The sequence below is a fragment of the Beta vulgaris genome, chromosome 4 (assembly GCF_026745355.1).
Source record: "Beta vulgaris subsp. vulgaris cultivar EL10 chromosome 4, EL10.2, whole genome shotgun sequence".
Lineage (NCBI taxonomy): Eukaryota > Viridiplantae > Streptophyta > Magnoliopsida > Caryophyllales > Amaranthaceae > Beta > Beta vulgaris.
In genome coordinates, this window is record NC_079205.1 from 15,330,198 (window position 1) to 15,402,081 (window position 71,884).

Here is a 71,884-nt window from a genome sequence, read left to right on the forward strand (position 1 = left end):
AAGGCTTTCAAAGAAAAAACTATTCCTAGTGGGCTTAGTGATTCCTTCTTAGCGCTTATCCCCAAATCGGACCCCCTAGTGAGATGTACTGACTTCCGCCCTATTTGGCTCTGTAATACAGCCTACAAGCTTCTCACAAAAGTCATAGCCAATAGAATTAAAGTGGTTCTTGGAGATTTGATTCACCCTACCCAAACTAGTTTAGTTCCGGGCCGAAATATCCAAGAGAATGTCATCATAGCCAAAGAAATGGCCTTCTTTTTCAAGAAAAGCTCCCCTAAAAAGAACATCATGGCTTTGAAAATTGACATTTCAAAAGCATATGATAGTCTGGAATGGGGTTTCATTAGAGACACTTTACAGGGTTTTAACTTCCCAAATTCCTTGATTGATCTCATTATGAACTGCATTTGTTCCCCTTCCATTTCTTTGTTGTGGAATGGGGAAATCACCAATGCCTTTAGACCTTCTAGAGGTATTAGACAGGGAGATCCTTTATCTCCCTACATTTTCGTGCTGTGTATGGAGAGACTTTCCATCCTCATAGGGGAGCAGGTGATGGCTGGGCGGTGGAGACCAATTAAGATGGGGAGGGACTTTGAGATATCTCATATATTTTATGCGGACGATGTCCTGCTCTTTGGTCAGGCTTCTCAGGAAAATGGGAGGGTTATTCAGGGAGTTTTGGACAGGTTTGGGGATGAGTCGGGCCTGAGGGTCAACACTGCTAAATCCTTGCTCATCTTTCCCCCAAGAATGCATCACCAGAGAAGGAGGATTTTGGCGGAGACTATGGGTATGAGAGGCTCTACAAGTTTTGGTAGGTACTTGGGTTGTAATATCATTCCAAACAAGTTAAGAAGGGAGGATTATGTTGGTTTACTGGATAAGGTTAAGTCGAGTATTAGTGGTTGGCAGTCGAAATACCTTAACATGGCAGGTCGATGTACGCTTATCAAGTCAGTTGTGTCATCCTTCCCTGTGTATGGTATGCAAACAACTATCATCCCCAAGACTATCTGTAGAGATGTAGAGAAGGATTGTCGTAAGTTCCTATGGAACAAAGTAGATCAGACCCACTATTTGGCTAGGTTGGACTGGGATAGAGTGTGCAGACCTATTAATTTGGGTGGCCTGGGTCTTAGGAGACTCCATAATTGGAATCTGGCTTTCATGGCTAAACTGGGTTGGTGTATTTTAAAAGATGAGGACAAAATGTGGGTTAAAATGCTTAAAGCTAGATACTGGGGAGGTGGGTCTTTCCTTAATGCTGCTGCTAAAAATCATCCCTCTCCTATTTGGAGAGATATTGTTCAAGGGAGGGAGATCTTGGAAAAAGGGCTTCGAAGGCGTATTGGGGATGGGAAGAATACTTCGTTGTGGTATCATTGGTGGGTAGGAGATGGCCCGCTTATTGAGTCTGTGTTAACTGATATTCCGGACTCTATTTCTCATTGGTTAGTGGGGGACATTATAAAAGATGGCAGGTGGATCACAAATATAATTTCGAAGTACATTGACGCACAACTAGTGCAACAAATCGAGAGCATCCCGTTGTCCACCCTTGCGACAGCTGAGGATGATTTCATATGGCATTTTGAGAAGAGGGGTAATTTCAGCGTCCGATCAGCATACTATTTGGCCACTAAATTTGAAAATAGGGATGATAGGGGGGATTATGGAAAAAGCTTTGGAAGATGAAAGTGCCTTTCAAACATAAACTGCTCATGTGGAATGGTGGCCATAATATCCTTCCTACTGCCTCGTTTCTGGCTACTCGGATCCCAAACTTTGATCCTACTTGCCCCCAATGTGATAGATGTCCAGATAGTTTGCTTCATATGCTCCGTGATTGTCATGTGGCAAAGAGTGTGTGGGGAAAAATTCTGCATTATCACCAACCGAAAAATGTTAGAAATTTCTTTAACCTTGGGTGGGATGACTGGATTCATTTTAATTGTGATCAAAATGATTTTTGGAAGGTTAAGTTCTCCACTACCTTCTGGCACCTTTGGTGCTCAAGGAACAAAGCTGTTTTTGAAAGGGCGGTTAATCACCCAAGGTTCCTTTATAGCAGGGTGATGGCGGACTTTTTCACTAACATCAAAGCTTTTCAGGTAAATGAAGACAATTCCAGAAGAGTTGGTGTGGGAATGAGATGGAAACCTCCAAAAAATGGCTTCCTAAAGCTGAACATAGATGGAGCGTGGAAGGCGGAAGGGGACAAGTCTGGCATTGGAGGTGTTTTTAGAGATGAAAGAGGAAAATGGGAGTTTGGCTTCTCAAAAAGAATAGAGGCTGGGTCTGCGGAAGCGGCAGAGTTACTGGCTATCAGAGAAGGGGTTCAGATTGCGTGGGATTGTAACTATCTTCAAGTGGAGGTGGAGTGTGATGCTCTGGGTGTTGTTCAGCTCTTGTCGAAGCCCCTTGAAGCGGTGCATCATCCTTTGGGAGTGGTGGTTATGGACATCTGTATTCTTTTGCCTAGGAAGTGGAAAGTGGAGTTTATGCACATCAAGCGCGAAGCTAACAAGGTGGCGCATGCACTGGCTGCGGAAGCGGTTCAGCAGAAGGAGGAAAGGGTGGTGTACATTACAAGCCGAGATCATGTGAAGGATGTTCTCAGTAAAGACTTGGAATTTGTTGCGGGTCCGTCGGGTATTGGAGCTGAAGTTCAGAGTGAAGATGCATAACCTGTCTTTTTTCTTTCTGTTATGGTTCTGGTCTTATAAGGAGATGGGGGGTGCTGGTTTTGTTTTGCTTTTAAGTAATGTTTGCAGTTTACTTTCCTATGATGTAATGACTCTTGTTATCTTAATATAGTATGTGCTTCCTTTTCGTATTAAAAAAAAAAGTGTTTACTCCAATTTCAAATACTCCATGCGTTCTTTTTTGTTCTTCCTATTTAGGATCTTGACACTATTCACAATTGAATAGAATCTTCTAAATTATTTCAATATATGATAAAAAAAAGTCATGGGGGATCTTGTTTGATTCGTCTCAATGAGTACTTTATTAATATATAATCATTATAATTTTTACTAATACACAATGAAAAATATTTAAGGTCAAAAACGTGCATTGACAAACGTGCAAGTTAAAATAGAAAGAACAAAAAGAAACATAGGGAGTAGAATGTAAATGGACTTGTAAAACTTATTAAGCCTAGAGACAATAACTAATTCGATTAGTGTATTATTTGACTAATAAGATAACAATCAATTCAATTACTTTAATTAATAAGCACCTGCAAATATGATGTGTGAATCAAAATTGAATACTCTATTGTAAACTAAATCCCTTTATTCTAATAAAAAAAAGCTTACGGAATAATCACCTTTTCCTACTTTGCACTAATTATACTAGAAAAAGCTTATTATTAAAGGTAATTATCAACTTATTACGCAAAATACCATATAAATTTCGACCTACATTGTTCATATCCTCTAGCAATTCACAATCTCTTATGTTCTTCTTACTTTATTCTTATGTAATAAAAAAGTTAGAATGAATAGCATATTAATCTATCGTTTACACATAAGGCTTAATTAGAAAAGTGTATACTTTGATTTTGGAATTGTTCCAATAGTTAAGAGATCTTTGAATTGAGACTCTAGCACTGTCTTTGGACATTCTTTCCACCTTTATTCATCACTTTGCCATGCATAGAAGTGTTTTTTTTATTATTCTACATTTATGGATACGCCACCCAAGATTGAGACTTCCATTACCCAGTTTTTTTTTCCTTTTTTAGGGACTATGTATTTCTCTTGTTAATTACATGCGCCTTTAGTGGTAAGTAAGACAAAATATTTAACCAGAACGAATGAAGTTGGATGCAAACCTGAACCATATCATGCCATGTGCGAATAGACTTGGCCAAATCGACACAATTCAATGGGGAAAACTAATAAATTTTCGACACTGTTTCCAAGAAGCGAGTGAATTCATTAACAATCTTATTTATGGGTCCAATTGTCTGCCAATTAGAGTTTTTTTTTTTTTTGACAACGAGGAATTACACGAGACAAAGAGAAACACAAAACCAACAACCCAAAGAAACGCTTATCCGTAATCCATGTGATGTTGTCTACACCATAGGGCCAATTGTTGCGATTCTTGGATCTGAGAGCTCGGAACCCTGACGACTTGACAAGTTGTAAGATGCTTGGTTGTAGTCTTGATGTCGTCTAAAGTCCATTTAATGGTTATGTCCCCATAATCTCGCGAGCGAAGAGTGCGAAGGAGTTTGATTCGATGTCGTCAGACATACAAATTTGTGTGCCCTTCGTTGTTAGCCAGGAGATAGCCTTGAGACAAGCCAAGCCTCAACTGCTACTCGAGAAGAAGCATAGCAAAAAAGCCCATATTTTGTTCGGATTGCCTCCTGTGCCGAGGTAGAGACCCAGGCGATTCCTGTCGAGAAATTATGCTTATCCCAAACTGCAGACCCGTCAAACCTGAGTGGCCTTTCGCCATGTGGTTGTTGTCCAATGTGTGCGATGTTAAAACCCGGTGGTGTTGAGAGTTCCCTGTGGTCCGTAGACGGCTCAGTCCCTCCTTCGACAAACACTTCGTGTTGCTGGTCACTCCTAAGAAGAAGTAGATGTATGGAGGTCAAGGTCGGTCATTGCTGACGGAATACCTGACCATTCCTTAGAAGCCAAATCGACCATAGAGTAGCTATAAATTTTGGTAGCCGTTCTCCTTGGTATCCCTCGGCTTGATAGATGCGAATGATCCTGGACGACAACCAATCCCTGAAGCATATGTCTGGAGGTGTATTCCAGTGCATGGTGAATTGGCGGTGATCCCAAGCCTCGATAGCCAAGGGGCAAGAAAGGAACAAGTGATTCATATCCTCTCTCTCATAGAGGCAAACCGGGCAGTCACTAGACGTGCTAATCTATCGGTGAAAGAGATTCCAATTCGTTGCTATTCCATTATGCCACAGTTTCCATAGAAATAGTTTCCATTTCGGCATGATGCGCAATCCACATAGGATCCGAAAGAATTTCCTGTCGGAAGAGGATGTCATGCTACAGATTTCGTTTTGCTGATGGAGTAGTGTTGCATACCCCAATTAAGTGTTATATGTCCCCGATTTATGATACGGCCAAAAGAGCTCATCTTTGACATTATGCCCAGCAGGAAGCTCGATACTTTTGATTTGGCGAGCCGAAGCTGGTTCAAACAGTTCATTTATTTTCCTCAAATTCCACGCACCTTGATTTGGCAGAATGAGGTCGGCCACTCTAAGATTATGCGCAAGCGCTAATGAGATATGATCCCTGAAGATAGGCGAGGAACCATGAAGCCAAGCGTGTGTAGTCACACCAATCTCAGTACCATCTCCTACTTTCCACTTTGAGTGATGACGAAGAAGTTTGTCGGCCATGACCAGGCCACACCTCCCCCATGAAGCACTCTTGAGTTTTTTTATGGTAGACATCCCAGGTTGGGAGGATCAGTGGTAAACACGAGATAGAAGTAAATGTGGGTTTTGATGGATCCTCGACACCTTACGCATCAGAAGAGCCTTGTTGAAGATTCCAACATTCCAAATGCCCAAACCCCCTCCCCCCTAGGTTATTGAATGATACTACGCTTTTTCCAGTGTAGACCATTACCTTGTCTATCCTTCCAGAAAAATGCCGCAAATAGGCTGTCTAACTTGTTGGTAATAGTAGTGGGGATTCTAAAAACCGACATGTAATGCATTAGTCCCCCAATAAGGATGGAGTTAATAATAATAGCCTTCGCTGATTGAGAGAGCAAAGAGTGGTTCCAATCAGTAATTCGCGCTGAGACCTTATCTAGCAGATGTGTGAAGTGTTGCACTTTTGATCCTTGGAAATCAATTGGAACTCCAAGATAGGAGCCCAAAGTCGACTTACTTTCCAACCCCAGAATTGATTTATAATCACTCCTCTTTGCTTCCGAAATATTCGGGCTAAATTTGACAAAAGACTTTTGAAAGCTTAAAATCTGCCCCGAAATTCGACATAATCTCTGAATGATATTATTCACTACCACGCAGGCCTCATTTGACGCTTGAAATAAAAACATGGAATCATCAGCGAAGAACAAGTGAGATAACTGCGGGCCTCGCTTCCCTATTTTGATACCTTTAAATTGGCGGATATCCGTTGCTAAAGTAGTCATACGAGACAAGATGTCCATGCAAAATAAAAATAAATAGGGCGAGAGCGGATCCCCCTGTCGGAGACCACAAGTCAGAAAGACAGGCGCAGTTGTAGCACCATTAATTATGAGACGATAGCTTGGTGTTGAAATACATTCCCAAATGAGCTTTAACCAAAGAACTGGAAAGCTATATGCTTTAAGTACCTTGAGTAAGAAGTTCCAGTTTACCCTATCGTAAGCTTTGTTCATATCCAGTTTAAGGGCCGCCAAATGAGTAGTACCCTGCTGTTGCTTATTGATGATGTGGGTGAGTTCATGAGCAATGAGGATATTATCGTCCATATGACGAGCCGGAACGAAAGTCGTTTGGAATTCATCGATTAAGGAGGGCAACAGGTGCTTCAGACGGTTTACCATGCATTTAGTAATACATTTATATAGGACGTTACAGAGGCTTATGGGCCGCAAGTGATTTACCTCCGATGGAGGATTAATTTTCGGAATGAGAATCAGCAGAGTCCGATTCCACTCTTTCAAAAGATGACCAGTGGTGAAGAACCGCTGCACCGCTTGTATGACTCCCTCGCCAACAGTTGACCAGTAGGTCTTAAAAAATTCAGCATTGAACCCATCCGGACCCGGCGATTTATCATTAGCAAAGGAAAACATCGCCTGTTTAATTTCCTCGTCGGAGAAAGGACACATTAGAAGGGCAACGTCCTCCGGTGTTAGTTGTGGAAGATTTAATTCCCGCAAAACAAGATCAATCGCTTCACTATTCTCGCGCAAGTTGCTATCATTGTCACCATTGGAAGTGAAGATATTGGTAAAATGTATTTTGATGAGATTTTCAAGATCGTCGGGGCTACTAGTCCATTCTCCATTCGGTTGTTGCAGCATGTGAATGTTATTTGAGGAATGCTTGGGACGCAGACGTCGGAATAAGAGCTTCGAAGGCGCATCACCCAGCTGGATGAAATTCGTTTTCACTCTTTGACGCCAGTACTGGTGCGCAAGGGAAAGCTCCTGAATTAGAGTTCGATGTTGTTGGGTGAATACTATACCATCCTGCAAAGTTTGAATGTTACTCCCGTAGGTTTGAAGCTTCTCAAACAATTGCCTCCAATTAATACCCCAAAATAATTTCCGGTCCAGATACCAGGCTTTAAGCCGATTCCGAAGCACCGCTAACCGCCTAACTAAGAGGTATGCTGGCGACCCTACAATATTTAATGCCCATATGTCCTTAGCCATATCACGAACTACACTGAAACCTAAACACCAGGTTTCCACTTGATAGGGGCGCCTAGTCTTTGGCCGGTCAGGACAAGTTTGAAGCAGGATCGGCCCATGATAAGAGATTGTGATCGGTAAATTTATAACACAGGTATGCGGGTGTTCCTCGAGCCAATTCATGGAAGCGTAAGCTCTATCCAGACGCTCCATAATGAGTTGATCATTTTCCCGATTGTTCGTCCACGTGAAGCGCGGACCAGTGAACGGAATGTCGATTAACTGCAGATTAATTTTCCATTGCACAATCTCATCCCAACCTCGGATTAAATCACTACCACCAATCTTATCCGAATAGAGACCCAGTTGGTTTATGTCCCCTATTATCAAATAATTGGAATAGTGTTGGAGAAGATTTTGAAGCGTGTACCATTGATGTGCTCGTTGCTGGTACTGCAAAGCACCATTCACAAACAGACAATGCCACCATTTCCCATTCATAGTTGAAATCTTACAAAACAAAAAGTTATCTGACTGTTCTACTATATCTACACCATAGGGACCCCAACAAAAAAGAACAAGACCACCCCGTGTATCCCTAGCATCTACCCCAAAACAGGACGTTGGTTTAGTATGCTGTAACAACCTTTTCACATGGGACACACTACTCTTTGTTTCTTGCAAAAACATAAAACTAGGTTTAAACTGAGCAAGCAACCATGAGATATAGGGAATTGTCGGACCATCGATTGCGTTTAGTCCTCGACAATTCCACGCCAAAACATTCATTTGGTGTTGAAAGATTGTTCCGGGTCAACCGCACCCTTCATCTCAGCTTCGACTTTGTCCCAAGCAAGGCAAGAGTCACGCATAACCTCAACCTCCATGTCCTGCTGCTCTGCCACCTGTTCGTCAACCCTCTGAGCTTCGGCCCCCTGACCTACGACAGATTGACCCTCGAGATTATATCCTGTTACCTGAGTGGGACTGCAACTTTTAGACCGTTTCAGACTCCATTCCCCAGTAGTATCCAGTGGAGATACTGTTGCAGGTCGCTTTTTTACTCTAGAAGTGATTTCCTTGCTTGGTTCGACCCCTAACGCCCTAGCCATGGAGACATCAGTTATCGTTTTAGCAATTGTTAAGTCTTTTTTTGTGCGACACCTTAATGAAAAACCGCCATTTGTATCCCAAGCTTCGTATTTCTTCTTTTTCTTTGTTATCTTGGTTTTCTCATCTAAACCAGTCATTTGTATTACACTGTCCATTGATGAAGCGCAAACTGGGGTTTCACTACCTCTTGGCTCGGCTGTAATTAACCCCTGAGCCGGAAGAGCAAGAACAATTGGTGGTTGATTCATATCCCCTGCACTTGTAACCTCGGCATCATGGACAACCTGAAACTCAGCATCTTTGGTGTCGGTAAACTCAATATCAAGAGGAGTGGTGGGAGAGTAGTTGTCATCCGACGTGGAAATACTAGAGTCCCTGTGTTGTACTGACTGGACCTGCAAAAGGGGGTTAAAAGCATCTGCAATGGGAGGGGGGAGTTATTTTCTTGTACGATCATGAATCTTAATCAAACTTTGTTCGCCCTCAACGCTTCTTAGTTTTAGGAGCTATAAAATATGAAGTTGTTGGCCATTGTGCTAATCATGAAATTAATAATATATAAGATGACTAATAAGGGTTCTTATAGTTAAATCCTGTCAGATATAGAATATTTAGATAGAAGCTACTTGTGTTTAAGAATGATACACATAGTGTCTTTACAAGGATGCATTTACAAGCCTTGTACAGTAGGCTGCCAATTTGTTTTATTTATGTGGCATTAGCATATCTATTTTCTATACATTCACATTTGTTTTTATTGTGTTTCAACGAGTAGTTTATGCTCAAATACAACTTTCTTCTTAAACATAATGGAAGCAAAGAATAAAAATGGGATGTATAGCTACTGTTCAAAAACTACAAAACCTAAAAGGTTACCTTCCATTAGGCTTTTTGTTCTTGGTTGAGACGTATTTTCTTGCTCAACATTAGGCCTACTCTCTGTTGCCATATTTCCATTATGTCTAACCTCTGGTTGTACTTCACGAGCTGCTTCACGAGTATTATTTTCCACTTAATTTGTGGAAGGACTTTCCATTTTGATCTTCAAATTCACGTTCTCTGATTTAGTCCTCCACAAATTATGATAAGCTGAGAGTAACCTAGAGAGCAAAATAATGTCTTTGTTGTAACTTGTTCTAAGCCTGGATAAGTTGTTGTTCTTGGTGGACAATTACGTTTCTTTTGAACTTTTTGGTGAACGTTGCTCATAGAATTAGTTACATGACCATCAACAACTTGTGAACTTTTTTTGTTGCTTTCGACCCTTTGGATGTTGTTGTTCTTCGGGTTGCGTGACAAATTTATCCATAACAATTTACTATGACTTGGTAATTGGGTGTTTCGCTATTTGCGTTTGAACTGGTACACATTGTTGCTTTTGTTGTACCAGAGGCTTGCCAAAATTAACCATAGAACATGATATTGTTGAAGGTTGCAAGTCCAAAAAAGTTATGAATTTGCTAAGAACATGGCCTACTATACCCCTCCAGCTTACACAACCTGTGAACAATAATTAAGTAAAATTTATGAAACAAAAGGACCGATAAAAGTACGAACAACAACACTACATCTTACATATTCAGCAAAACGAATTCCCTTGTAATATCCTCCTTTTATCATTTGTAGAAAGCTCTAATCTTTACTGCTTACTTACCATCTCCAAGTAAGTTCATCAAATATTTATCTTTGGTTTTGTTGATTAGATCATGAGCGATTCTCTAACTTGAGGGCTTGTTGACTATGTAATGGCTTGTATGATTAGTGCCTTTTTGAGGTTGAGATTGTGTATATTGAGCAATTTAAGCTAGAATTTCAATCTTCGATTATCCACTAATCGACACAGTTATTAAGCAAAGCAACATATGGGTACAGTATTGGAAGAGCTCTCTAATGGGCAAAAACATGCTTTCTTCAATTAAAGATGTCATATACTCTTATTCTATTCAATTGAAGAAGTAGAATTAAGGGCAATGATGAACCATAGAATTTCTGAAATGCCTTGATTTTGACTAATATGGATAGTCAATAAGGTGCTACTACAAAGTGGTAATTGACATAGTAATGGAGATATATCCTATAATTCACATATGTATATGACTTATTAATGCCTGGAAGGAAGGGATCAGAGTGCCAAAAATATCACAATTTCATACATTTCATGAATTGACCAATGTTCCCAACCAATATTCTCGAAGATATAGCCTTGCACCAGAGTGTCCTTGTGTCACAATGAACATACACAAAAGTATGATATATAAGTTACTTCGCAATTTAGTTTAGCATGCCAAAACAATTATTTTCTCTTCAGCAAGCCACAACAATTTTGTAGCAGTACAAGTATAAGATTATTATGAGAAAGCCAAAAATAATTATGTCATGTTTATATTCACCAATTTGTTTCAACCATTCATATCACCATCTTCAGTCTTAGAATATATTTTATACCTTGGTTTATAATAAGGACATTGCCATCAGAATTAATCCCCAAACGAAAAAGAGTTGGAAGAAAAAGATATTCAATTCAGCTAGTCTCAACAGTACAAAAGTATTGGAAAAATAAATTACATATACTTTTATTTGGACAAATAACAACAATAAGCTTGTATGAAACTAACCTTGGTGGTCTATTTTTTTTTCCAATAATGATTACATCCTCGTCACCATTACTCTCTATATCTGGTACATACTCATCATCATCTATATATAAATATAAGTCTTTGTCTTCCCATGCAAACAAGGGTTTAAGGGAAGTGGCAAATGCTTGAGGTTTGCTATAAATCTTGTTTGCCAAACTACCTAAACCTTGTGCTATGATTGTATCTGCATTTCGCTTCAGTATCGGTAGCATGTGTCTTTTGTAATTCCGTAGCACACTTTATTATCTTGCAACTTCAACTGTACTCCTTTTCATCTACACAAATAAGAAAAGCTAAGCAAAATAGAAATAAGTTTAGCAAGGATATAATGAAATAACAAACTTACCTAGCACGTAATATGTAGTTTAACATCAAAAATAGTTAAGTGGGAAGGTTTTGAATACCATAATACCAACCATTCTTGCATTGGTGTGCTTGAGATGCCAAGATAAATGGTTCTCCTTTGCAAATGGTCTTATTCTTATTAAGTACTCCCCCCCCCCTTTTCATTTTAATCTACACACTTACACTTTTCACGCATGCCAATGTAAAACTTTGAGGACATATATCTTAGTTTTGTATTTGTAAAAATTATAATAAGTACATATTAATAAAATACATACTAAGACGAATCTAACAAGATCCCACATGACTATGTTTTTATTCACGTATATATCACAAACGAGGGTCAAAGTGCAATTTGTGAATAGTGTAAAATGTCAAAGTGTGTAGATTAATATGAAACGGAGGGAGTAATAAACTCATCATTTGTCTTTGGGTGATACCAAATACATCTCTATGATTTCTTCTAATGCGCCACAGTAGATAGCGTATCTCGCTGTAGGACAAATTAACATCACGCTTCATATAGTAGAACTTATAGCCATTAACAAAGTACCCACCATATTTTTTAACAACATAAAACGGGGCCATTTGATAATGATTTCACATGGATTAGTACTATTTCCCCTTTTCCAAGCTTCAAAGCATCTTTCTCCTTAAACCAATCTATAAAGCCCTTGTTATGAATTTGAGCACTATCCCATTTTCTTTTCCCATGACAACTAACAGACGCCATATGCTCGCTATAATAAAAAACAGACTTGGTGACTAAGTTGTAAAGCATATGAAAAATGAAATAAAAGTATATAAGACTATGTGTAGTTATTGGTGACAATTAATTATCATGAATTATTAATTGGGTTTTAAAGTAGGGCTTTAACACTTTTCGAAATGGTTTTGAATGACTTTTTAAACTGCTCTGTCCTTGTGCCAGACCAATTAAGACCACGGTATGTTTCATCATCGGATCCTTAAATAGGGAGACATGATTATGTATCTACACTAACTTACAACCAACGTAATCATCATGAAATTTAGAAGTACATGGGATAAGCTTATTTGAACTTAAAAATCCTAAAACTCTAGATGAAGTATGACCAAGACGACCATGCCAAACATCTCCCCGCTCCTTAGTGGTTAGCAAAGCAGGAACAAAAGACTTGGTACCGACAAGTTTGGGTTGAATTGGATAGACACCTTGCTTATCGGATCCCGAAGTAGAACCTCTCCCGTTGTCTTGTCCTTAACAAAAACGAAATTTTTATCAAAACTCACAACACAATCATTGTCTTGACACAACTTGTTTACTGATAATAAATTATGTTTCAATTTAGGCACATGACAAACATAAGAAAAAGTAAGAGGACGACTTGCAGTTTTTAATGTCAAATTTCCAACACTTCCATTTCCAACTACAACAGAAATTGACCCAGTGTAAGGAAGAATAGCATAAAGCTTACCCTCCTGAGGAGTCATGTAAGATGCATCTCCCGAATCCAGGTACTAAATTGAGTCATTTGACTACCAACAGACACTGCAGCTAAGGCTCAAGTGACACTATCTGAGGCATAAGGAATAAAGCTAAAATTGAAACATTGTGGGCAATAAGCCGCTTGATGACCTGAAAACCAACAAAGACCACAAGTATCGGAAGTAGGGATAGAGCTTAAATTGCTACTTGGCGAATTATTCCCTGTTGAGAACAAACCTTAGTAATAGAATCAATGCAAGGCATACTAGATAATGACAAGTCAGAATTGTTACTCATACCATTTTAGCGTCTCCGATTAGCATTGTTATTGTTGTTACCAGAGCCACGAGCATTAGATTACCCACCATTGCCATGATTATTATTGCGACCACCATTGCTACCACCGTTGTTTTTATTATTCTTGGCTTTATTTTGGCCACCAGAATTATTCTTAGTAGAGGAAGTACTAGAACCAGATGACTGAACCATAACCAAAGCAGGGTGAGAGGAAGAATCTAACCCCTCCTTGGAGCTTTTGATATGTTGCTCAAGAAGCAAGAGCTTGGGACGTAAATCATCGAAAACTCAAAGGAAACAGATAATGAAGCAAAGTGGTGATAATATGATCATAGTCCGTATCACGACCCAAACCAAATAAAGTATAATGAACCAAATCTTGATTCGAAACTGGACACTGAATAGCAGCTAAAGAATCAGCGATAACCTTAATTTCACCAAATAACCATCCATATTTTGAGAATCTCCCTTTTTAATGTGATAAAGGCGACCTTTCAATTCCATAGATCGTGCTATACTAGCATGCATAAAATGAGTTTGTAAACGATTCCAAATTTCCATATAAGTTGGTAAATCATGAACATCAACAAACACATCAAAGTGGCAAAAATCCAAGATTTAATTTGCTGATAACACGTAAATATTCATAGAGTTGAACATTAGGAACCAAAACACCACGTTCATCTAATACATGAGAAGGATGAATTGAAGCAATGCCTTCAACCATACCAAATAATTGATGGGAAAAAAACAAACAAGTAATTTGAGTTTTCCACAACAAATAATCCTCAGGAGAAGAGAGAGTAATAGTTACCAAGTTGTTGAGATTTGGAGCGAAAATTTGCAGAAGAGTGAACACGGGCTGCTGAACCGTGGATACGGACGACATGGCAGCAATGGTGGGGTAAAAACCCGGTGGAAATTGCGATGGAGTTCGCGAGGATGAGGAGGGCGACTGGGGTTGAACAAAACCCGAAGAAAGCCCAAACAAGGGCTAGGGAAAACCATCAGCAGTAACAGTATGTTGTAATAATCCTACAACACCGAAGAAGGCCAACGAGCCATAGGCGGAGGCTGGCGCAGGGTGACCATGCCGTGTCGGTGGAGGCACAATGGCAGCCGGTGCAACGGAAGACGGTATGACATCGGTGGTGCTCATGGCCGACGCAGATGAAGTGAAATAGATGGCGTATGAGAGGATGAAGGTAGCAGGCGAAGGGAACATGATTTTTTTAAAAGAATCCTAGATTGTGATACCATGTACAAGTGTGGAGAATAATTGTGTTAACCCTAGCATTCAATATATATATATACAGGGGTTTACAATACAGACTTAAGACTATCAAAGTCCTTTCTATCCTTTTACATATAATATTACTCTAATAGGTTTCAGAGGTGGTGGGGTGGTTTCGGGTGGGTTTCGATGGTGGTTTCGGTGTTGGTTTTGGGTGGGTTTTGGTGGTATGTTCGACTCATGTGGGTTTTGGTGGTGGTGGTTACGAGTCAAAAATAAAACGGGTTAGTGCGGGCGGGCATTGAGCACTCTTGTTTTGGGGCTTTGCAAACTAGGGTCACTTGACCTGGGCCTAGTTTGGAGATAAACGTGTCTGTAATAGATGATAAAACGGGATGTGCCACTGTGCTTTTTTCTCCTTCATTGCAAGTTACATAGCAGATGCACTCCTATAGAGTTAAACACAAATGTCATCGTGAAATTTAAAAACAAAAAAGAACAAAAAAACTCAAATCAAACTTTACCAGCATCCAATACTGAAATCCCCGCAATTCCACCCAAAAGACAATAGTTAGGCTATGTTCTTTTGGACTAAATTAATGAAAATTCAGTTCAGTTCAGCTTAATTCAGACAAATTCAATTCATTTTCAGTCCAGTTCAGGAAAATTCAGTTCAGTTAGTTTTCATTCAATTCAATTTAGTCCAATTAAGTTCAGGTAAATTTAGTTTAGTTCAGTTCAGTTCAATTCAATCCAAAATAATAAAGCCTTAGCTAAGATCCAATACTAAAGGAGAAAAAATTGAAAAACAAATTACCTTAACTATAAGATCCAAAACTCCAAAAGTAGACTACTTTGTTTTTCCAAGTAGACATTACTCTACACAAATAGGGAAAATAAAAGCAACAAATCTGGATAATTGGAGAGGTAGACAATAGAAATTAATTTTAAGTTACGTGTAATTACACACTAGCTTCTTTGTATATGTCTGGGAAAAGAGGGGAGCAAGTGAAACACTTAAAAGGGTCATCTATGCATAATATCCTGACCCTAAAAAGGTCTGCGTCGACCCGTTAAAACACAGTCGAAGTCGACCCTTATAGAGTCTGCCTCACTTAAAAAACTCAATGGGCTTGACCCTGTAAAAATATGGTCGACACATGGTCTTTAACGGGCCTCCGCTCATTGACAACCCTTAGGGTGGGGTTTGGTGATTTTGTAGAATTTTGGAGGGGAAGAGAGAGAAGAGGGGTGGCAGCCATAGAAGGGAGAGAAGGAGATAAGAGAGATAGAAAAGAAAAATCATTTAAGAAAGGAAAAATTGATTCTAATAATCCAATCTTTGACCGGTTCACTGAATTTAATCCTACCTTTTAATTATTTTAGAATAATTCCAACTTTGGAAGATACATTCTCAAAATAATCCAAACTCTTATTTTTGTTGCATAAATAGATGCAAACGGACTGGTGATGACAAAAAAATAAGAGTTCTATTTGACACGTTATCCCCAAAGTCGTGAGTATTCTAAAATAATAAATATGTGGGATTAAACTTAGCAAATTGGTCAAAGGTTGGATTATTAGAATCAATTTATCCTTTAAATAATACCCCTTTCACCCCGTAATATATTGCTTAGATTGTTTACATTTCATTTTGGGTGTCCCAAAATATTATGCCTACTTCACTTTTTATCAATATAGTTTGACTAAATTATCCTCAATTTTTACACAAACTTGTCCAAATAATCCCACCTTTTTTTCAAAATGTGTGCTTCTATATCTATTGTTTTGCATCATTTGAAGGAAAATTTATTGAATTTTGGCTATTTTTGAAGGAAAAAGGAAATAATGAAGTAGTTCCTAGACAAAAGTAATTCATTAAATATTTTTTTTAGAATCCTACTACTCTCCATTCTCCTTAATTCTCGTGAAAATAAAAGAGTAAATACTATATTTTGGGATTGAGGGAGTATAAAATAATAAATTCTTTTACTGGTAGAACCGGTCATAAATAATGTAACTTGTTTAATGTTGATGGGTACTAAAATTAGACTTATTCATAAATCTCTATTATATAAGGGAAGGGGGGAGCAATGGTGTCGTCTTTTGAAATGCCTATTTTGTCCCCCTTTCCATTCTAAATTACAAATTCACTTACAAATCAAAGGGGGCTTCAAACAAAAATACCAAAAATATAATTATAACAATCACTCACAAGTCAACTATAATCATAAAATTGCAAAATTTACCTTATACAAATCACTAATATGAGAAAACTTTGTAAAATTTAAAAATTCACTTACAAACTACAACCTATGAGAAAATTGACTTGAAATCAAAGTGTCCACTTTCTTTACAATTTATGAAATACTGTACTTACTTCAAAAATCAACTAAAAAATTATAATATTAGAAATCATAAATAAATTCAATAAAATTTCTATTTTGTTCATAGAATTTAACTTTGAAAAGTAAAAAAATAAAACAAAAAGAATGGTGAGAGATTTAAGTGACAGAAACTAAATCAATCAAATTTTACAACTAAAAACAATTATACTTTGTATGTCTAATGTTCAAATGTTGACTCTTATGCCGAAGAAAATCGAGTTTCTGTTTAAAAAAAAATTCCAGCACGAATCGCATGCAAAAAATTCTAGTAATTAAATAAATGATTCATCTTCATTGGATTGCTTAAGGTTGACTTCTTAATGATAATTTTTTCCTATCATAAAATATACTTCCTCCGTTTCTAAATAAGTGCAACATTTGCATACTGTTTACTATTCACAGTTTAAACTTTAATTAGCTTTGGTGATTTACATTTTAGGAAAAACATAGTCATGTGGGATCTTGTTAGATTCGTCTGAATGCGAATTTTTTAAATATCAACTTTTTATAATTTTACTTATTGATAATTGAAGATATTAGTGGTTAAAATAATGCATTGGCAAACGTAAAAACGAGAAGTGTTGCACTTATTTAGAAACGGAGGAAGTACAAATTTCAAATTTTTCCAATTTCAAAATGACCCAGGATTTTGCAATTTCCACATAATCCCAAACACCCTTAAGGCCTAACATTCACTGGAGGTTGTCAAGCAAACAATAGTTGTAACTTCTAACTGGTTCCCTCGACAAAAAGAGCGGGATATCAACTTTTTCAACCAAATTCTGGTAAAATACATCGTAATGTGCTCAAATGGAGGCACCCTTTAGTCCAATTATTAAGAAAATTGCTGAAGAAGTTGTCGCTTCACCAAAGCGCAGCTTCACTCGTCCTACAGAGGTTTGCAATCCTCAAAACTCAAGTTTTTATTTTGATTTTTTTCTAGGGTTTTCAAGGCTTGGGTTTATCTGTTACATAGATTCTGAATTAAATTTGAAGTGCTCTAATATTTTATAATGATGGGTGTTTTCTGGAATTGCAGATTTGTCTTGTAGAATGGTGGCTTTCAAAACCTGAAGGTGGTAAGGGTTTAGCTGTAAGCGGTCGTCCAGCTGAGTTCAGAAAGTAAAGATAAACCTTGTTTTTTCTTCTCAATATTAACTCTTTAGTGATTTGGGTGTATCATGCTTGCATTTCCATCATTTGAGCCTCCAACAATTATTCCAATAATTACATATCCGATTTGACCTATGACGAATATGTATTATTTGATTTCAATGTGTTAGAATATGGTGTTTATTTCGTACTGTTGCGGTGAAATGTTGCGGTCGTTTTGATTGTTGATCATCGAGCCTATGCGTGGCAGGAGTATCGTGTTAGAATATAGTGTTTGTTTCATGCTAGTTGTAGAGGTTTTGGCTTTTGGGTTGTCTTATTTGAGAGGTTGGACTGTCTGTCATATTTAGTTCGGTTAATCGTCTACTTTTGTAGTCGATTCACCAAGTTTACATGGAAATGGGTTTGGGGTTAAGGTTAGTCTGATAGTGATATCAACTGATATGGATGATATGGATTTTTTGAGTGTTTGAGATACGATATAATCAATGCTCTTACATGCTGCATTTCTGATGCTTATAGATCCGATAATGCTCAGCGGAAATTTCATTCTGCTCCTGGTAAGAGGAGATATGCGTCAAGAGAATTCCACTCTAGAGAAATTATGAAGAGGCATGGTTGTACCACACTCGAGACCTTTGATGGTTTTATAGTTTCTCTATGTGGATTTATAAACAAGTCTCTCACGCAACAAAATGGATTTTCCTCTGAGGTTAGTGTGGCTGCTGGCTTCATATCAAATAAGTATTGTTTATAATTGCTTCATACCTCTTTTGTAGCTTTATATTTTGCTCTTGTTGAGACCTTAACTTGCCTTTTGATCCACCTATTATTTGCATGATCTGCTGGCGGATTATAGTTACCAAAAATCTTCAAGATATCTATATTACATTTATCTTTGCTGGATTCCTCTCTATCTTTAGTAGTTCCTCACTAGCCCAGAAGGATAAATATCAATTTCTCTGCAAATTATGGGCAAAAGTTATATATACTCACTTTCCTTTTGTCTTTACATATCCTATATGGGTCCCGTCAGCTGAAGATTTAAGTGTCCTTTGAGTGATACACTCTGGTTTTTGGTCTATGCTTGTTGCTTTCCCTTTGATGTAGTTCCCTAAGGTGTGAGTTCCAATTGCCAGTGCCTTCAGTAATGAGATTGATAATAGCTTTTGTGAATCTTGCTTGGAGATCAACTGACACAGTAATGCATCACCTAAGATTTTTCGGACTGCCCTCTCTCAGTGTATAGTATGGCCTTTCAGGCAAAAAAGATGCTTGTTTATCACAATTCAAGAGCCTCTTTAAACTGATGTATGAAGCTAGTTGTTAGGAATCAGATGCAAGAACATGAATATTGAGCTCAGCTCAAGAGAATTTGCTATGGAAAACAAGATGACTGTATATAAGAAGAGGGACTTTTAGAAGAAAGAAGAGAGAGGATTGATTAACTGGCTCCAAAAAAATTTTGTTTACAGTATCCTGCTCTTTTGAATGACTTTGGCACTCCCAGCATTCAAATAGGAAATAACAAATATGTGAGTGCTTTCTCTTTTTGATCTCCTCTCATTTTATTCTATAGCCTCATAACTAAGACTATCCTTTAGCGCCACCTCCTTTTTGAATCTAACAGAATCTCAATGTACACTGCCTTTGTTATCCTTGGACTGATGCCGTGTGTATATCACACAAAAGGAGGACTAGGTGCAGTTCGTGAAGTCGATGCATATGTGCTTATCAGTCCATTGCTAATAACAACTTGAAAGAGTAATTTCTACCAACATTCATTAGCATCATACGCTGGCAATTTGTATTGTTGGTTGATTTCCAAGGGATATTCCTTGTCATTTTTAGGTAGAATTTATATGTTGTATATCTCCCCTCTTGTGTAGGGGTGTCCGTGGGTGGTTATTAACCGTCTCGAAATGACATTTCGATTTGGTAATCGGAAGTTTTGGTTCGCCATTTTTGTGAAACGTATCCGTAATAAATCAAACCGGTAACCGCCTAAACGGTTGACTGATTCTTTAGTACGGTTTTCTGGTTAACCATTAACCGTTACTCAAGTTTTATTAATTTATTTTACTTAAGTTATATTAGATTTTCACTATTTTTAAATACAAAAAATATAACATTAATAATTTAGGTCAACTGAGACAACTTAAACAGTTCCACTTCCATGAGTTAGAAGTTAAAACAATGAAAATTGCATCTAACAAGCTGGGACAACTTCATTCACAGGCACAACGATCTTTAATGAACTTGTATTGTATGTTATGTTGTGGTCAATTAAACTTTGCCAAACAGTTACCCCTTACTGACTTTTTGTTTTAAAATGAGAAATTACTTACTAACTTGCTGCATTTAGTAAAAGCTATGTAATAATTAATCAATTTTATTAGGGATTTTCTACGTAGTGCCCTTGTGTTTTTCGAAATTCTACGTTGTACCCAGCCTTTTTGAACTCTCCACATTGTACCCCTAAACTTTCTAAATGTCACACAAAATACCCTTACTAATAGAAAATCCTACTCCAAACCTCACTTAGTTTTCAATTTATCAGATCATATCCCAAACCTCAGTCAACTAACAAGGCTAAAACATCCTAATCTATCCCCACAAGGTAAGAAATTCCCAAAATCTATTGTTTGATATCGTTTATAAGGGTATTGTAGGTAACGTTAAGAAATCTTAGGGATACAACGTGGAAATTTTAAAAACGTCGGGCACAACATAGAATTTCGTAAAACACAAGGGTACTATGTAGAAAAACCCATTTTATTATTATACAAATTGAATAATAATAACAATAAAATAAATATATTCGGTTAACCGTTTTATAAAAATTCATAACTGTAACCGTTCCGTTTATAGTAATTTTTATCATCCCTACTTTTTCGGTACGTTTACCGCCTATTTTGACCTATTTTTCGGTTTTTTGGTACGATTTTTCGGTTTCGGTTTTTTTGTAAACACCCCTATTCTTGTGTGTGCTCCTCGTATTGTTGTTACTTGTAATCCTTAAATCTATTTCTATTTTTCATTACTGATTTCTTGACCCTTGTCTCGCGAATCGCAACCTCCTCAATTACTTAAAAATGTTAGATCACCTTATCTCTATATTTGTCTATGTTGAAAATGTTCTATGCCAAATAACGCCTCTATTGCACACAGGCCTCTCTATAAATGTAGCGTGTTTGCCTTCGCTATTTTTTTTTTCTGAAATTGGTTTCTAGCGGATTAGAACTAACTTCTCTAGAATTCTAGTTTAGGCTGTGTATATACCTTATAAACTCTGTTGATGGTAAGATCTATAATTCTATATGACTCTACAAGATTGTTTTAGCCTCTCACTTTTGAGGTACAATGATTGTAGCTGTAGTTGGTTTCTGCAAGCTTCAGTTGTTTTGGTTGTAAGATTGTTGATTGTGTTGGTTCCGTAATACTTTGATTCAAGAAACACAAGTTAAAAACGGGACTTCATGCTTATTTTGTCGTTGAGACATTCGTGGAACAGCTAGGGAAACAAATTTTTGCATACATTGTCTTCTCTCCGTTATCAAGATGGTGGAATTATATTAGGTCTGCTTGGGAGTACAAATTCTATTAGTTGCATGTGACAACAATTGAAGCCATCCCTTTTGCATTGTTCACCCCAGGTGGGTTCCACAATTGGTCTCGCCTAGGATCATACATGTTTATTCCAAAAGTTGATTTTGCTCGGTCCTAGTTCCCAATCAGAACACTTTGGCTCTTAGTGTTGTTGCCTTGTTTCATCCACCAACACAACGCACAGCTGCATTCAAAAACGACATACAATATGGAATATCACCTGAAAAGGTTTAGGTAGCCCATTTGTAGAATGGTTCTGTAGCTGCCCTTGATGTGAGGTTAATACCAACCATAAATGCTTTTATACCTGTCTATTAACCTGTTTTTAGTCTTGATTGCTTTATATATATCGCTACTCAATCAAATATAAGCAGTAGTTAGCCCCGTACACCAACCACCTCCAATAAACTTATTGAAGGCTCTTGGTTTTTTGGCTCATATAATTTAATTGCAATCACAAGTAAAATTCATTCATGTCTTTCTTTTGTCCATAATAGTATGTGGGTCCTCTCTAGCTGTATAGTTATCCTTTTTTAAGACAAGGCTAAAATGCTTGTACATAATGGACACGTCCCTCCATAGCTGCGTAGTTTTCAGTTGCTCTTTACCCTGATTTCATAGTCTGTTATCTGGAGTTCTTCCAACTTTCAGTGCTTTCTTTATATCTTACGTAGAATGCAAATCAAGGTGCTTAACCTTCACTAGCTTTTTGCATTAGCAGATCTGAAATTATAACTCCATCTATCCTATACTACTACTCATGTTTAAGGAATAAACATGATAAGGGAACATGTAATGGACCGGGCCAAAAGGGATGGGGCACTATGGGCAATGCATCATCATTCTGTTAGACTAGCTTGAGGAGGAAGGAAGTCTGTTAGTTAGAGGAGAGAGAGAAGCAAAAAGATATAATTCCTATGAATAGAGAGACTAGAGAGGGAAGATACAGTGAAATATTGTGAGAGTTTAGTTTCATTTAGTTTTCCCAGGAAAGGATCAAGCCTCTTGAATGCTTGAATATATCCTTCATTCTGTAATTCCAGTTCTTTAATTTAGGATTTCACCTTCTTCCTTAAATTTGAATTTTCAGATTTTAGTTTATCACAAAACATGATCTCTTATGTCATAATATTGAAAAGAAAAATCTATTGCAATTTTGATTAGTGACACTCTTTTATGCACATGCATATTGTTAAAAGAACCATAGCACTTTTTTGAAGATGGAAGCTTGAAAATAATGCTAAGCAGCCTGGAATGAAGAACTTAATTATAGAGCTTCTAAACAAAGCTACACCTTGCTGTATGCATTGTCATGTTCTTATGATGCGAGTACTAGTAATGCGTTTGCAATTGTATATCTGACTCAATTTGGCTTTTGATCAGGTTTGCAGGGATTTCATGTTTGGATTTCCTTATAATTGGGATGATTATGCTGCATCTGTGGGTGAAGAATCCAGTCAAGTTAACCTCGAAGAGTTTAGTGAGTCCTTCCTGCCCGCTGCATTGGATGTCTACAATGGTGCGCAGTTGCATGACTTGGTGTTATCTCTGTCTGATGCTGAAAGAGATCTGTTCAACAGAAAAATGTATGACAACCTGGTCGGAATGCTGAGCCCACAACCTCTGGATGGAGTTGATGCTCAACTTTCAAACTCTACTCCATCTCAAGTTGATGTGGGTGTTTTACACTCTGAATCTCAGAGGACAGAGAATAGCAAGAAGCGGCATAGGAATGCCTTATCTGACACTTCTCCTAAACAAAAATCCAGTAAAAGGATCAAATGATGGTTGTTTATGTGATCCAGAAGTTATGATGAATACTGAAGAACATATGCAAGTTCCGACTGCTCATGCAGGACTCACGAAAGAAGAAGAAAAACGTGATTGTATATTTGTATGTGCACTGGCTTGATGGAAATTTCATCCACCCCTTTTTTCATCATCTTTGCCTCAAACACCAATTGAAAAATGCAGCATATATGCAGATTTCTTTGGCTCCAAGTCACTCAAGATTGGTTGGTGACTAACATGTGATGCTGTAGGTAAAATGGGCTTAGGATTAGTAAGCAAAGCATCAGGTTGTACTATATTTAGAGAAGAAGTTGACACTAAAGATTGAAAATTTGGCATTAAACACTTCAATGGTTCTTCTGCATTAAGAACCTTGTTCTTGGCTACTGTTGAATACTTGTTCTTGAATGACAGTTGATTTAGACATTTTATCGAACACCTTTGGTGCCTCCCTTTTATAGTGGTAGAAGTTAGCTAGAGCGTAGAAGTCTATGCAATCTGCTCCAAACCCAACTTATCTAACACTTCAAAAAGTATCAAAAATGTTTTTACTAGGAACTAGAGATGGTTACGTGCTTGTTCGACCTAGCTCAAAGTAGATTAGCCCCATGCCAAGCCATGTTATTGACCGAGCCACGACCACGGGTTTCGAAACTAGATTGGTTTAGCAATTGACCCTTTTTTTTTTGTGTTTTTAATGAAAGCTAAAATGAAAATAACTATAGCAAATTGGGCTGGGCATATTCGAGTACCTTAAAAGAAAGTCTTAACTATATATATCGGGTTTTTTTGGGACATATTTGTTCATGGTTGGGCTTGGATTTATTTTGGTGGATTGAGTCTAGACCAATTTGTTGTATGTGTTATCGGTTAAAATTGTAACCAGTACTTTATTTGCGTTTTTCTATTTTTTTAAAAAAAGAGAAACATAATTGAGAAGACTTTTCAAAAGATTGAGTTTGTTTTGTAGATAATGTCTAATAAATTTGAGTTTTTTGTGGGATATATCAGGATAATAGGGCATTTGTGGGGATATAACTCACTAAATTTTTTTGTGGGGATATAACTCACTAAACTTTTTTGTGCGAATATACCAACTTAAATTTATGTTTTGTTAAAAGGTAACAAAAACACTATTTCCAACCAGAATGTCAAATTTTCAGCCTTTAACTTGGTAGGAACTCGCGAGTGAGTTACAAACTGACAGTGAGGAAGTTGGAGGAAAATGAATGTAATATAAGCAATTGAATATCACGCACTATACAAAAAGTAATTGAGCAAGTCAAAGGTCGAAAATTTGACTTTCTCGCCAGATATAGTGCTTTTGGTACCTTTTTGCAAAAATTAATTTAGGTTGGTATATCCACACAAGAAAATTTTAGTGAGGTATATCCCCTTAAAATGCTCTAATATCCTAGTATATCCTCGCAAAAAACTCAATAAATTTGGATAGGTTCAGCTTAGTTCAAATAAGATTCAATAAGTTCAAATAAAATTTAATAAGTCTAAGGGCTTGTTCTCTTCGGCATAAAACAGTTCAACTGAACTGAATTGAACTTATTGGAGTTGAACTGAACTGAACTGAACTGAACTGAACTGAATTGAATTGAATTGAATTGAATTGAATTGAATTAAATGAAATTGAATGTAATAAATATATAAATAATATTTTAAATAATAATAATATGAATAATAAATAAAAATTATAATGATAAGTAATAATAATAATAGTATTTTGGATATGTTTAAATGATAGTTATAAATAAGTAATATTAATAATCATAAATTATTATTAATAATAATAATTAATGATAATAATGATAATTAATGATTATTATTATATTATTTATATTAATATATTAATACTTGATGATGGTATATAATAACAATAATATCTAAGAAGTAAATTAATATTACTATTTTAATAATATAAAAATATTTAGTAATAAAAATAATGATTGGGTTGGACCGCGAAAATTACATCATAAACCGTCTTGAGGCGATTTGATTGGTTTATGGGCTAAAAAAAAGTGGGTTTATTTGTGTTTTGACCTAAACCATGTTCCTCCTAATAATAATAGTAATAACAATGAGTAAAGCTATAATAAACAATATAATATATAGAAACAACAACAATAATAATAGTGAAACTATTGGGTCAGACCGTCTGACCCAATAGGTTCCGTCGGACGGGATGCTCCTCGGTTACTTCAATGGCCCGCAGTACTGCAGACTTCATGTGTTCCGCCGACACCGGAGGATCCACGGCAGTGCCTAACTCGATGACTGGGATGCTACGTCCTCCGTGGCTAAGTTTCATTTGTGGGACACGGAATTCATTCACTGGCGCTGCCTCATTGGTGAACATCTTGGGTCTATTCGAGCCCTTCAATCAACTCTTGAAAGCCATCGACGAACTGCTGAAACCAACGACCACCCTCCTCATCGACGCCATCGTCCTCATCCTCCTCTTCACTACTACTCTCATTGGGTCAACTTGGATTAGTGTTCTTTTTGGTGAAAAGATTCCATGTGATTTCAGATGCTCTAATTTTGGTTCCAGGATACTTTCATTTAGAGGTAAGTTACTTTCAGTTAGACCTAAGTAACTTTCAGTTAGACCTAACTTACTTTCATTTAGACCTAACTTACTTTCATTTAGACCTAACTTACTTACCTAACTTACTTTCATTTAGACCTAACTTACTTTCAGTTAGACCTAAGTTACTTTTAGTTAGACCTAAGTTACTTTCAGTTAGACCTAAGTTACTTTCATTTAGAGGTAACTTACTTTCATTTAGACTAACTGAAAAAAATTAAGACTAACTGAAAACAAATTAAGACTAACTGAAAAAAAATGAAGACTAACTGAAATAAAATTAAGACTAACTGAAAAAAAAAATTAAGACTAACTGAAAAATAATTGGAACCACCTGAAAGTCGTCCGACCAAAGATCATATATGGTCGGACGAGTCCGACACAATACGTTCTCATAATAATAATACTTAATAGTAATGATATATATTTAAATAATAATAATAATAATAAGAGTAATTAGTAAAATAAATTATACCAACATAATAATAATATTAACAAAATGGTTATAAAAGAATGGAGCTGAACTGAACTAATTGGAGCTGAACTGAACTGATGGGAACTGAACTGAAAATAATGTGGGGAGAACAGGTCCTAAATAACTTCAAATAGTTTCAAATAATATAAAATAAGTTAGAAAAAATACATGTATCTTTTTGGGATAATCATTTCTAAAAACTAAGGTATAAGTTAGTATAAATAGGTCGTTTCCGTTCTGTTAGTTGACAAATCAAATGACTTCCCAAATCCCAAATAGCTTTTTCGTATGACGAGTGCTAAGATTATTGTCATAAATTAATTTGTCCAATTACGTGGTAGATGACACCACATTCCATGCTTTATAGGTATAAAAATGCAACAGATGACACCAAGGTCCATGCATTACAGGTACAAAAGCAAGTGTAATGTATACCAAATTAATTAGTGGCACCCCAAACATCAGTGCCAATATATGGAGTTGACCGTGGAGCATATAAAACAATGCCACAATTTATGTATAAAATACATTTGAGTGACATGAACCTCCCCACCTATATACTATATAGTCTGTAGATATTGGGCATATATAGGCATGCATCTCCCCCGTTGTTGCTTCATTTTTTTTATATAGTGCATATGTTTTGCTCGATATAGAGCTTATTAGCTGATCATAGGAATATGATTCGTTTTAAGAAGCAAATTTAGAATATAATCTTACTAGTATTGTAAATAAATACATTTTAAAAATATCATTTGTTAGAGATAAGTCTTACTATTAGGAAACGTAAAGTTGACTTAATATTATATTTTGGCCCAAACCTAACTCAATATAAGTGGGTTAGGATTGGGATTTGGAATTCGTGTAATTAAACAAGTTGATATGGTTAACCCGTTGAATCAAATATGTCAAGTTAGGCTCACATTTTCAGCCCTAATAATGTAGTTGTTTTGATCTAACATTTAACTCATTTATGTTAGAAAATCCGAAAACAATACTCTATGTTGGTTAATGTATAATTTGGCCAAAAAAGATATATATCAAAATATTATACTCCATCCTTTCTCCTTATTCTTCCTAATTAGACTTTTTTTCATCGCTTGAAAAATTTTAAAAAGGAAAAACAAAAGAGAGCAAAGTAATTAATTGGTTGAATGCTAAAACATGTAATAATGAAATAAATAGATGGGTTAAAGGGGTTATATGGATAATAAGCTTCATAATAGGTCACTTTACAATAAAATGTTCTAACCTGTTTATAAAATGGTTAGATTTGGAATAAGAAACTTGTCACATGTATTCTCGACCAGAACCCAAACCTAACACTATTTAAATTGTTAATTTTTTTGGGGGACCTAACGTGTTAGCTTCCCTAACTTAAAATCTTGAAAAGTGCATGCAACGACTAATATCTCTCTCTCACCTGGTTTACATAATTGAACTTATTTTACTGACCAAAACTTACTTTCACTAACGTGAAACTTATTTTCACTGAACTTAACTTACCTTTTCAAATTCCCTATTGTTTTCTCTTATATAGTTTACTTGTCTTCATTGAATCAAACTTATTTTTGTTGACTATTATTATTTAGTGTGAATTCAACGTGACATAATACTTAAAGAGCCTAAGGATATATAGTTATGTGTAATTTATCTTGGACAACATTGTCCTTTTAGTCTTAAGCATACATTAAACGGTTTTTTCACCAAATACCCCTGACAAAAAAATTTATTCACCAAATACCCCAGCTTTTTTCAAAATTCACCAGATACCCCTAACTTTTAAAAAAATTCACCAAATACCCCAAATTTTAAGAAAAATGACAAATAATGCCCTTAATGACTAACGATGGTTAACTCCATTAGTCATTAGTGTTAATTAACCCTAAAAAACCCTAAAAAACCCTAAAAAACTCTAAAGAACCCTAAAAAACCTAACCAATCTGACCCCCTCTCTCTCCCCTAACCTACCACCCCCCAACAACCCCAGGCCCACCACCCAGCCCCCCTCCCCTTCCCCGCCAGTCGCGCCGCCTCCCTCGCCGGCAACCCTGCCAGTCGCGCCGCCCCCTCCCATCCCTTCGCCTCGTTCGCGCCTCCCCTCCCCCTCCTTCCTTGCTTCGCGCTCCTCTTTCCGGCAGCCCCCTCCCTCACTCTCGTCACAACAGAAACAACATCAGCAGCGGCGGGGCCGGCGAGAGTGAGGGAGGGGGAGGGTAGGCGCGACGAGAGTGAGGGAAGGGGAGGGGGCTGCCGGAAAGAGCGTCGCAGCAGAAACAACAACAGCAGCGGCGGGGCTGGCGAGAGTGAGGAGGGGGAGGGGAGGCACGACGAGAGTGAGGGAGGGGGCTGCCGGAAAGGCGGCGCGACTGGTGGGGTTGCCGGCGAGGGATAGGGGTTGCCGGCAAGGGGGAGGGGTGGGGTTGGGTTGGGTGGTAGGTGGTGGGTCTAGGGTTTGGGGGTTGGGTGGTAGGTGGTGGGTCTAGGGTTTGGGGGTTGGGTTAGGGAGAGTTAATTAGGTTATTTAGGGCTTAATTAGGGCTAATTAGGTTGACTTAGGGCTAATTAAGTTGATTTAGGGCTAATTAAGTTGACTTATGGCAAACTTGTAAATATAGGCTAACGGAGCACTAACGCTCGTTAATAGTAAGGGTATCTGGTGAATTTTTTTAAAAGTTAGTGGTATCTGGTGAATTTTGAAAAAAGCTGGGGTATTTGGTGAATAAATTTTTTTGTCAGGGGTATTTGGTGAAAAACTGTATATTAAAATGATTTAATTGACAGTCTGGCAGATTTTAGCATGGTGCAATCAATTAACCACTAATTAGATCTTAATACAATTCTATTAAACAAGTGATTATCAAGTTTTTTTTCTAAAAAATATAAAGATAGGTTTTATAGTTACAATTGTGGTTCCTAATATGAATCTTACGGTTCTACGATAAAAAAATATCGATTGATCTGATTCTTCACTAGAATATTAATGTTTGTTGGATCTTATAAACCTAATTGTATTGAAAATCCGAGTTTATGATTTTAATATGATTCTATGATACAAATATTTTAAAATCCGATCCTACAATAGTAACGTGAGAGATGATCAACTATTCTTATACATTCTTTTTTTAAGGAAATAGAAAGATTATCATTAACAAATCGTCATATTTGGATTTACAACAATAATAACCCTTATGTAAAAAATAATCGAAAACATCAATTTGAAATTCTTCATCCGATTGACCGATATAAACACTTCAGAACCGATTTTTTGATATGGTAACTATAAACGAAATTTGATGACTCAACATCTTTTATACTTGATGTATAGTAAATTGAAATCCGACCTTCATATTCAACCAATAAATACGATTTCCTACATCTTTAAACTTCAAAACTAATTAGAAAACCAAGACTCTCCTAGTGAGAGTAGATAGAAACATCATATTGATGGAGACAACCCTCACAATAAGAGGAATATACAACCCTCACAATAGGCTTGGAGGGAGAATTATTAAAAATAAACTATAAACTAATAAAACTAACAATAAAGCGAAGAAAATAACCATATTTAGGGCTTTCCACCAATATAACAATAGGCAGAAGCCTCTGCAAGAATACTAAAGAAGGCTAGGTTTATAATTACATTTATATACACATATAAAGATAGGTTTATAGTTACAATCATGGTTGATTAAATCCTAATATGGACCTTACAATTCTACGATCTAAAGAATTCACTGGAAGCGGTTGGTCAAGTTTGTAGGTTTTCAGTCATTTCCGTTTGACTCATTTTCTTTATGGGTTGTTCGAGTTTGAGTGGTTTTCCAACTTTCTGGACATAAATTCAAAATCCGGTCTTTTTTTGTTGAATTTCGGATCAGTTTCAACTCGGATCGAGCCAGATTGACAACCGGTGCATTTCGCAGTTAAAAACCATACGAATTACACCGGAGCTTTTATCTTAAGGAGAAAGATAAATTTTATTAATTAAAAGTCACACAACATCTACAATCGATATTAAAAAAAAGGAAACATAACTTAGCAAAGTTCTTTTACAACATAACTTTGATAATAGTGAAACAGTTCTGACAACATAGCATAGCCTGCATTTGTTCGCTGAATCATGCATAATTTTGAGAAGAAATCTCTTTATTGGATTGTGTAGATAGCATACAAACATCTAATACCTTACAAATTTGTACAGCAAAAAAAGAAAAAAGAGGATTATTATATCACATAAAAGTGGAAATTGGGGCTTAGGGTTGGTTCTACCCAGCTGATTTTCAGTTCAGTTCAATTCAGCTCTGGACAATACGTTTACTCTCACATATCACTATTCATTTCATTTCATTTCAGTACAACTATTTTATGTCGAAGAGAAGAATCCCTTATTATCATTAAAAAAAAAAAACAGTCCCAAACATACTAAAGAAAAATTATAATTTTTGAGAGAGAGAAACAAAGATCAATTAAATAGGAACTTAACCACAATATAGTTGAAAAAGGATCAAGATTCCCACAAATACTTCCATTCTATCCAATGATTCGGAATAATATTTTTGATGGAAGGAATCTAAAAAAGAAAACTACTAACTATATTAAAAGACAATCACAACTCATAGACTCCTATTAACTTCAATTATGCTTAATATAAAATCCCCAATTATTCGTACCAAAAAATTACTATCCACGAAATCATTCAAAACAACAAAGCATCGTTGAAAAGCATATTCTCAATTGTATTTATGTGAATGTAGACGGCTTTGAAACTAATACAAAAAAATATCTATAACAGGCACAAATCCAAAGTTATAAACTACCAACTAAAGTATTTTAAAGTAAAGTTTTGAGAGTAAATTATTTGACTTTACTAGTGCTAAAAAACTAAAGTATCACACTCTATATAAACCCACTCAAAACTTCTAAAGCTTCCAACCTCAACTTCTCTTTCTGATCTCTTTTCTCCACTTCTTATCACTTATCAGGTACTACCAATTTTCTCTCTCCTCTCCTTTTCCATGCTCATATAGTTATACTTTACTACGTGTACTTTTTCAATTGTCACATTCAAATTCAATTCTATACTACATTATTATTATTATTATTTCAATCTTACTACTTTCATCATGACTTTGATTTCAAAATGTCTTTTTCAATTCAGATATCTGAATTCAATCTTTGGGTCTTAATAATAAAGATTTCAATTTTAGTACCTTTATTGTTTTATTCGTCAAGGAAACAATTTCTTATTGTTTTTATTGTTGTAAAAATTAACCCTTTATGGGTTATGTGATTCATCAAATTTGACTAAATGGGTGTTGTTTTTTTTTTTTTTTGGGTATGATTTGATGGGTTGATAGAGATTGGATTCACAGTATGATGGCGCGTAATATTGAAAAAATGGCGTCGATTGACGCCCAACTCAGGCTTTTAGTTCCTGCAAAAGTTTCTGAAGATGATAAGTTGATCGAGTATGATGCTCTTTTGCTGGATCGATTCCTTGATATTCTTCAGGATTTACATGGGGAAGATCTTCGTGAAACTGTAAGTTTTCTTTTTTATGATGCTTAATTTTGTTTCTGTTTTTAGTATAATCTTTCTTTTAAAGTACCCATATGATTTATATGATCAAAAATCATATTAAATTGAAGATCCATTTAAACTGGTTTAGAAAAGTTGATTTTCTGTTGCTGTTTTTTGATTTTAGGATTTGAATTAAACCCATATTTGTGTTTTTTCTCTTGATTGTTTTTTTGGGTTGATTTTGTTTAATTATTTATTTAATATAGCTATATTTTTGTAATTATGGAAAGTATGATGCTTCATCAACAACCAAAGTTGAGATCTTGGTCGCTTTTTAATATGAGGCTTCAAAGTGGGGGGACCAAGATGTTGTGTTAAATTGAGACTGTATAAGATCATGTTTAGTCTAAGGTTTGACTTTACTGACAGTTTAAAAACATATGTTGTGAAAGCTTGATTGATTGAAAGAACTAGTAGTATACAATTTTGTTATTGAATTTCTTGTGTTAGTGGTTCATGTGCATCACTGAATTTTGCACCTCTTTTAATGGTTAACATTGGTGTAGGTCCAAGAATGTTATGAACTTTCAGCTGAATATGAAGGTAAAAGGGATCCTAAGAAGCTTGAAGAGCTTGGGAATGTGCTCACAAGCTTGGATCCAGGGGACTCCATTGTTGTTGCTAAGTCTTTCTCTCACATGCTTAACTTGGCCAACTTGGCTGAGGAGGTTCAGATTGCTTACCGTCGTAGAATCAAGAAGCTGAAGAAGGGAGATTTCGTCGATGAGAATTCAGCAACTACTGAATCTGATATTGAGGAGACATTTAAGAGGCTAGTAGGGCAGCTTGGAAAAACCCCCGAAGAAATTTTTGATGCCCTTAAGAATCAAACTGTGGATCTTGTCTTAACTGCTCACCCCACTCAATCTGTCCGAAGATCATTGCTTCAGAAGCATGGAAGGTTTGTTCTTTGTCAATTTGATCACTTACCTACATGAAACATCCTAGTGTTGCACATTATTAATTCACAGAGTTTACTAGAGTAGTGACTCTTCAAGCTTAATTGAATATGTAAAAGAAAAAATTTGCTTCTTAATGGAAGAGTTTAGCTTGTTCATGAGTTATAATTATATTATTCTACCATATTTAAAATAAAAAATTAGCATTCGTTGATCATTCTATAATTTGATTTGTTTATACATCAGGATAAGGAATTGTTTGGCCCAACTATATGCAAAGGATATCACTCCTGATGACAAGCAGGAGCTTGATGAAGCTTTACAGAGAGAGGTAATCACATTTTGTTATATTGACTTAATGCTGATCTTGGTGAAAGAGAACACGTTCAGTTGCAAAATGCTAATCTTGGTGAAAGAGAACATGAACAGTTGTATGGCTTTTTCATGGAAGTTGGGATCTGGAAGAGGGTGGTGGGATTTATTAATGGTCACTGCTCACTAGGGGGAATCTTGATTATAAAAGAATAAAAGAGGTACAGAAAGGAGATCAGGGAAGGACATTAATCTGCTCTTAATATCTTTTATATTTTACTCCATCCGTCGTGAAATAATTGCCACATTGTGCTAGCCAGACACCTTCATTTACCTCAAAAATAGGGTGTCATGTCGTGTCGTGTCGTGTCCGACACCACACTTTACTTGATACTTCATTTTAAAATACAAACTTGACTTTTTTCTACAAAATAGCCGAGTCGGACACTTGGACACCCGTATCCGAGTAGACACTCAATCCGTGTATGAGTAACATAGGTGCTAATCCATTCTAGAGTATTCAAGAATTTACTGTGATTCCACCTAAATATCCTTTGTATTAATCATGTTCCTTGAAAATTTTTCTTCTTATTCCAATTGGGAATATCATGGGTCATCCAATTTTGAAATTTTATTATTTCAGGAAATGTGACGACTTCTATCAGATAGTTTAAAATAGTTTATGCCACTATTATTTCCTGATGTAGGATGTTTTGTTTATAGGTTTTGATTTCTTTTCCATGAAAGAGTGTTTGTGGTCTTTAATAAAAGAAACCCCTAAATTTTATACACATTTTAGGTTCAAACTAATGGCAGCATGTGACTTTGTTATGATTTTAGCTCATGACATGTGCTTGTTCACCTTGGTACTTGTGTGATTGCTATTTTATAACACAAAACAATTGCTGATGCTGATGACATTATATTATTTCTTTTCTTTTCTTAAAATCACAATTCTACAAATAAATGCTTTTTGCTTCATGATTAAGTCAACTCTAGCATTATACACTTGCATAATTGTCTCTCTATATAGGCTGATGACAACATAATCGGCCTATGTTCTGGTTACCATTTTGGGAACTAGATACTCTGGTTGCTCAGAGATGATATGTCCTGACACTAAATGAAGTGGTATAGAATGCTACATATTAGTTAATGAGCTCTTAAATTTATTTATCATGTTTTTACGGTTCTTTGAAAAGCAATACTGGTGTTGATATTATTTTTATTTAACTCCTATCTATGGACAAATTTACAGAGATAGCTAACAACATTTTGAAAATTTTATTGGTTTTGGAAACTCTGTGCATATCGAAAGTTTTAATGTGTTTCCCCTTATTTGCGCTTTTTCTTAAAGCAAGAGCAATATTGTACTTCTGTAACATAGATTTAATTAGAAGGATTGATGATCCATTTCATCAGTATATAATTGTGTAGGTCTCACTAGTCACTAGTGAGTTCTATCAGTATGGTGTTCTTAACCATGTAAATAGTTGATTGCTGCTCTTATAGGGGCAGACATTATACTTCTGTGATTTCAAATTATTATTTTAACTTGTCTTCTAGAGTCATTTAGACTGAAATCTGGAACCCCATGCTTAGTTCTTGATGCATTATCCATTATTTTGCTCCCAGTTTAAAGTTTTTCTTTTTGGCATTCAGGATTTCTGACTTCTTAACCTTATTGTCACTCAGTCTTCACTCGATTTTCATTGCCACTTTACATGGAAAAACCAAAATTCTCTGATTGCTCCAATCTGCAGATGCTACTTTCTCACCAATTCATGATTTCCAATTCAGTCTGGATTAACCAAATTTTTCCTAGAAATGGAAGACGCACCCTAAGTTGACCATATTATTGCAATTTTTCAAAATATAAGATTTAGTGGTTGTTTTGGGGAGCGGTACCTTTCATGTAGTATGGTTTATCTATTAAATGTGTCATTTTCTCATCTTTTATTATGTTATGCAGATTCAAGCAGCGTTTCGTACTGATGAAATTCGAAGGACACAACCCACACCTCAGGATGAGATGAGGGCTGGAATGAGCTACTTTCATGAAACAATTTGGAAGGGTGTTCCCAAGTTTTTACGTCGTGTTGATACTGCTTTGAAGAACATTGGCATAAATGAGCGTGTTCCCTACTATGCTCCTCTGATCCAATTTTCCTCTTGGATGGGTGGTGATCGTGATGGTATGTTCTTGTTCGCCCATGTAATATCGTAATGTATGTTCTTTTTCATTTGTTAGGATCAACAGGGATTAGAATGACCTCACCTCCAGTTCTTCTGGTTAGATGATACTATTATGGTGCTTGTAGAACCCATATTTTCTTCCTTTTGATTACTGTTTTTTGGTATTGTTACAGGTAATCCAAGAGTGACACCTGAGGTCACAAGGGATGTATGCTTGTTAGCTAGAATGATGGCAGCTAACCTCTACTTTTCTCAGATAGAGGATCTCATGTTTGAGGTGCAATGCTTATGAATTTTCTACTAGTTTTTTTTTTTTTTTTTTGGCTTCTTATTATTTTTTTCTTTTGTTGATCGTGTTATCTATATATGCCTAGGCAACTTCTAAAGTTTCTCTTTTCCATTGGCAGTTATCCATGTTCCGTTGCAGTGATGAACTTCGTGTTCGTGCCCTTGAGCTCCACAGCTCCTCTAGAAAGGATGCCAAGCATTATATAGGTACTTTTTTGATACATCAGTCCTCTTATAATAGTGCCGTATCCCATCTATTCAAAGATCGCTCTTTTCTGTTTCTTCTTATAACATATGTACTGCGAGACAAAATTTCTAATCATATTCTTCCTTATATTGGTATTTTCTCCCTGCAATTTTAACATGCCTTTCGAGAACTTATTTGTGAATAGTTTGTCAAGCTTTGGGTGAGATATAAGTATGTCATAAGTTGGCTCATTCATCTTCATCAGTCATTGAACTGCTCCATGTAAAAAATTGATGAGTTATATGCTTCCTGTCATCCTTTGTATGCTTTGCTTAGAATGATTCCTCATATCTGATTAATTACTTATGCAGAGTTTTGGAAATATATTCCACCAAATGAACCATATCGTGTAATTCTTGGTGATGTGAGAGATAAATTATATAATACACGTGAGCGTTCTCGCCAGCTGCTATCCCATGGAATGTCAGATATCCCAGAAGATACAACTTACACCGATGTGGCACTGGTACTTCTTCGCTCAGGCCACATAAGTCAATTTGTGATATCAGTAACTTTGTTTTTCTCCTTTTCCTATTGTGCACTGACTTTATCTCTTTTGTTGATTCAGTTTTTGGAGCCTCTTGAGCTTTGCTACCAATCCCTCTGTGCCTGTGGTGACCGACCAATTGCTGATGGTAGCCTCCTTGATTTCTTGAGACAAGTTTCCACTTTTGGTCTCTCACTTGTAAGACTTGATATTCGCCAAGAGTCAGATCGTCACACTGATGTCATGGATGCTATTACCACACACTTGGAAATTGGGTCCTACAAGGAATGGTCCGAAGAGCAGCGTCAAGAATGGCTCTTATCAGAATTAAGTGGAAAACGCCCATTGTTTGGTCCTGATCTCCCCAAAACTGAAGAAATTGCTGATGTTTTGGACACCTTCAATGTCATTGCAGAACTTCCGTCAGATTGTTTTGGAGCTTATATTATTTCAATGGCTACATCACCTTCTGATGTGCTTGCAGTTGAGCTTCTTCAACGTGAATGTCATGTGAAGAAGCCACTGAGGGTTGTGCCTTTGTTTGAGAAACTTGCTGATCTTGAAGCCGCTCCTGCTGCAGTGGCTCGGCTATTCTCTATTGATTGGTATAAAGACCGAATTAATGGTAAGCAAGAAGTTATGATTGGATATTCAGATTCAGGGAAGGATGCTGGGCGTCTCTCAGCAGCATGGGCACTGTACAAAGCGCAGGAGGAGCTTGTGAAGGTTGCTAAGGAATATGGTGTGAAACTCACCATGTTCCATGGTCGTGGAGGCACTGTAGGAAGAGGAGGTGGACCTACCCATCTTGCTATTTTGTCTCAACCTCCAGAGACAATTAATGGGTCACTTCGTGTTACGGTGCAAGGTGAAGTTATTGAGCAATCATTTGGGGAGGAGCACCTGTGCTTTAGAACTCTTCAGCGTTTCACTGCTGCCACCCTTGAGCATGGTATGCACCCACCTATCTCCCCGAGACCTGAATGGCGTGCCCTTTTGGATGAGATGGCAGTTGTTGCCACTGAGAAATACCGCTCCATTGTTTTCAAAGAACCTCGTTTTGTGGAGTATTTCCGTCTGGTGAGTTTCTTAAGACCTGATTTCCACTCTCTGCAAGATGATGTGCTTCCTATGTTCTCAAATAAATCGTCCTTCAACAATTTTGTTGGTTTTTCTATGCCAAATTACAATCTTAGGGTGCTTTTTTCTTCGCCTAAAAAAATATGTTTCAGTTAAATAAGCTGAGATTCAATAAATTCATATAAGTACCATTAAGCTAAGCTCTAATAACTTGTAAAATCAGCTTCGATAAGTCCAATATGCTTCAATAAGTTCTGATGAGTTCCAATTTAGCTGAGATGAATTTAGCAAAAATAAGGTGAAGAGAATACACCCTTTAGTCTGATTGTAAAAATCTTCAAGGTGATGTCTATTTAATAGCACTTTTAAAGATGAATCTATGAAGGATATTTTTAAGGTGTAAACTTATGATTATTGACAAAATAGTGGTCAAAAGTATGTTTACTTTATTCTTAAACGGAAAGGTAGGACAATATCTTTTGGGAAATAGAGAAAGCTAGCATATGAAGCATTGTCAATGATCAAGTAGTTAATTTGTAGTTTGTATTTGCATCTCTAATGTCCCAACTTTGAAATCATAGGCCACCCCAGAGACAGCATTGGGTAGCATGAACATTGGAAGTCGTCCTTCAAAAAGAAAGCCAAGTGGGGGTATCGAATCACTTCGTGCCATCCCATGGATCTTTGCGTGGACTCAGACAAGATTTCATCTTCCAGTGTGGCTTGGATTTGGAGCAGCATTCAGCTATGCCATCCAGCAAGACGATAAAAATCTCTACATGCTTGAGCAGATGTACAATGAATGGCCATTCTTTAGGGTGACTATTGATTTAGTTGAGATGGTGTTCGCAAAGGGAGATCCAGGGATTGCTGCTTTATATGATAAGCTACTTGTCTCTGAAGAGTTGTGGCCTTTTGGAGAGCGCTTGAAGACAGACTATGAAGCAACAAAAAAGCTTCTGCTCAAGGTAAACTTACTGGATATATGGACTTGTGTTGCATTAGCATCCTAAACTCAGAACTCTCCCTCTGTGGCCTATCCACTACTACTATATTACTGTTTTGGGCTTTCAGAAAATAAAACACTTACTAAAATTATATTTCCCTTCTCCCAGTATCTGGCGTAGTTGACTTTTAAGGTCAAACTTCACAAACCTTGAGCCCTTACTCATTAAATATGTGTTCAGTTGATCTTCAATAGATTTCAACAAGTTATTCTTTATGTTTATTATAGCTTTTGTACTTAGAATTACCACTAAATCGTTTCATTGTTTTTCTGATTTTGTGATAGATTGCTGGACACAAAGAAATTCTGGAGGGTGATCCTCACTTGAGGCAAAGACTTCGGCTTCGTGATCCTTACATCACGACCTTGAACGTGTGCCAAGCTTACACTCTGAAACGTATTCGAGACCCCAACTACCATGTCCAATTGAGACCCCACATCTCTAAGGAGTACATAGATTCTACCAGCAAACCTGCTGCTGAGCTTGTGAAGTTGAACCCTTCAAGTGAATACGCTCCAGGTCTTGAAGATACCCTCATCCTCACCATGAAGGGTATTGCAGCCGGAATGCAGAACACCGGTTGATCCAACTCAGCTGATTTTCTTTTTTTGTTTCCTCTTTTTTTCTTGAAGGCCGTCTTCTTTGTGGTTCGATCTAGGTCAGCTCGTTATTTATGCTGGAGCTCGACTGTCTTACCGTTCGTGGAGTTGTCGATGGAGCTTATTCCAAGTCCAAGCTTTCTAAAGTATTCCCAGACTAAATCTTACTGTTGTATTCTGAAAACTTCTATCCTGCACGCTTTGCAGTGATGAATTACTGTAATCCAAAATAATGGGATTTACAATAATTTAATAAAACTGAACTAAGCTCATTTTCTTTTGATGTAATTTTTGATTGTATTGCTTCTGGATTATTACAAATTATTTAAATACGCGGTTTAATTTGATAAAATTAGACAAACACAAATCTATATTATCCTGAGGAACTCATTGCATATCATTTTAACCTAACACTATATCTAGATATCTCGCACCAACATAGTCCTCCCTTTTCTTCTCCTTCCTTTGATTCCCTTTGAACCTCGAGCACAACCGATTATTTTAAAAAATAATTTTGCAATCTTATCAAATGGATTGAGCTAGTCACTATGAATGGATGAAATAATGTGATGCTGAATGGATCAAATCCGAAAGGTGGTTCGTTCTCTTCTTAATAAGGGCTTGGATCGTGCCTAATTTTAAATTTAAAGTAGGTAGTCTCGTACAAGACCAATCAGTAGGTTTTTTCACCTCCAAGGGGTCATTGGCGTTGTATTGTCTGAGTTGGAGCCTTGGAGGACATTCGGTTCTATGACTATCTTAGGGATGACTCGGTAAATGCAAGCTAACCATTTCGTTTTTTTTTTTCCGAAAATTTTCTCAAGAAGTATGAGGTTTTTTTTGGGAGATTCTCATTAATAACCCTTAATATTGACTTATTTTCAATGGTAAACCAAGAAAAAATACAGTATTGAAAATAACACTTTGTTTATTAGTTATAAAATGTGACATTAATGATGGTTAAAATTTGACGAACTGATCATAGGAGGCCAACTTGACATCATAGTACAAGAAGGATGCAATAAACCTTTGAAGAATCAATTTTGTTTCCTCTAGCATGTTTGCTCATTTTTGGTGAAAAAGCTCTTCAGCGAGAAAAACATAACAGCAAAATCGAAACAAAGATAGTACAAGAAGGGTGTAAACCTCAACTTCTTGAGAAGCAGAGAACTAACGACTTAGGTGTATTAGATCCAAAAATTTTGATACAAAAGACAATGTCTTATTCGAATTTGAAATTGGGCATAATTATCAATGTCCATACAACAATGTAGCCTTAAAAATTTGGAAGAAAAGGTGGGTACTCAAGTTAAGAATACAAGTAATACGATCAAATTAAAATATGGATGTGATCAACCTCGACTTTTTTTTTTTTTTTTTTGGACATTGGAAAAACGTACAAGAACTAATGCATAATTAAAGGGTGGCTATTGGAAGTTGTCCTCGGCGGACATGATTAGCCAGGTCATGGGCCATCTGAACTTGTGGGCGAGTAACCTTTGTAATCCGACACCATTGGAATTGTTGGCCCAGGTAACGTATGTCGGTGAGAGTCCAGGCGATCGAAATCGGTTGTATGATATGTTGAAGTAAACTCCGGACTAAGACCTCAGAATCCGTATAGAGCATGATGTGATGATACCCCCGAGCTTGAGCCCAAATCAAGGCCTCCAGACAAGCTCGTGCTTCAGCAACCAGAGCGGAAGAGGCATGAATGCAACTTCCTTGCCCCTCCCGAGCGTTGGTGGTAACATGATCCACCACCCATGCAATACCAGCCAAAGGTGAGGACTTCGCCCAAGAGCCATCTACTTGTATATGTAACTGTGGCCCTCCACAGAAAGATGCCCCAAAATGGGCAATAAGGAACCCTGGAGGACCTGGCGTCTCACACAGAGGCCGAGACTGTGGAAGAGGAGTGGCCATAAAGGTGAGGTGTTGCTGAAGGCCTTGGTCCGCTAGAGAGCGTAGTAAAGCTAAATCTGGTACTATCCCGTCGAAGATATGTTTATTTCGACCCTGCCAGATAGCCCATAAAATGGCCACAAACAAGGGAAGACGATCACCAGTATACCCATCCTGTTGGTAGAATTAATGAATCCAGGCGATGAGCCAGTCTTTAAAGGCCACAAGTGGAGAGGAGTTGGATATAATACCCAATTGGCTGGTTTGCCACGCCACAGTGGATAAATGGCAAAACCTGAAAAGGTGTTGGTATGTCTCAGGTTCGAAATTGCAGTTTGGACAAACATCTGACGTGGACAGACCACGGTTTGAAAGGTTAGTTGTTGTTGCTAAACCGTTGTTGAACAATTTCCAGAGGAAAATTTTTCATTTTGGCATGATGTGCAATCCCCATAGAAGTCGAAAATATTTCGAAACTAGAGGGGGGTTCATGTTGTAGGTATCGGTATGTTGAGAGAGGAGGTAGTATCCAGATTTAGTGGTGTATTGGCCCGATGTGGTAAAGGGCCAAATAGGAGTGTCGGAAGGATTGGAGAACCGTGGAACCTCTAAAGCGGTAATGGCGCGGACTGTAGTGGGATGAAAAAACGAATGAAGGCGGGAAATATTCCACTAGTGGAAAAAACAGCTTTTGCTACTTATCAAATGCTTTGGTTGACTAATTAACCCGAGCATTTGTGATAATTTTAATAAAAGAAATTCACAAATGCTCGTGTTAATTAGTCAACCGGAGCATTTGATGTCAAATGCTCCGGTTGACAAATCAACACGAGCATTTGTTAATAAATGCTACGGTTAATCAACGGAGCACAAGTGGATGGTTAAGACTTAAGCGCAAGTTTTTTTCTTTGGTGAAATTCAAAAAGTTCAGTCCCCCCTCTTATGTCCTCCCACGAAACCAAAGCATTCACCACTAAAGAGAGAGAAAGCACTTACCAATCGAGGAAGACGAACATAGATACCTCCGCCGGTTACCGCGCCGCCGTCTGCTACCGAGGGTATGTCACCCTTTTCATTTTTTCTTTTTTGTCGACTTTTAGGTTTTTTTTTTTTGTTTCGCTTTTGCTTATTTTTCTGGATTTGGAAGTTTTTGGATCAAAATCATGAATTTAAGGTATATTTGGTTAATTTATTGGGATTTTGTGAAATGATTCGAACTCTTTCTTTGTACTCCTTCATCTTTGTGTTCTTTACTCTTATTATTCAACATCAGCATAATCTGCCTCAATTATTTTTCTCTTTCTTAGGGTTTTCAATTGATGTTTTTTGCTGCATTTTTCGGGATTGTTTGATTCGTTCATGGTTTCCCCTTTCTTATGAGTTTCTTCTATCTAATTTCTTTCCGTTTCTGTTTTTGATTTTGTAGGTTGATTTGAATTTTCTATAATTTTTTTGGATTTCATGTTAGTCTATGGTTTTCCGTTTCATGTAGTTGCTGCAAGGGCGTGGAATGTTGCAAACCAGGCATATTGAAGTATTTCCTTTTACCATTTTTGCTGCTCTTATACCATCTAAAAATGGTGGATTAAGATTAGTCTTATGCATTATTGCACTGTTTTTCTTTTAACTTTCCTCATTGCAACCACTGGTATGCTGTTAGAGATTAGCTTAAACATGGACTAAAGTCTCATTATGTAACTTTAATATTTGATTTCTGTTTATCTAAACTTTTCCTGAGAGTATTTCCATGCCAGGAGAAAGAACCATCATCTTCTGGGAGGACAACTGAGCCAGTGAACCATCAACCTCAAGCTTTTGAAGCACAAATTGCTGGAAAATGTACATTCTGTTTTACTTCTTGAAGTTTCACAGGTCCCTTCCCTGGGATTTGACCAACTTTTGGGTGCAGATTAGTTTTTTGCTCTAACAGCTTTCTTTGTGTTTACAACTGTTGATACAGGGACTGAAGCAGCCAAGGACATGGATATGCTAACTTGATTCAAATCTTGGAATCTCTCTTGATGCAGATTCAAGCTTGACAGCTGCAAAGGAACAGAAATTTACCATATGCGAAATATCTCCAAAATGGGGATCTGCTGATGATTCCACAAAGGTATTTAATGATACTTTGTGCAGGGATGTCACATGTTCATATATATCAATATAGTGTTGCATGAGGCTAGAAAATCATGTGAGGGTGTGGCATGTGCCTTGCTATTAGGCGTATGGTTGCTATCATAAAATAAATGTATGCTTCGCACTTGCTATCAGATGTATGGTTGCTTTTCATTAATTTGCATCCTTCATACTATAAACTTATTGTATTATCTGACTAGAAGTGTAGCATGTACCAATCTTTTATATCCTTATGTCCATGTATTAGAGCGTCGTGTACATTTCTTTTGTTGCATGTTCTAATATGTGATTATTTTGTCATTTTGGCATTCACAGGTCAGCTAAATGATGAACTTGAACACAAAATCACTATGATGGAAACTTCAGTAAATAGGTCAGGAGTGATCTTGGATTCTGTTCAGGCTTATATCATGCAAGTAGACAAAGGAACGAAAGAGCTCTCTCTTGAAGGTGAATTATGTCATATCTGAAAGTTGATAATTTTTATGTAAGATGATATTTAATTAATTTAATGAAAATTATGAGTGAACTAATCTCTATCAGCAGTTGAGGGCAACGTAAGCCACTAATCTGTTTATTAGTCAACAATCTCATAGATTTCAGACAAGAGAAAACTTCTCGCACTTGCTATTTGATATGTGTAATCTAGCATTACCTTGCATTATTGTCCTAAATTTCTTTCATCGATTCGCAAACACAATCTTTTACAGTGGAAAGCATAAGCCATGCTCATCAAGATTCCCTCCATTTGCTGGTACAATTACTTGAGCTTATCCTCTCTTGCAGTACTTATAGCTCAGCAAAACATCATTTTCATGACAAAATATTATGGCCAGAATCGAGCACAAGAAGAAACCAGAGCTAGCCTGAAATCAATTAGCCAACACGTCCGTGTCATTTACGATGCGTCTGTTCCACCTACCTTTCTAGAAGTGAGAATACTTCCTGTTTGCAGATCCCAGGTCGACACGTCTGTGTCATATGCATGTGTCATGTCCGTGTTCCCCTCCTTTTCCGAATGTAGTAACTGGTTGTTCGTTTGTGCTTTATTTAATATCTGGTCAACACGTCTGTGTCAATTTTGACACGCCCATGTCGACCTGCATCGCTATCTCTCTCTCACCCTTTTGTTTGAGTTCTTCAGCACTGTTCATTCAGGTTTGTGACTTTTTTTGTAGTTGAGTGTCAACTTTGCTCATCTAACTGTAATTCAATTAATGTTGTCTGGAGGAACTCATTTTACGTTTTTTATTCCTTAGATTCGTTATCTGTTGTTTCTTTTGTTGTTGTTGATCTTTTTCGATTTTGTTTTTGTCAATTTTGTAAACCCTAACTTCTAATTTTAAGGTTTATGTGGCTGGATTCAGTTTGAACTGAATTTTCACATATATCTTGGTCCATAATTACAGAATTAGTTCTAACCACATTATGGATCTCTTTGAGTCTTTAACTTCGTTACTTTCTGGGTTTTCTTTCTTTGAAGTTCGAAGGACGAGCATTGGATCTCTTTGAGTCATGTTCTATGTCCTTCAATATTTTCTCTGCTGTCTTGAATTGTCTTCAGTGATCTTCAATACACTTAAAGTTTCCACTTTTTGACAGCATCGCGAATTGGTCTTAAGATTAATGATTCTCATAATATATCCAATCCAATTAACCTAAGCAACCAAGATTTCAGAGGCTTTCTCTTCTTCTAGTTCCTATCTCAAAGGCGTGTGATATAAATTAGTTGATGCATGCATGACTGTACTTGTTTGTTGCTTCTGCTTGTGCATTTGACTGTTCAATGAATCTCTAGTCCATGTATAAGTGTATTTATTATAAGTTATAACTCGTGATACATAATTTGTGTCCTCTACATGATTGCATGACTATTCAATGAATATTATTATATCATGCATACCTCATGTGTTGCACGTCATGCACCTGTTACTGTATTGTCTGTATACATATTTGTGGATTCTACTTGTTGGCATGAGTTTCTACGAACTTACATGGACCAAAACATTGAATAGTATAGGATCTCTATTGAGAAAACAAATTAGTAGATTGAAGGTATTATTTCTTGCTCTTCATAATGGTTTAAGCTTCACCTTTAATATTGTGATTTGTGAATACAGTTAGGAAAATCATCCCTTCTTCCAAAGCCATTTTAATTATTGTTCAGAATATTAAGGTCAAGAAAATGATGACAGATGCAGAGGTAAAAAAGAAAAGTAGACTATTAAGACTATGAGGACTTTAAAAGAGGTCAAGGATACCAAAGATGACTTAGATGGCAGAAGTTAAAAAGGGTAAAAAGAGGTCACAATCTGAGTCTCTCTGTTAAACTGTTCCTCCTATTTCTTGCGCTGCAGCAGCAGGTCGAGTTTGGTGAGGGAGTGTGGTGTGTGTCTCGTAGCGGTGCCAGCGACGATGCATTGCAGTCAACTCTTGACTACGCTTGTGCAGTGGGTGCTGACTGTACCCCCATTCAGCAGTCTGGACTATGTTTCCTCCCTAACACTCTTCAGGCTCACGCCTCCTACGCCTTCAACAGCTTTTACCAGCGCAATCATATGTCTGCTTCTTCTTGTGACTTCTCCGCCACTGCCACCCTCGCTCAAACTGATCCCAGTATTTTCCTTTTCCTTTCTGTTATACTAAATCATTATTTATTTAATTACCTTATTACCACTCATATCATATACTAATACTAGTATACTACTATCAGGCTATGGATCTTGCGTCTACCCTGCTTCTCTAAGGTACGGGTACCCTTTCTTCTTCCTTAATCCTTACCCATATCCATATCCTCTTTCTTTATCTAGCTTTCCTTACACGCTTCTTTATCTTCAAATATTACCTGTTGCCTGCAGTCTGCTTCTTGTTAAACTAGTGGCATCTTTCTGTGACTCTAACTAATACGCAACCTTCATGTAATGTTATTAGATACTACTTTACTCCACTAATACAAGATTTGTGCTTATCATTCTATTATATTAACATATAGTAGCTACTTTACACTTTACACTAGGAGCAATAAACAGGAATAATATTCAAGTACATATTCATTTACTATGAGCAATGAGAAAATTGAGGGCATGGTAGATATGTCAGTTTTTTATACTACTGCTCACTACTCACTAGACAGTAGACACTAGGGTGAAGAACTACACAAATTACTAGTCCATTGAGGAGTATTTTAACTTCATGACTAGAGATGTTTAATTAGCCTAAAACTTGGTAAATTTCCTATAATATGCATGTTTTATTTTCACAAGTATGCTTAAGATGGTATGGAGCTGAATATGATTTGCATCCCCTCGAAAGTTGAGATTCAACTCGTGAGTTTTTACCAGTTTAAATTGTCTGTCTTGTGGCTGTGGGGTTGTGGTAACATCTCTTCTTTTTAGGACCAATTTGGTAACAAATGGGGGTTTCTTCTCTGTTGTGACCGCCTTTTTAACTCGATGTTTCGATCCCTCTGCATCAAAGAGCTGATCACGGATGTCCTTTGCACTTCTAATAAGAGCAAAGAACTTCTCTATCTTAACATCTTCTTCTTCTTCGTCATCTTCGGCCATGTTTTTTATTCTTCATGCTGTTTTCTCTTAAGATTCTAATTGGGTAATTGGGAAGAACCATTTTTTGAGCTCATTGGTGCTGACATTCAGGTACATATATGATATAATGATCTGGATCATCATCAAGTTGCCGCCCTTGCAAGTTGCTTTATCCCCGGAGATAAGTCAAATGAGCAGATTCATCTGCGAGCGGAACTTGCAAAACCCTTACAACAACTCCAAGACAGTGCATGAAAAATAGCACAGGTTCTCTCCTTCTCCATCCTTTATTCCCTTTGTTATCCTAAGTTATAGGTTTAGGAGGATATTGTCATTCTCAATATTGAAAAAGTCTGCTTGTAAAAATAAAAATCAGACCTATTCCCCTTGATCCTCGTGAGCTATGCTAACATGACAAAAGTCTGTCAGTTGATTAGATTGCTAGCTATGATGTATGACTATGTGTGGTTGCTCTAATGTGGAAATATCAACCTGTTTGGATTTCACTCATGCTATTATTGTTGATTGGGAGTCCCTTTTTTTGAAAATGTGCAGTGGTCAGACATCATATTGCAGAATACTTGAGTGCTTGTTGCTTACTGCAGCTATAGTTGCACCTTATTGAAGTATTTGGATTGCATTGGAGGCTGGTGTTGCAGTTTGGTGCGTGGGATTCCAAAAAATGTGATGTCCTCATAACATTTAAGGAATATGTTCATATGGATATATTAGTTTACCTTAATGTTAATTGTTATTTATTTGTATTATATCTTGTATTTATGAACAAAAATATTAGAAATGAAACTTTTATCTACATGTAAATGATTGTCCATCAATTTAGGGTAAAAAAAGCCCAAAAAAAAAATTTTTTTTTTTTAAATTTTTAGGGCCTCAAATGCTCCGGTTTTATCTACATAAATTCTCCGGTTTTTAAGATAAAACCGGAGCATTTGTTTTACAAATGCTCCGGTTGCAACCGGAGCATTTGTAAAAGTCTTAAATGCTCGGGCGACATTTGCTACGCGTCAAATACGGAGCATTTGTGGCCTAAAAAATCGGAGCATTTGAGGTTTTTTCTACTAGTGTTCCAACCTTGTAGTTGGGGCAACAAAAGGGATCCTATGGTGACAGTAGCAGCAGTTCGAAGTGGAATATTATCGCGAAAGAGGGGAACCGTCCCATTGACCCATCGCTCTTTGCCAGCAACTAGTGTGGAATTTGATCCAATTTTCCGAACATAATTTTTCAAGAGAACCTTCTCAGCTTGATGTAAACCTCGTGCACCCCAAGAGCATTGCGCCCGCACGGAACTTAGTGTAGTGAGCGATGAAGCAGGAGCCAGAGACACCCGAGAAAAAACTTTGGAAATGAGTAAATTGGAATTTCGGTGCATATGCCACACTTTTTTAATCAGAAGTGAGCGATTGTACATCGTAAGACTACGTAACCCGAGACCACCAGCACCTTTTGGCATCTGCAAGAGATCTTTACTTCGCCAATGAATTCCTTTACCAGAGCAATTAGACCAGAAGAAACGGGCCAGCATAGCATCCACCTTGTTAGCTATGGTTGTGGGGATTAAGAATACAGAAAGGATATGGGCTATCGAAGCAATGAGGACAGAATTGATGAGAATCAATTTCGCAGCTTGCGAAAGCGGTGAATGAGACCATGTTGTTATGCGTTGAGAAATTTTATCAAGTAAGAAGGTGAAGTGCTGAGTTTTTTTGCCTTGAATGTCCACAGGCCAGGAGCACCAAGATATGTTCCCAGGGACTCTTTCGTTTCCAACTGTAAAATATTTTTGTATTCTTGACCCATGCATGTTCTCAGGAACGTTAGGGCTAAATTTGACATATGACTTACGTAAACTGATCATTTGTCCCGATATATGGAAGAATCGGGCCAAGAGGTTGGAAACTTCCATGCAGGAGGCATGTGACGCTTTAAAGAAAAGAAGAGCATCATCAGCAAAAAACAGATGAGATATAGAAGGGGCATACCTGTGCGCTCGATATCCATCGAATCGGCGAATATCTGTAGCCAGCGTTAACATGCGGGACAAGACATCCATACAGAACAAAAACAGATAGGGAGATGGGCGTCCCCCTGTCGGAGACCACAATGCGCAGGAAAGGCCCCTATAACCTGTCCATTGACCAAGATGCGGTACGTCACTGTGGAGATACATTGACTAATCAGCTGTATCCACTGGGCAGGGAATCCATAAGCTTGAAGAACTTTTAAGAGAAACCTCCAATTAAGCCGATCATACGCCTTATTCATGTCAATTTTGAGAGCCGCGAGATGAACATTACCGCGTCGATGCTTATTCAGAACATGGGTTAACTCATGGCTTATCAAGATGTTATCATCCATATGTCGACCTGGAATGAAGGCACTCTGGTATTCCGTGATAAGATCCGATAGCAACGGCCGTAGCCGGTTGACCAAGCATTTTGAGACACATTTATAAATTGTGTTGCAGAGACTAATAGGCCGAAATTGAGTCACATCCTCCGGGTTCTGACCCTTGGGTAGCAATACCAGAAGCGTCTGGTTCCATTCCCGGAGTATGAAGCCTGTGGAGAAGAAGTGAGTAACGGCTTGAAATACCTGTTTCCCAAGAATGTCCTAGTGATTTTGGAAAAATTCGGCTATCGACCCATCCAATCCAGGAGATTTGGCAGGACCAATGCCAAACATGGCCTCTTGCACTTCAGCCTCAGAGAAGGGCAAAAGTAGTTGCTGGTGTTGTACACTAGAAAGATGTGGTAAGTTTAATTCGCGAAGTAATAGGTCGATGGCCTTGTCTTGGGCCTGGTCAGAGATATTAGGCACTTGAGAGTTGCCATATGCCTCTTTGAAATGGTGCAAGAATGTATCCACTATAGTTGGACCATCCTCAATCCATTGTCCGTCTGCAGTCCTGAGCATGTAGATATATGCTGAACGTCGTTTCTGTCGCATCCTATTATAAAAGAACTTGGTGGGAAGTTCCCCAATATGAACGTATTTGTCTATAGACCGTTGAGACCAGTATGAGTGGGCCAAAGAAGACTGAAGCAACTCCTGCTGACGTTGGATCATAAAAGCATTCCCCTGAGGAAGAGTGGAGATATTAGTCGCAGTGGCGGCTAGTTTCGTAGAGAGCTCCTGCCAATCAATCCCCCAAACCACTTTGTGATCCAAGCACCATTTCCTAATCTTGTTGCGAAAGATAGATAGATGCTTAGTGAAACGGTACATTGTTGATCCAGCTATGGACATGCGCCATACAGACGAAATAATGTGAGGCAAGTCAGGGTGTGTGAGGCACCAGTTTTCAAACTGATATGGGCGCCGGTTGACCTGGGGAGGTGGTTCTGTCCGGTAGAAGATAGCTGAATGATCGGAATGCAAAATGGGAAAGTTTTTAACATAACCAAGTGGATATCGTTCATTCCAAGTTGGGGAAGCATATGCTCGATCGAGACGTTCCATAATTAATTCCTCACCATCCCTGTTGTTTGTCCAAGTGAAACGAGGTCCAACAAGGGGAATATCTTGTAACTGTAAATCGTGCTTCCAATTAGTGAATTCTTCCCATCCCCTAATAATAGTAGCCCCGCCCAATTTATCTTCATAATGATCAAGTTGATTTAGATCACCGATAATGAGGAAGTCAGGGTATGGAGCTAACAGGTGTAGAAGTTGGTCCCATACTAAAGTACGAGATTGCTGGCTCGATTCTCCGTACAAAAACAAAACGAACCAGATCATTCCATTATTAGCTGATATTTTACAGAACACAAAATTACACATGGAACTAAGCACGTGAACAGCAAAAGGAGCCCAAGAAACCACAACCAACCCACCACTAGAACCTAGGGCATCTACACCAACTACAGTAAGTGGCTTAGTACTACGTAGCAAGGACTGTACACGTGTAACCGAACATTTCGTTTCATGCAAAAACAAAAACATGGGCTTAATCGTAGCTACCAACTAGTGTATGTACGAAATTATCGGGGCATCACTGGCATTCAACCCCCGACAATTTAACGAAAGGATATTCATGGAGACGGTGGTGACTGGTCTGGGTCAGTCACTACCCTAGCTGAGTCGTCGGAGACCTTAACCATCAAAGAAAAATGTAGGTCCATGTTATCTGCATGGGAGCCAACTTCATTACCGCGTTGGCGTTTGAAAATCCATTTCCCAGCCGGCATAGGTGCTGAAGTAGCAGCTTGCCTTTTCTTAGACAAAGGAGACATAATCTCCACACTAGGTTCCACGCCCAAATTTCGTGCCATAGAGACATCAGTAAGAGCCTTTGCTCGAAAACCCCCATGCAAGAATCCTAAATTAAAGCCTCCTTTGGCTTCCCATTGTTCAATACGTTGACGCTTCCCAGTGTTAGACCAGTAACGTGCCTCCAAATGCAAGCCTTCGACATCATCTGCAGATTGACTACGCTGCAGAGGCTCGACCCGACGCTTGTGGCCTGCGAAAAAACAGGTGGTACCCTCGGTGAAATGATTAGGTGGATGAAGGCGTGACCAACTACTAGGGCCAGGTTCATCGGGATCCGGAGGACGATTCGTAGTCCATCCTTGTTGGACTAGTGCCTCAAGAGTCCCCATATTGCTAGTAGAATCTCGAAGAGGAGAATGAGTACCAGACTCCCCCACGTCCTCATGTGTAGGTGCATAGTAATCCTCCTGCCCAAGTGCGACGCGAAAAAGTTTCGGAGGTCGCGTGCTAATCCCAAGATGACGAAAAAGAGGCCGAGGTCTATGTCCTCGCGCCTCGTCCGGTGGTGAAGTTAATGATGGAGAGGAGGGTCCTGTAGTTACGGCCTGTCCTTGGTGATGTTGTTGGGGAACAAAATCCCTATTCGGCCATATGCACTATCCTCGGTGGCAAAGCGGCGTCCAGGTGATGGTAAAACCTCGCGGCAGCTAGTAGCGAGGGAGAGAACCTGAGTGACACTAGCAGGTGATCCCCGAGAGTATGACATAGGAGGATTAGTATGGTATTCAGATTCATGAAATGATGGATTATTGGCGCGAGAAGGCAAATTTGGTGCCTCAATCGACGGTTCAGAACTTGCCAACTCTACCGGTTCCTCGTCCGAACTTGAATCCACAATATGAACGTTAACATGGCGTTCATCAAAATTATAGGGATCATGGTCAAGGACCACACGAGTTAAATCCACCCGAGCATTTCGATAGATAAACCGATCTGGCAACCCGCGAATAATATTCGTATAAAGAGGAACATCCATAGGGCCAAACATGAGATTCATACCATCGTGTTCGAACTCCGTGAACCGACGATGAATGAGATGGTGTGCATCGTACGTAGACATTGGACATCGTCCAGTGTGATGTCCCACACAACCACACTGTTTGCAAAACTTAAAAACTCCTTCGTATCTAAAATAGACCCACACAACTTGACCATCGCCCAAGGGCAAGAAACAGCCGGGTATGAGCGGTCTAGTTAAATCCACAACTAACCTAACCCGGAGAAAAGCCTCCGATGGGAGACCTGGTCCAGCTTCTTCCACAAAATCCACCAAACCAACATGGGATAAAATTCGTGGATCAATTACAGTGGTATGTTTGCGGAAAAGCGCCGCACTATCACGCGGATCTTGACACTCGAAAATGAAATAAACTCCAGTGCAAAGAACTCTAATGGAACCTCGAGTAATCCAGTGGTTATTGACCACATTAGTAACAACCTCGACTTTACTCAATGGAGTAGTTTACAATGTCATATTTTAAATGATAAGTACGAATAGTTTTGTTGAGAATATGTTGTTCAAGTTAGTATTCACGAATTTCATTAATACGTGGTCAAGATAATTATAATGGTTATGATATTGCTTCGACCAGGAATTATTGTTTTGCAATTGTTAAACTTTAATTCTTTGGAATTATGAGTTTGATCGCATGATCACAAGGTGGAAAACAAAATATAAAAGCTCATTAAATAGTTAGAATTTTAGGAATGATGCATATATAGATCGAAATTAGCAACAAAGTGATATGAGTCATATTACGCACCTCAAGTTTTGTGTGTCAAAGCTTATATAACTATTAGCTATTTAGTGTAAGCATCACCTCCATGAATTAGTTAATACGAATTTTTCACCATATATCTCCGACAAATTTTTTTATTCACCATATATTTTTGATGTTTACAAAATTCACCGTATACCTTCCAATTTCTTGATAATTCACCACGTACCCTTAATGATTAACGATTATCAACTTTTTTTTATCATTAACCCCTAATTTTGTTACTAAATCCTAATTAACCCCTATTTGAGTCGTTACTTGTAATTGAACACCATTAAAACACCAAAAATAGCCTCTTTTAGTTGTTTCCTCCATAACTCTCTTCCTTCTTCTTTGGCCTTATGTGTTATTTCAATGCTAATTTGTTAAGGTAAATAAGTGAAATAAGGGTGAAACAAGATTCAGTAATGGAATCATAAGCTTTATGATTAAAAAAATTGATAATCGTTAATCATTAAGGGCACATGGTGAATTATTATCAAGAAATTGAAGCGTATACGGTCAATTTTGAAAATATCGAAGGTACATGGTGAATAAAAAAATTATTAGGAGTATATGGTGAAAAATCCGTTTATTCTAGCTGTATAACTTAAAAGGTCATGAATGCCTAAGCATTGTCTCGGTGTTAAATTTGCTAATACTAAATTGTACCCGTGCTGATGCACAAGAAATTTTTAATTTTGCAAATTTCCTTTCTCATTGACTTTTTATGTTAATAATATTTACATGTATAAGATTTATCTTTCTAGATATTATTTTCATGTATGAATAAAAAGTTCCTCAATTATTTTTTTACTTGAGGTAAAAGAGAGAAAAAGAATGAAATATTGAAGATAAAAATGAAAATAAAGAGGGTTAAGCGCCAGTTTATTTCATAAATGTAGAAATTTTGTACGTTAAGTGATATTTTCATAAATAAATATCACTAATTTTAAGTTGTAAATATGAATTAAATATGAATCGCGATTTTTTATTTTTATATATTGTTTTAAATAAGAAAAAATCACGATAATATATAGCCATACGATTTAATATGATGACAATTATACAAGTTTATAAAAAGAGTTTTTAAACAAGGCTACAATGCACATGGCACTGTTCCTTTCGACCACATGATTTCAAGTTAACACAATAAAGTTTTAATTAATGAACTATGCAACATTAAGTGCTACTCTTTTTGACATAAAATAGTAATAATTCGGGGAATCACCTACACCTAATAATTAGTTTTATTTCTGAACATGTGTACAAAGTTTTTGTATCTTAATAATACCTCTGTTTGCAACAGATGCCTTTTTAAAAAAATATTAAGGAAAGAGGAGATAAAGAGTAAGGAAAAATTGTCAAATTTCCACAAAACTTTTACAAAGAAATGAAATGGTGCATCTAAATAAAAACACCTAAAAACAGAAATTGTTGCAACAAAAAAAAAAACAAGGATTATACAGCTCGTCTTGTAGGAGACCGTCTAATTTTAACGTTATAATTAGGCAGGCCCAAGTATAATACCCACTACCAACAACAGCACAAATAACCCACTATCTATCTATCCACAAACAGCCCAAATAAAAAAAAGGCAAAAAAAATAAATAAAAAACAAAACAAAACTGTAACCCTCGTTTTTCTCTTCTCTCTCTTCATTCCAGCTAGTTCTTGAGCGAAAATCGCTCTCCATCATCTCTCCATCTCCGGCGAATCCATCAAGTTTCTCTCTCCTCCTTTTTGTTCTTCGCTCTCCTCTTTTTCGACGATTCTTTGACATATTTTTTTTGGTGTTTTTGTTTTTGGTGAAGGATTACATTGCCCGATGAAAATGTTAAGGAGGGTAAAAAATGGATTACAACTCCAATTGATATCGCAGCGCAAATTTGGAAGAAATTGGCGTCGAATGCAGTAATTTCTAGGGTAAATGATGATCTTTGGGATATAAATAGACCTTTTGAAGGTGATTGTGATTTGAAATTGTATACTTTTGATGATGATGAAGGTCTAGAGATACTTTTTGGCATTCTAGTGCTCGCATTCTCGCACATTTCACTTCTTAGTTGGATAATTCAGAGAGAAAATGTTAGAAACAACTTCACAAATTCATTTTCGAGTTGCTTTTTTATCTGAATTCACTTTGTAGCTTAGATTCTTCAATAAGTTCAATGCATGTGTTAAAATCGATAAACTTAGGGTTTTATATGGGGAAAATCACTTCAAAAGTAAAATTCAAACCTAAATTGAGCTTAATTGTCGATTTTTTAGTTAACATTGCTTATAAATAGTTGAGGCTACACATTGAAACAATTAATCAGCTGAAATAACATATAATTTCTATTTTGGCCTACTATAATTACAGATTTAGGTTTTGGATATGCTTTTGTGAAGAAGATTGGTTGTTTATCAGTTGAAATTGATAATGTTGATATGAATTGCTTGCAGATAGGAGCTTTTGATTGGCATGCTTTTATTAACTAGTCAGAATTTGATTAATGGTTTTACTATTAACTGGTTAGAATTTTCTTTTCAAGCTACTACCATGTTGAAATTTTTTTGTATTGTGTAATCAGTTCCAGTTAATATTTAAGGACTGCTTAGTCCATTTAGGGACTACTTTAGTCCATTTAGGGCCTACTTCAGTCCATTTAGGGACACTCTATGAATTTGAAATTGCTCTCATGCTCTGATAAGGTGATGTTTAGATTTCTTTGATTAATAGGTTTTTTTCTCTAATTTTTCTCATTTTTTTCCCTTTACTATTGATTATAATGTAATTTTCTTGTTGTTTTTCACAAGCTTTTTCAATTATTTTGTAATATAATTTATTTGTTTAATAGACTTAGGGCCTGTTCTCTTCGGCATAAAACAGTTGAACTGAACTGAACTGAACTGAACTGAACTGAATTGAATTGAATTGAATTGAATTGAATTGAATTGAATTGAATTGAATTGAATTGAATTGAATTGAATTGAATTGAATTGAATTGAATTGAATTGAATTGAATTGAATTGAATATTGAACTGAAGTGAACTGAAATGAATAGTGATATGTGAGAGTAAAAGTATTGTCAAGAGCTGTAAACTGAACTGATTTGAACTGATCTGAACTGAACTGAATTGAACTAACTGAGTTGAACTGAACTGAAAATAAGCTGGGGAGAACAGACTCTTAAAATGTCAAATTTAGGTTGTCATTGCTTAACTAGTTGTTTGAATAAATTAGTTATTTGAGAAGTGTGTTATTGATTATTGTAATGTTGGTGTGGTTGGATATTGAGCAAAATATTTCAGGCAAACCATCTTTGAACCCAAATGAGTTAATGGCGTTGGTGGGTAAACGAATGCTTTGTTGATTATTGCCCATAAACCTAGTAACTAGTATTAGTCAATAAGAGACCATTTTACAGAATACTAAATTGTGCTTAAGAAATATCCGTAGCCAGGATTAAACAAAAAGTAACCAATTTTGCACTAAAAGTAACCAATCGTGTGTTGAAATTTGGAATTTTGATTGATAAGCATGGAAGTGCCACTAATTATTATTTCTCACATGAAGAGTGGGAAGTCCAACAAATATCAGTGAGTTAGGTTTTTTCTCTCATAGAAATTATGTCTCTTAAATGCTTCTTTCATTGCCATTTTGCATGTGATGTTTTGATTATGCATGTAAGTTGTTTGAGCAAATCAACTCAACCCAAAAAAACCATTAAATCTCCATATAATAGGAAAGCTATGCAACACAAGGTAATTTAACTAAAAATAGAGAATTGAATTTAGACAAAAAGGCAATTAGTTGATGAACTTCTAACATCATAACATAATGGAAAGTTACCTTGAGGAACAAAAAAAAATGGCAATCAGATTTGATATTAACATATCAACAACTCACAAAATATGAAAGATGTTAGATAACAGAGGTCAACGGGGACAATAATTAATGTAAGATCCAAAAAAAATTGAAAAATGTGGAAGCAGAGGAGTGGCTTTAGTCATTCCCTCTGCATCTAAGGACAATTATAAGGGCTTTTGCAGAAGCACTTAAAGTTCCTCCATCCAGTGTCTACAGGCTGCTCAAAAAAGGGAAACTCAGAAGTCACACAAGTAGCAACCACCCAACACTTACAACAAATCATAAGATTGAGAGGCTGAAATGGGTCTTAAAACAAATACTGCTAGCAACAAGTGACTAGCCACCTACTTTTGTGCCCATGTAGAATGCCATACACATAGATGAAAAGTGGTTCTAATTAAATCCAAACATGAGGAAGTTCTACCTCCTACCAAAGGAGGATGATCCATTTACGTGTTGCCAGTTAAAGAGATACAAGATAAAAGAAATTGTTCATGGCAGTCACTTCTAGGCCAATTTATAACAATGAAGGGAAAATGATCCATGATGGAAAATTTGGGATCTTTCCTTTTATTAAGAGAGTTGCAGCCAAGTACAACACTTCAAAGAGACCAGTAGGCACAATAGAAACAAAGGCCATTGAAAGCATAACCAAAGAAGTCATCAGAAGCATGCTACTTAATGAAGTCATTAGAAACATGCTACTTAATGAAGTCATCCCATGCATAATGAGGACTTGGCCAGAAGGGGTATCAAAGGAAATATACATCCAACAAGATAATGCAAGACCCCATCTACAACCAGATAACCCTGCAATTGTTGCTGCTGCTACCAAAAATGGGTTCAACATTAAACTAATATGCCAACCAGCTCAAAGTCCTGATTCTAATGTTTTAGATTTGGATTTTTTTAGAGCCATTCAAGCATTGCAATGCCAATCATTCCCTAAAAACCTAGATGATCTCATTTTAAAGATGCAAGATGCTTCTGATTTTTTTTAACTTTGAGGTGTTAAAATATACATGGTTGCAACTTCAATATGTCATGGTAGAAGTGCTGAAAGTAGTGAAAAGAGGGAATAACTTCAAGAACCCTCATCATGGAAAAAGAAAAAATTGAAAGGCAAGGCCTTTTACCTAAGAAAGTTACAGTGAATCAAGAACTCATTGATGAAGTTGTATAATATTTAAATGAGAATTTCATAAATGTGGGTGAAGCTTTTGAGTACCTTCATGAAGACAATATTTAATATGGGCAAGAGAGGTGGTCAACTAACAAAGTATGCTTTTGGTGTATATACATACAGTTGTTATAGTTTTTGGGTAAAGAAGTTAATATGGGCAACAATACATTTTGGGTATACAGAGGCAAGTATAGTTTTTTTTGTTAATGCAATATATTTTTGGTAAAGACTATGTTTTGTAATAATAGTACGATGAATGTTTTCTGTAATTGCAAAGGTGAATGTACAAGTTAATGTTAATGCAATGGTCAATAATATGTCCCTTTTTATGTTAATGCAATGGTGAATGTCCAAGTTTATATTTTAAAATTAAGCTATGTGGCATATTAGTTATGAAGGGCAACAGAGGCAAACATGCATAATCAAAGATCATCATTTAACTTCATTACACCCATCAGGGATTTTAGTGTAACTCATAGAGAAATACAAAAACTTTAACACCTCAACATACTTTTAAAGCATGGACCAATTGATTCTGATTTCAATGAGTTATGAGTCCCTTCATCATTTGGATGTTTGGGTGACAAATCATCAAGGGGGCTCTATGAAGGGCAACATAGGAAACATGCATACTTATTCTTTAACCATACTCATTAGTTAACTTCATTACATCCATCAGAGATTTAAGTATAACTAATACAAAAATACAGAAACATTGACACCTCAACATACTTGTAAAGTATGAAGCAATTGTTTCATTTTTTATTAACTTATGAGTCCCTTCATCATTTGGATGTTCGGGTCACAAAATATTAAGGGGACTCCTAAGTGACAGTGGAGGGGAGGAACATATTCACAGATCATCAAAATCCATATTGTGGTTAACATCATAAGCCTACCCTCTATATACCCAAGGGACATGGGACTCAATTGACAATATAGTCATCACAAAGCCACCAAAACAGGAACATTTAGGCACACCAACAATATCATAATCCAAACCCACAATATATAATCAACATCCCATAATAAACCAAACAAAATAGGGGCATTTATTCACACCAACAATCATCATAATCCAAACCCACAACATATAATCAACATCCCATAATAAACTAAACAAAACACGTGGACATTTATTCACACCAACAATCATCATAATCCAAACCCACATCATATAATCAACATCCCATAATCCAAACCCACAAAACATGGGAATTTAGGCACACCAAAAATTTTCATAATCCAAACCCACAACATATAATCAACATCCCATAATAAATCAAACAAAAGAAGGGCATTTAGTCATACCAACGATCATCATAATCCAAACTCCAACTATCATCATAATCGAAATCCTCAACACAGAAGCATGATAAGAAACCAAACAAAATAGGAGAATCAACACAAATAATAATCAGGCATAAACTAACATAAGGCATAGTGAAAGATACAAAACCTCAGCGAGTGGGAGGGTTCCCTTTGCGAATAAGGAGGAACGCATAGAGTTCAGGATCCTACTCGTAGGACACACATGGACTCAAGGGTATGTCTGGTACTGATTTCATCCCCTCATCAGATTCCTCCAGAACTTTGAACAACGTGAAGTTGTTCGAGTCATCCTCAGCAAAGATGCCATGCTCTTTTTCCTGCACAATAGTCACACCAACATACGGTTTTTTGAACGCAACAAACCTCTCCACAACTTTCTCCATCCCCTTTTCGGTGTCAACTTTTCCCTTCCCTTTATTTTTCCTTTCAGGCTGTGGTTCAGGACACCTCGGGGCACAAACAATAACTCGTCTTGTTCCAAGATCAGGAACCATAGATTTAGATCCAACACCCCTTTTCTTCCCACGCTTCATCATCGGAGCCAGAACCACTACCTGAACCACCTCAACATCCCCCTCCCTTTCAAACCCAATTACACCATCCTCTGATTCACTACCAGATCAACAACAGAAATTTCAGGAGAATTAACATCAATTTCCTGAACATCAGAATCCAAATCTACCTCTTCACTTCTAGGTGGTGGTGGTGGTTGTTCATGAAATTGCAAAGCCTGACGAATCATTTGACGTTCCGTTTCCTTTAAATCATCACAATCATTAAAAACTTTTAGCAAAGCGTTCAAGGCGTAGGGTTTCAGAACCGTTGCAGCTTCCCCACTTCGCAAGAACCGCTTAAGCCATGGCAATTGATGCTGGAAGGACTCAATCATATGGCGAATGAAGTCGGACTCAGCAAGATCATCAGTTTCAAAAAAAAGCGACAGCCAAAGGAGAAAGATCTGGAACATGCATGGTTGAATCCAAAAGATATGGGACTCAATTCTACTGGGGAATGTTTATGGGTGGAATTTAGGGTTTTTGTCAGAGAGTAGTAGATGAGGGCAGGATAAAGAAGAAGAATAAAATTTAGGGGAGAAAATAGAGAGAGAGGAAGAGGAAAATTCTAAATCTAGGGTTTATGTGAGAGACGAGCAGATGAAGATGAAGATGAAGAGTGAGAAGATGAAGAATGAGAAGATGAATAGTGAGAAGATGAAGAATGAGAAGATGAATAGTGAGAAGATGAAATGAAGTGAAGTGAGGGGTTGGGGGGTTAATTGAAGACAGATGAATTGAATCAGGTAGTTGGGGAGGTGTTATATTTTGGTGGAAATCATTAATGTAACGTTGTTTAGGTTAAGTTATAATGGGAATTATTAGGCTGGTTTAAGTTTTTAATTAACATTATTAGTAAGGGTGCTTTGGTCATTTCATACCTTAAAATTACTAAAAGAAAAAAAATTGCAAGTAATAGATTATTTCTGATTTTAGAAAGTGTTGCAAGTAAAAAAAACACAGAGAAAGTATATAAAAGTTATCTTTCTAGATATTATTCTCATGGGACATTTGGTACCATTGTACTTTTGGCTTTTCCATTTGGTACCACTATTTTTCAGATATTCTACACGGTACCACTATAATTTGAATTTATTCTCTATTGTAGCATTCAACTAAGTAAAGTGTTAATTTAAGTTAGAATAGGCTAGAGTTTTACTTCGATTTACATGTTTTAATTTGCGTTAAGGTTTTAGTAATTGTTTTAGTCGTTAAGGTCAAAGTTGAGGTCATATTTGACAATAAAAGACATAGAATATTATGATCATTTTTATGAAAATTTTGACTGAAAAATAGAGCTTTTAGGGTTAAAACGACACCATAAAATCTTAATTTATTAAATTTTTGCAACTGCAAATAGAAACCTGCAAACTCAAACAAAATCGTATTCTTATTCAACCATTAACTAACAATTTACTTAAAAAAATGGTATGATAAAGATTAATATTAAATTAGAGTGGTATCATGTGGAAGTTTAAAATAATAGTGGTACCAAATGAAAAAGCCAAAAATTCAATGATACCAAATGGAATATCCCTATTCTCATTCTCATGTATGAATAAAAAATGGCTCAATTGTTCTTTTACTTGTGCCAAGGAGAGAAAAAGAATGAAATATTGAAAATGAAAATGACAAAAGAGAGTTAAAGTGAGGTCATTCAAAAAATTGGGAGCACACATTAAAACCAAAATTTCATCGAAGAAGTAAAGCTTAAGCAAAGCACAACAATGGCGACCACAACGCGGCATCGGCATTCTCAGCCCTCCGATCGACCATCATCATCATCTTCATACTCTAAGCTCGACAAATCATCCACCACCTCCGGCGCCGGCACAGGCGTAGATGGTGGATTAGGGTGGGGACTGCCGTTATTTGCCCTAGGTATGCTGCGATACATGAGCACTACTTCTAACATTATTCATGATTGTGATGAAGTCTTCAATTACTGGGAACCTTTGCACTTTCTCCTCTACAAATCTGGTTTCCAGACTTGGGAGTACAGGTACGCTTTCTTTTTACTTCACTTTCCTCCATTTTCTCTCTCATCTTTATGTTTGTCTCAATTTTGTTTCAGTTTCATCAAGATTTTAGAACTATAACTGTAAATTTCTGTTTGCATGCATTTGTGTGTCATTTCTATGTTCGCACTTGTTCCGGCAGAATTTCTGATGATGAATGTTAATTAATTTTTGTATAGTTCGATAAACTTATGGTTAAATAGCTTTAGCGATTGAGTTTTTTTTTTCTTCCCGAAATTAGTGTTTAGTGTCGAAGAGATGGAGTTCGAACGTTGCTTGCGAGTTGAGGAATTGCTCGTTCATCTCAGATATGTACATTCTCAATTTCAAGTCATTCTAAAGTACTTGAGGAACTGTTCGTTCATTTCCGAGATTATTGCAAGAACTATATCATGTCACATTTCTGTAATAGAATTGATTATATTATATGGTCGTAGAATCTAATGAACAGTTGTGATTAGGTCAATTTTCGATTTCTTTTAATCGGAATTAGTGTTAGTATCGAAGAGATGGAGTTCGCACATTGTTTGCGAGTTGAGGAATTGCCTGTTCATTTTGGAGGTTATTGCAAGAACTATACAAAGTCCTATTTCTGTAATAGAAATGATTATGTTATATGGTCATAGAATCTAACGTACAACTGTGATTAGTTTGATTTTCGATTTTTGTAATCGGAATTAGTGTTTAGTATCGAAGAGATGGAGTTCGAACGTTGTATGTGAGTTGAGGGGTCGCCGGTTCATCTCCGGGATTATTGCAAGAACTATATCAAGTCACATTTATGTAATAAATATGATTATATTGTACAGCTGTAGAATCTAACGTACAGTTGTGATTAGTTCGATTTGCATTTTTTTTGCTTAGTGTCGAAGAGGTGTAGTTCGAACGTTGTTTGCTAGTTGAGGAATTGCCTGTTCATCTCTGAGATTATTGCAAGAGCTATATTATGTCACATTTCTGTAATATATAATACGATCATAGAATCTAACATACTCAATTGTGATCAAATTGATTTTCGAAAGTAGAACCTAAATATCTGTGTAGGTTTTGAATATATTATCAAAGATTTGGGATACTTATTGTTCCGGGGGTCATTTATTGACTGCTTACAAGTTACAAGTATATAGCTTCACTATGGTCACTTATGCTGCCAAGCTGCACATTCAATATAATGTTACATTCCTCAAGTGCATGGTCATTAATGACAAAGCTTTTAAGACATAGGCGAAGAAGTGTCACATGCTGCTATGGGGAGGTTAACAATCTTTTATGGGACAACATGAAATGAAGAGGCTTCTCGTTATCCATTTTGAGATGGCAAAAAGCACTCCCCCCTTTTCTAAATACAAGGCACACAACTTTTAAGAAGTATACTTTGACTACTAATATTTTTCTATAATATGACATATAAAAACTATAAAAAGTACACCATTAGATTTATCTTAAAAGGTACTTTCATAATGGTTTTTTTATAGGTTGTATCGATATGTGTTGAGACTTGAGAGTAGTTAAAATTTAAAGTTTGACCTCGAATATTGTGCGTGCCTTATTAAAAGGAGCGATAGTAACTTTTGTCATCCCCTATGTCATTCTGATGATTAAGTTGGGGCACATTGAATACATTGTGAAATCGGATTGTTTTGCTTTCCAAATGATTCTCATTGTTATGCAATTTGCAGTGGCCAATACGCTCTGAGATCATATTTGTACATCATCTTCCATGCTATTGTGGGTGGTCCAGCTTCCTTTTTGTTTGAAGACAAGGTAAGTTTTTTTTGCTTTCTGTTGCTGTAGTATGTCTTAAGTCTTTACTTGAATCATGGTAAGCGTGTTAATATGTCATAACCTTCTCCTTTCAGGTCAAAGTATTCTATGCCATAAGGCTTTTTCTAGGGCTTATCTCTGTGGTGACAGATGCATTTCTTGTGGTAGCACTTTCTAGGAAGTACGGAAAACGTCTTGCCTGTTACACCCTTGCAATGTTATGCTTAACAAGTGGATGCTTCTTTGCTAGTACAAGTATGTTACTCTTAATACTCTGTCTTGGTTGTTCTCTTGTCACATTCTGCCTATTTTGTTCAACTACTTGTCTTCATCATCCAATTTATTCCAGGCAAGCATTAATTATTAGAGAAATGATGCCATTAAATCATATGTAGAGAACTGAATTAATTCTATTAGTTCTTTAGCTATGTGAAGTGTCTGATATAACATATGGAGACTGCATTTCCAGGTTTTCTGCCAAGTTCGTTCTCTATGTATGCTATCTCCCTTGCATCTGCATTGGCTCTTTTAGATAAGCCTGCTATGGCAGTTGCTGTTGCAGCTAGTGGGGTTATTATCGGGTGGCCCTTCTCAGTTTTAGCTTTTCTGCCTGTGACATTCTTCTCTTTGCGTAAGAGCTTGAAACAAGCATTTGTCTCAGGAACAATCATTTCTGTTGCTCTTCTGGTAAGTTTAGCAAAAATGTTCTTGCAATTCTTGATCACTATTTATTGATTTGTGGTATTTTCTGTCAATGATTTTCATACTATACATGCTAATACATAATGGGAATATGAACTTGTTTCAGGCTCTCTCAGTTCTTGTTGATTACCTCTACTACAAAAGATGGACATCATCTGTGCTGAATTTGCTGTTGTATAATGTTTTAGGAGGCGGTGAAAGCCACTTATATGGGGTTGAAGGACCACTGTTTTATCTGCGGAATGGATTCAATAATTTCAATTTATGCTTTGTCCTTGCTTTGCTGTTTCCAATGACGCTGCTTGCACATATTGTGCGGAGGAAGTATGTCCCAGAGTTGTTGGTGATCATTTCACCTGTGTACATTTGGCTTGGATTTATGTCCATGCAGCCACACAAGGAGGAAAGGTTTGATAACTACACCCTCTCTTCCTGTATGACATGGCCTATCGTGTTCTTTTCTTCTATATATCTTTCCTTCATTGTGTACTTTTAATCCTCAAACCCTAATCTTTTTCAATTATTTTCTTAAACCATGAATTCTTGAAAGTGAGTTTCTGGATGACGCGAATAATGAATGTGTTTTAGATAGGTAGGGAAGATCAATTAATTTGACATTTTGGATGTTTCTTGATTGCTTCCTGTTTATCAAATCACTGAGTGAGAATGATGATAGATATTCTAGCAAGGTCGAAGTAGATGACCTTATTGGTCTTCTTCTCTCATGATGTCATCCCACTTTTACTTACCTACAATATAAGCCAGCTGACCTGTCAATATGTCAGAATACACCCTTCTTTGACGAGATAGTTGTAAAGACATCTGACATCTCTGTATTAGACAGGTTATGAAGCTGCGTTTTTATTTTAACTAAGACGGATGCTTATGGTTTGTCTGGTGCTTAGTGGATTGTGTCATCATGCAATATGCAGATGGCAATACCCTTGATAGGCCTTTGATTCCTTTTTCTAGTTTGCCAAAGGTTCCATGGGTACTCTATTTTTTCGTATTACACTACCACTGTTGTGTGACTTGTTTTCAATTAGATAATCATGCTCAAACGTAGCTGCAGTTTTCATATTTCATCACAATGACTGTAACCTGTAGTGAATTACTAGTAACAAAGCAGTGCCATGCGGTTAGCAGTGTTTCTATCCTGTGTTGCTTGTTTGAGTGTTGATTGACTTGATTCAGAATATAGAATGGAAGAGCTTTGGGAAGCTGTTCTGGGCTAAATTATTTTCAGGAATCAATGTGCTGTTTGGTCAAGCAAATGCAGATTGATTGGTTATCATTGGCTCGTCTGGCTAATTACCATGTGATTTTTTGTTTCTGCAGGTTTCTTTATCCTATCTATCCACTAATTTGCGTGGCTGCATCTGCGTTTATTGAAAGTGTGCCTGATTTTTTCCGTGATAGGTTCGATCCTAATGATAAGTCTCTGCTTGTTTTGGTGAGCGTTTGATGACCCCTCATGAGTGTTTGTCTCTGTTTCTACCAATACCTTGATCATCTCTAATATATAAGCTGTTCTGTTATGCTAAACAGATAGCGAAATTTCTCAGGCCAGCGATCCTTGGTTTTATATTATGTGTGTCCCATTCACGTACTTTCTCTGTGATCCATGGATACTCAGCTCCTCTCGAGATCTATAAACATTTGCAGTACCATGAAGATGCTGGCCATGGTGAGCTTTGGAATATGATTATATTTAGCCAAAAATGCACTCTTTTCTGTTTGTGCAGTTAGATGGACTTCTCCATTGACTTAAAAGAACACTCCCTGTCCTAAAGATATTCTCCACCATGACATCTAATATATATTAAGGTGCACCATATATGAATGGACCCATATCATGTTAGTATAATGGGAATAGTGAAAGTTGATTTGGAAAATATGCATTCTATAAGCAAAGAGGCGAGTAAAACAGGTTAAAATTTTATAGAAAGGTGAAGCTGTATCTATGGAACAGAGTATATTACTGCGGAAAGTAACTAATTCCTGTTTCTATGCTAATAAAAATCTGAAGTTTAGAGGTTATGCTGGGTAACATCTGCTCCTCTGAGGAAGTTGAAATATTTATGTTTTGGAGGTTCTGGAAATTGTTAGTGCTCACTTGTCCTAGGAATACTGGGAAGATATTTATTTTTGAGGAACTTCTCAGACATATATATGTTGTAGAGGTATTTGGAATTCGTAACTCGAAGGTCCTTCGTTTTTTGCTAGTTTTGCACATAATCTTTAAAGACTGGCAAGGTGTTTGGAGATCACTTCTCCTTGCCCTAAACCCCCTGCGGACACCACTTTCGTCCTGATAAAAGCTTGGATATATTTCAAATTATTGTGATCTTTTTACTAATATGTAGTTTCAAGTTCAAGCTTTTCCAATGTCATTATTGGGGAAAAGAAACTTCTATTAAGGACATTTCCATGGATCTGTTCTGAGTAATCTCCAAGGGATCTGGAGAGACCTTGATTTTTACCTCTTATTAAGCTTTAAGCTTTTAATTATGGTTGCTCTTTCATTGTCATTGCAGGCTCTACACTATGTGTTGGAAGTGAATGGCACAGATTTCCTTCGTCATTCTTTATCCCTGATTATGTGGCTCAAGTGCATTGGATTGATGACGGATTCCGGGGTCTTCTTCCTTTTCCATTTAATGCAACACTTGGTGGAACTTCAGCAGCACCTTCATATTTTAATAACAAGAACAAAGCATCAGACAAACAATATGTAAGGAACTTCAAAATAAGGCTTGTCCTTTGGGTTCTTGCTTAATGTACCCGTCATTAACTTTTCTAGTTCTTCCTTACTCTACAAAATTAGCTCCTGTTATATCAGATTCAGATTGAATCATTCATGTCATTTATGCTTGACATCAATGTGCAGCTTCAAGATCTCGAAACCTGTACCTTGCTTGTTGAACTGCATCTGAATCGTCCTTTTGCTTACCGTGGTAGTGACTTGTCAACATGGGAGGTCGAATTTCTCCTCTAGTATTTTATTCCTTTATAAATCTTATTCTCGAGTCCATCTTATCATACTTAAGTTTAGCTTATGAGCAGGTTGTTGCGGCATGGCCTTTCTTGGATAGAGAATTCTCGCCACCCTTGCATCGGTCATTCTTTATTCCATACCTTTGGCAGGACAACAATGTATTCGGACTGTATAAACTCCTGAGAAGATTAGCAAGATGAGTTATACCGCAGGAAGTGTCTGATGTGTTCTATTCCAAAACATAGGTACTTTTAACTAACCCTGTCATGGTTCTAATCTGTGTATGATGACATTTTACATTTGCCATAGAATCAATGCAGGGAACCTTACGTTTGTCCACAACATTCTGTGTTTTCACTCATTTTCTCAAACTTCCCATTTGTCCACAATTCCCTGTTCTTTAACAAATTTCATTTCAAATCTAAGCGCCTAGAACTTGATCTTTTAGATGATAGTTGTACGTGCTTTTTTGCCTGATTAGTAAACTATAGGGCTCTTTTAAAATGTTACTCTCTCCGTCAAGGAATAACAGTCTGGGAAAAAGTCACATTTTCTAAAATAAGCAAGTTATAGTTAGATTTCTTATCATAGCTCTACTCTAATGGAGTGATGGAGAAAGGGTGAGAAGGAGACATTTCTTATACAGAGTTATTTTGTGAAATCTTGGTGAAGACGAAGTAAACAATTTTTGGGTCAGGTTATCTTCCCATATTTTTTTTGATGAATAAGAGATTTTGTTTAACATTTTTTGTTTGTGCAATACCGCAATTTTCAAAAGTGACATGTAAAGAAAACGGAGGAAGTACATCATTTGTACCTCACTTTTTCTCCCAAATAGAACATAAACTTCAACTAAAATGAGCTTAATACAACTGCATTAACATATCTATACATATTGCAGGATGTCACTCCTGTTTTTTCCTTTCTTATAATAATATAGTAAATTAGTAGGTTATACTTTACTTAATCAAGCTTTAGAGCACAAATATCACCAAACTTTTTTCTGGCCCATCAGCCCAAGAATGTCCTCCCACATCCCTCCACTATTCACATTTTCCAGCTCAATAACACTTTGGCTGCACGCAGCTACAGTCCAATATCCGGCCCGAATTTCCTCTTGCAGCTGCTCCCTTTCCCATCCACAATAGCCGTCGAAGAATCTAATGTTATCTAACCCAATCATATTCCTCTTCACCATCTCAGCAACACAACCCACACTCTCCTTGGTCCCGTAATACATACCTTTCATCACCTCATCAAACACCCCACTTTTACCAACGTCGTCATCACCCTCTTTTGGTCCGTTAACAAGGAACAGTCCCTCTTCTAAGGGACCTCCAAAGTACAAGGGTTGGTCCAAGAATGTGCCTGATGGATCCAAAACCGTTGATTTGGTTTCTTTGATGGACATCAATGATGGGCGGTTTAGTATGAGTCCAGTTGGACCGATAGGTCCAGTTGCTAGGATGAGGATCACAGTCCTCTCAAAGATATGCACGCCGTCAAGCTTCTCTGTGGCTATGAGTAGGCAACCTTTTTCAGGCTGAGGGATTGTGTGGGCCCATTTATCGTCTATTGTCAGCTTTGGCGGATCAATATTAGTTGATGCTGATGATGTCAGGGGTTCCCCAGGGCTTGAGATCTTTTCTGCTGCAACAAGTTTCGCTCTGAATGATCTCCAATCTCCGGAGAGAGTGGGGTTTATATCCTCGTCCTTGGATGATGAGGATCCCAATTGGCAACCTGCGTTAGGTAGGTGGGACACAAATTAGCAACGTTGTTTCAAGGCAATGATCAAGTGATAACCAATCGTAATATGAGATTTCATATTTAAGCTGTCAAAATACAAGTAAAAATCACGAAACCTCTTCTACGTTATTGTTTGTTAACAATTTTTTTGTGCTCCAAATTTGTTTTTCAATTTGAATTTCATTGTCAAATACACTCCCTTTGTCAAATACAAGAATTTACGGGAGGAGAAAAATTATGGTGGAGATCATAACTTTATGAAAATCTGACAAATATTTGGGAGTGAGAGGGAGGAAGATGATAAAAACAAGGTGAATACTGATATTATCAGTTTATGTGGGTCATGGTTACCAAATAAAAAAGGTAGCAAGTAAAAAAGGACATTTATATATGTAAAATGTAGATTAAAAGAAAACATAGGGAAGAAGTACTAATGCAATACTCACTCCCTTTGATACTACTTGCAAAATTTGTTTTTGGATTGTTTCAATACAAAAACTTTAACCATTAATGTAGTTAATTACATAAAAACTACTATAAAATCGGTATTTGGTAAGTACACTTTGACACATACTTTCTCTGTTTCTTTTTAGTTGGAACATAGAGAAAGTGGGAAGAAACCAAGGAACGAATAAGTTGGGACCACATGTTTAATAGGATATTAGATGAGTTAAGTAAAATGTGGTGGTCCCTTTGCCATGTTTAAGCAATTTAGAAAGTTGTGACCACATGCTTAAGAGGATAAGCAGATGTTTCCCTGCATTTTGAGCTATGTATCACGTATTGTGATATTTCTAAGGAAAAACTGTTTCTAATAAGTCAATCTTTGGTTGATCTTTTCAAAATAAGTCAATCTTTTGATAATTTTAGAATAAGTTAATCTTGTATCTACTTCTACTGTAAACGAGTTAATGACTATGAAATTATGATACGTGTCATATTTTAATAGGATGACATTGTGATTTAACTCATTTATTGCAAAAGTAGTACAAGGTTAACTTATTCATAGTTAATCGAAAGGTTGACTTATTTTAAGAAAAACGTGCAAAGGCTAACTTATTAAAAATAATTTTTCTTATTTCTAAATAAGGGAAGCATGTCACTTGAAAAGAAACTGAGGAAGTAATATCTAATATCTCACAAGATATAATAATTTCATACAAGTATATTAATGAAAGAATATGGTAAAAGTTTTTAAACTTTGATACACGGTTAATAGAAAGCAGAGGCCGTATAATTATTTGAGTAACAGCACAGTAACTTATAACTTTTTCATAAGCATTTTAGCGTTTATAACCTCTATAAACATTATAAACTTTTTGAAATGCATAATGCTAAACAAAAGAAACCATACCTTAGTCCAAACTTAATTGTTACATTACTAGTTCAAATTAGGTACTTACATGTTATGGAAGATGAAGAGCCATGCTTGTAACTCTGGAGCAGAGAAGTCTTTTTGGGAGCAGTAAAGAGCTTGGATTTTGTCAATGGAATAAGTTCGGTAGTCTTGGTGAAGATGTTTGAGCCCAGAAAACAAGCTTCCATCTCTTTCTCTCTCTTCAAATGGATACTTTTGCTTTGCTTTGATGTTAATTGTGATCTTAAGATGGAGGAATATGAAGTAGTTCTGGTTGCAGAAACTAGCAAGTTTTTTTGGAAGACAAGGCAATGTCAGCCACTGAAATACTGAATGCGATCAGTCAGAATTTAAGTTGGATAGGGTGGCTTTTTTGCACTTTTTTGTTACTCTGATGGGCCATTGGATATGGCTTGACGTGGCGTCGAACTACAGGCTAGAATTATTCATATGTATCGTAATAACTCATCATTGTATTTTTATATTGCAAATGATATTCATATTTATCCGACAGATTTATATTGTACTATTTTTTTAATCTTTATTTTTTTTATTTATTTCTAATTGACATGATAAATTAATGCTTAGAATATTACTGAGGTAGCACAGATCAAATTTTGTGGGGATGTTAAGCTTCTTTTGCGGTTAAGGGACTGCTAAGTGCTAGGAAGTGAAGCCGGTTGAATGCATTGGAAATGTTGTTTGTGCAATGCAACGTAGAATGCATGACCCCAACTTTGATGTCTCCATTGCAAATGTATGCGTTGGAAGTTAAATTGAGAACAATTACACGCATGTATCAACTTATTTGGTAATATCTCGCGCTCGATTTCTTTCATCTGCTGTAAGTAAATATAGGATAAATATAACAAGCCCACTAACGGACGTTCCAGGGTCTTAGATAAAAATCATAATTTTGTATGTAAAGACCTAATTAATTTTTACTAACAGGTGTGTCGGGACGTTAGATAAGAATCACAATTTTGTATGTAGATAGTCAATTACTTATTACTTGGTAATAAATTGAATCATATTTATATTAATCAATTGAATCAACCCAGTTGAATTCCAACCAGAGAGAAAGGATAGAAGTGCTAACTAAAGCCGCAAACCTAAAGTGAATGTAGAAGGAAGTGGGAAACAAACAAGCCACTAAAACACAGGTCTAGTGGATGCACGTTCAATACAAATATAAGCAATCAAGCACTGAAGCACTTGAATCATTCAGCCATTGTCAGCCTCATAAAGGGCTTTATATCGCCCTCATAAGGAAACTGGTTCCAATACACTTTTTTCCAACTTCAAAATTTCTAGTTTAAAAATGAGTTATGTTTTAGATTGCACTAAGTGAACATAAATTCCTCAGTGAAACTAGTGCCATAGCATTCCTGAACAACAATCGCTGACCACCCAATTGGGTCTATATGCTCCCATTGAGTCTCAAACAAGGGTTATACCATACGACATCTTCTTGAATGGTTTATAGTCATAAATTATTCTCTATCCAAAACATTTAATAACCAAGAATAATTCATGCGATCAAATCTCGAAATCTGAATTTAAGCCCTTGTAATCTCAAGCAATGAG

The 71,884-nt window shown here is 36.8% G+C and overlaps 4 protein-coding genes and 1 long non-coding RNA gene across 10 annotated transcripts; 4 read left to right on the forward strand and 1 right to left on the reverse strand.

Moving 5' to 3' along the window:
* The first annotated feature begins 17,527 nt into the window (after nt 1-17,527).
* Nucleotides 17,528-23,811, forward strand: LOC104891400 (hypothetical protein). The gene is made up of 4 exons (XM_010677087.3): nt 17,528-17,757; nt 17,900-17,982; nt 18,496-18,685; nt 22,966-23,811. The coding sequence occupies exons 1-4, from the start codon at nt 17,671-17,673 to the stop codon at nt 23,365-23,367; spliced, it is 762 nt and encodes a 253-aa protein (XP_010675389.2). The 5' UTR covers nt 17,528-17,670; the 3' UTR covers nt 23,368-23,811.
* A 7,463-nt stretch (nt 23,812-31,274) lies between these two features.
* Nucleotides 31,275-39,433, forward strand: LOC104891399 (phosphoenolpyruvate carboxylase 2). Its single transcript, XM_010677086.4, has 11 exons — nt 31,275-31,432; nt 31,808-31,991; nt 32,537-32,931; nt 33,176-33,260; nt 35,214-35,436; nt 35,611-35,714; nt 35,845-35,932; nt 36,284-36,438; nt 36,541-37,539; nt 38,121-38,507; nt 38,831-39,433. Exons 2-11 carry the CDS (start codon nt 31,824-31,826, stop codon nt 39,128-39,130), a joined length of 2,904 nt encoding a protein of 967 aa, XP_010675388.1. The 5' UTR covers nt 31,275-31,432; nt 31,808-31,823; the 3' UTR covers nt 39,131-39,433.
* Nucleotides 39,434-41,822: 2,389 nt separating this feature from the next.
* On the forward strand, nt 41,823-47,553 carry LOC109133870 (uncharacterized). Of its 5 annotated transcripts, none has more exons than XR_007273274.2 (9): nt 41,823-42,108; nt 42,477-42,584; nt 42,805-42,889; nt 43,011-43,163; nt 43,502-43,636; nt 45,544-45,802; nt 45,900-45,933; nt 46,843-46,998; nt 47,287-47,553. It is a non-coding gene; the product is annotated as an uncharacterized LOC109133870 (long non-coding RNA). The 5 variants fall into 5 exon arrangements; XR_007273272.2 differs by having other exon boundaries at nt 41,833-42,108; nt 42,543-42,584; XR_007273273.2 differs by having other exon boundaries at nt 41,834-42,108; nt 42,543-42,584; nt 45,547-45,802.
* Nucleotides 47,554-61,356: 13,803 nt separating this feature from the next.
* LOC104891397 (dol-P-Man:Man(6)GlcNAc(2)-PP-Dol alpha-1,2-mannosyltransferase) lies at nt 61,357-70,826 on the forward strand. 2 transcript variants are annotated; one of them, XM_010677083.4, is made up of 11 exons: nt 61,357-61,711; nt 63,407-63,491; nt 63,587-63,746; nt 63,961-64,178; nt 64,300-64,601; nt 65,532-65,646; nt 65,742-65,880; nt 66,731-66,927; nt 67,084-67,173; nt 67,260-67,436; nt 70,326-70,826. In XM_010677083.4, the coding sequence occupies exons 1-10, from the start codon at nt 61,437-61,439 to the stop codon at nt 67,389-67,391; spliced, it is 1,713 nt and encodes a 570-aa protein (XP_010675385.2). In that variant the 5' UTR covers nt 61,357-61,436; the 3' UTR covers nt 67,392-67,436; nt 70,326-70,826. The 2 variants fall into 2 exon arrangements, with proteins under 2 accessions (XP_010675385.2, XP_010675386.2); XM_010677084.4 differs by having other exon boundaries at nt 70,336-70,826.
* Nucleotides 67,982-70,485, reverse strand: LOC104891398 (hypothetical protein). The gene is made up of 2 exons (XM_010677085.4): nt 70,344-70,485; nt 67,982-68,934 (listed from the first exon to the last, which is right to left on the reverse strand). The coding sequence occupies exons 1-2, from the start codon at nt 70,483-70,485 to the stop codon at nt 68,180-68,182; spliced, it is 897 nt and encodes a 298-aa protein (XP_010675387.2). The 3' UTR covers nt 67,982-68,179.
* Nucleotides 70,827-71,884: the final 1,058 nt, after the last annotated feature.

What these genes read in the sequence shown, in the direction of transcription:
- LOC104891398 (XM_010677085.4), bottom strand. Translation starts at nt 70,485, where the DNA reads ATGGAAGCTTGTTTTCTGGGCTCAAACATCTTCACCAAGACTACCGAA. An exon ending in CTCTTCATCTTCCATAACAT is followed by an intron (nt 68,935 to 70,343) that starts GTAAGTACCTAA and finishes TACCTAACGCAG; the next exon opens with GTTGCCAATTGGGATCCTCA.
- LOC104891400 (XM_010677087.3), top strand. Translation starts at nt 17,671, where the DNA reads ATGGAGGCACCCTTTAGTCCAATTATTAAGAAAATTGCTGAAGAAGTT. An exon ending in GCTTCACTCGTCCTACAGAG is followed by an intron (nt 17,758 to 17,899) that starts GTTTGCAATCCT and finishes CTGGAATTGCAG; the next exon opens with ATTTGTCTTGTAGAATGGTG. An exon ending in AAAATGGATTTTCCTCTGAG is followed by an intron (nt 18,686 to 22,965) that starts GTTAGTGTGGCT and finishes GCTTTTGATCAG; the next exon opens with GTTTGCAGGGATTTCATGTT.
- LOC104891399 (XM_010677086.4), top strand. Translation starts at nt 31,824, where the DNA reads ATGATGGCGCGTAATATTGAAAAAATGGCGTCGATTGACGCCCAACTC. An exon ending in GATGGGTGGTGATCGTGATG is followed by an intron (nt 35,437 to 35,610) that starts GTATGTTCTTGT and finishes GTATTGTTACAG; the next exon opens with GTAATCCAAGAGTGACACCT. An exon ending in CTTACACCGATGTGGCACTG is followed by an intron (nt 36,439 to 36,540) that starts GTACTTCTTCGC and finishes TTGTTGATTCAG; the next exon opens with TTTTTGGAGCCTCTTGAGCT.
- LOC104891397 (XM_010677083.4), top strand. Translation starts at nt 61,437, where the DNA reads ATGGCGACCACAACGCGGCATCGGCATTCTCAGCCCTCCGATCGACCA. An exon ending in ATGCTTCTTTGCTAGTACAA is followed by an intron (nt 63,747 to 63,960) that starts GTATGTTACTCT and finishes CTGCATTTCCAG; the next exon opens with GTTTTCTGCCAAGTTCGTTC. An exon ending in ATAAGTCTCTGCTTGTTTTG is followed by an intron (nt 65,647 to 65,741) that starts GTGAGCGTTTGA and finishes TATGCTAAACAG; the next exon opens with ATAGCGAAATTTCTCAGGCC.